The sequence below is a fragment of the Calypte anna genome, chromosome Z, assembly GCF_003957555.1.
Source record: "Calypte anna isolate BGI_N300 chromosome Z, bCalAnn1_v1.p, whole genome shotgun sequence".
In the NCBI taxonomy this organism is placed as follows: domain Eukaryota; kingdom Metazoa; phylum Chordata; class Aves; order Apodiformes; family Trochilidae; genus Calypte; species Calypte anna.
The window spans coordinates 60,202,992-60,273,588 of record NC_044274.1 but is presented as its reverse complement, the minus strand read 5'-3'; the positions used below and the strand labels follow the sequence as shown (position 1 = coordinate 60,273,588).

The 70,597-nt window shown below is 48.0% G+C and overlaps 2 protein-coding genes across 3 annotated transcripts; one reads left to right on the top strand and one right to left on the bottom strand.

Annotated features, from left to right (window-relative positions):
- Positions 1-24,323: 24,323 nt before the first annotated feature.
- Positions 24,324-50,645, bottom strand: B4GALT1 (beta-1,4-galactosyltransferase 1). Of its 2 annotated transcripts, XM_030467656.1 has the most exons (6): positions 50,316-50,645; positions 38,258-38,493; positions 31,326-31,513; positions 29,809-29,931; positions 28,212-28,316; positions 24,324-27,718 (listed from the first exon to the last, which is right to left on the bottom strand). In XM_030467656.1, exons 1-6 carry the CDS (start codon positions 50,587-50,589, stop codon positions 27,583-27,585), a joined length of 1,062 nt encoding a protein of 353 aa, XP_030323516.1. In that variant the 5' UTR covers positions 50,590-50,645; the 3' UTR covers positions 24,324-27,582. The 2 variants fall into 2 exon arrangements, with proteins under 2 accessions (XP_030323516.1, XP_030323517.1); XM_030467657.1 differs by lacking the exon at positions 29,809-29,931.
- Positions 50,646-66,432: 15,787 nt separating this feature from the next.
- Positions 66,433-69,180, top strand: SPINK4 (serine peptidase inhibitor, Kazal type 4). The gene is made up of 4 exons (XM_030467705.1): positions 66,433-66,519; positions 67,170-67,204; positions 67,538-67,650; positions 69,006-69,180. The coding sequence occupies exons 1-4, from the start codon at positions 66,444-66,446 to the stop codon at positions 69,058-69,060; spliced, it is 279 nt and encodes a 92-aa protein (XP_030323565.1). The 5' UTR covers positions 66,433-66,443; the 3' UTR covers positions 69,061-69,180.
- Positions 69,181-70,597: the final 1,417 nt, after the last annotated feature.

Below are 70,597 nucleotides of genomic sequence, written 5' to 3'. Positions count from 1 at the left end.
AGGGGCCCAGAACTGGACACGATACTTCAGGTGCGGCCTCACCAATGCAGAATAGAGGGGGAGGAGAACCTCTCTTGACCTACTAACTTGACCCTCTCTCTTGACCCTTTCTAATGCACCCCAGGATGCCATTGGCCTTCTTGGCCACAAGGGCACATTGCTGGCTCATGGTCATCTTCTTGTCAACCAGGACCCCCAGGTCTCTTTCACCTACACTGCTCTCCAGCAGGTCAGCCCCCAACCTATACTATACTATACTATACTATACTATACTATACTATACTATACTATATGAATTTGTATACTATACTATACTATATGAATTTGTATTCCTGACCAGTAAAATTCAGAATTAAACTAAGAAGGAAGTGAATATGGGGCTAGACAAAGCAATTGAGGCATGTAATTTTCCACTAAAACAGTGTAAGCAATACAAGGCCCTAACGAGACTAACTTCTGTCTCAAAGATAATTGAAAGTATAGGTTTTGTTCTTAAAACAAGGCACTGACAAGGCCAACTAGGCACCAAAGGAATGTGAACATCTGCACAAACAGAACATAAAGATGTCACAACCAGCAGGTAAGGGGAAATTTATGGCTAGGGTCTTGTATGGCTATCGCCTTGTAACAATATAATAAAGTCAAATCAAGAAAGGTAAAAAGTTCAAGCTTGAGGAAGACCTCTTATTCATCCAAAGACCCCCTGACGACCCCCGTATATCTCCCCAAAAGAGGACTCCTCCCAGACTCCGCCTATCATTAATATTATAATGACATGATGTAATCACTATGAATATGTATGTAAACCCACCTCCTTTTGAATATTCATATAATTGTAATCAATATAAAGTAATTCCAGAGTTTTAGAGGTGTGCGTGTGAGTGGAGCGGAGACTCCCCATGCACCCAGCACTGTTTTGCTCACTGCAATTTCAATTTTATTAATTAATTAAACCATTAACAGAATATTGAGTCTAGGTCATTTATAACATGCAGCAGGTGACTGACTGCTCCCCTTGGGAGAAAAAGAATTTAGGGGTACATATGGCTGTCCATCATGTGGTTGCATCGCCATCCTGGCCCCCATCAGCTTCACCGGGCCCCATGCAGGGTCAGAACCCCATCTTGAATAAAACTCGGCAGACAGCTGGCCCCCTGGTGGTGACTCTCTCTCTCTCATTATTTCCCACTTTGTTACTCTTTTCTCTCCCATTTCTCTCTCTTCCTCTCTTTCTTGTATCTCCTCCTTTTCCTCTCTCCCTCCTTTGCCTGGCAATATTCTCTCATGGTGTTCTGTCATTTTGCTGGTGTCAATTGTCAAATAAAAGCTTATGCTTGCACGCAACCCTTGATGGTTGGACCTTGTTCTCACAGATCAAAACAAACAAATAAAAATTTAATGTTACTCCTGACCATAACACCTTCCTTCCCTGAGAACCGCAGAGGGAGACAGGCACCTCTGCTGAACATCCCTGTGCAGAGAGCCAGAGATGACCCTGATCTTCACCAGAGAAAAGTGTCCCAACACACTGAGTGCTGCACAAGCACATGAGAAGCAGACTTTGGCTCTGAAGCCAGACACAGCTACGGCCAACCTGATCTCCTGCTGGCAGGAGTCTCTGTGTCTGGAGACCTCCAGAGATGCTTCCAGCCAACACTCACAGGATGCCAACTCTGGCAGTTACATAAGAGAAGGAAAGGTTTCCATTTTATATTTTGGCTCCACTGGGAAATGAATGCAAAGGGAGATAAACAATCTTGCTGAGGTTAGGCAGCACAGATGATCTGCAGTAAAACTGGCAGCTAAACTCAGTCTTCATAGATAGGTCCCAGGCTTGCTGTTTCAGTGAGACCTGAGCAAGTTCTTTGGATCAAAAATTTTTAAGGAAAGAATTTTACCTTTTTTTTTCTGGCAGAAAATTTAATAAAGTAATTTTTTGATCCCTTCTGATTCAAAAGTTGTCAGTTTTTTGTATTCCTCTCCTACATCACTCCTGGGAGAGGAACTTGAGCATCAAGCCAGGGGTGAGCTGTGCCTTATGCTGACCAGGTCAGCCCTCTGCCATGGCTGGGGAATGGGACCCAGGTGCCAGCTAAGGTTCAGAATTACAGACAACAGCTCAGGGTGGCTGGATACCCATGAGGACCTCCCTCCCCCTGCCAGCCAGCCCTCTGGATTCACCTGTGCCTGCCTGTCTGTTGCCCCACAAGCTGCATGCAAGACCTGTCTCCCTGTGATGCAGAGGTGTGCTATGACACCAGAGGCCACATAAGCTTATGGTGACAATGACGACCCTTCTCTGCTCTCTGAATTACAGTCTAATGACCTGCAGTAGAGTTTTGCTTTTCTCAGCTGTCAGACCACAAGTCTGGAAATGAGTCCTTCTGTCGAAGTACGTTTGCTGTAGTCTCAGAATGAGATGCACTCCTCTGAGGCCAGCACCTTGAGAAAGGCTGTGTAGGAGAAACAGCCTGTGTCATTTCTGTCTCGAGAATATTTTTTACAGGTCCTGGAAAAAATGCCCCACCCCAAAACCCACTTCTTCCAGGGACAGACATGTCACTTGAAGTTAGTGTGCTGTTTCATAGAGTCTTTAAACCTGTGCAAAACCAAGGTTGGTTTCTCATTGCTGGTGAGGCAAACCATGTGCTGGGCCATGTGAGGAGATGCAGATCAAAGGACATTCTTATCACCTTTGCTGGTCATCCACTGGGGAGAGATGCAGAAAAGCTTGAGGGTGGCAGAAAAGAGTTTTAAGGCTGGAAGGGGAATGGGGCAGGAGTCCTTCAGGCAGAGCTTGATGGAGCTGGGCTTGGCTCCCCTGGTTTATTCTGGAAGGGCAATTGCAAATGGCTGAAAGCTCTTTGGTAGCCTCAGCTGATGCTGGAGGGTTTTAGTTGCCACAGCCCTGCAGCCCTGGGACAAAGTACCAGGGAGATGGGAACTATCCCTGTCCTGTGGAGGGGGCTTTATCCATAGCCACTCAAAGATTGAGTGCTACCAGCAGGGCTTGGGCTGAGACACCCCCACCCTGAGCAACCTGGTGCTGCTGGGGCCCTGAGTAATGCAGACCACGTCCTGGCTTTATCTGACCCTCAGCAGCACCACAGGCAGGATTGGTAATTTAGGTCTGTCTCTGAGACACAGCCAATGAAATGTATCCTGGACTAATTAGGCTTTAGGGCTCAGGAACTTAGTTCCAGTTGCCTGGCCTCTGTTTTGACCCCTCTTTTCTTTGAAGTTTGTGGAGAAGAGGGGAAAGGAAATGAGAGGAGAGGCCCTGCTTTTCCTGTAAAATGCCTCATTCCTTATAAAATCGTTTGGCAGAAATTTCTTTCAGCTGGACAAGCTGAATACTTTAATACATGCCTGCAATCGTTTTCCTCCCTTGTCTCATTCCTTTGGCTGCTTGGTCACTGCTATGCAGCAGTAAAGCCACAGATTCATGGGCAGAAATACACCTCAAAGATGTAGCAGGGAATACTTTCAAAAGCATGTTAGTGGGCTCTGAGCTTCAAGCAGCTGTGTTTTTCCTGGGTTGGCTGGAAGTGCACAACACCACACAGTGCAGCGATGCCATTTCCATATCAGCTCAGGGTTGTCAGACCTTTCTTCCAGGAAAAGCTGCTGGGACAGAGAGCTTCCAGCCTTTGCCAGACCATGGAGAAAGCACACCAAACATCGTCCCTCCCACATAAACGCTGCACAAGGACGAAAGCAGCCCAGGCATGGTGAGGGAGTATTGTTAGGAAGATATCTCTGGAGATGGGTAATCCAGCTCCCCAGTCCAAAGCTAGACTGTTGTTCTGAGCCCTGCCAAACCAGGTTCTGTGCACTGCCACTCTGGAGATGCAGGATGCACTACCCTCACACAGAGGTATTTTCTCATGCCTAGCTGGTCTACCTCATCCTGCAGCATGTGCTTATTGCCCCATGTCCTATCCTTGTCTGCCTCTGAGAAGAGTCTGGCTCCATTTTTGATGTAACCACCACTCAGGCAGTGGATGGCCCCTCAGAGGACCTCTCATTCTTATCTGCTTCAGGGTGGAGAAGCCCAGTTCCCTCAGCATCTTTTCATGCACCCTGTGCTGCACCATCCTCACCACCTTGGTGGGCCCTGCTGGACTCTTTTCTGTCTGTTAGTGTCTTCCTTGTACTGGGTAAGCTAATTGACTGAGTACAGAGATGAGTTTTCAGCAGCACTAAGTAGTGCGGAAGGATCACCTCTCCTGTGCTGAACTTCATGAGGTTGCTTCTGGCCCATTCCTCCAGTCTGTTGAGGTCACCCTGGGTGGCAGACCTTCCCCCTGAAACACTCCCACAGATGACATTAGCTATGGACTTTTTCCCATCTTTTCCTGGGAGGAGTTGAGACTCACTTTTACACCATACATGCACAGTTGGTAGCAAGGGTTCTTGAGAGCTGCCTGGGGCTTCCTCCTCTCTTGGTCAGGCATCTAGAGTGGGCCGTGAGATCTGATATTTCCTGGAATGCATCTTTGCTGAAAAAGACAACTCACACAGAGTGTGGTTAGAACTGGAGCCACTCTTACTTCTCCTTTTAAACGGTGAAAGGATGGCCTGAGTGTGGTTAGAGATTTCCTGCACCTACATTCAGTGGCAGAACACCTGCAGTCCCTAAGCTGAGGGCTTCACTTCCTCTTTTGGACCAAGGCTCCCCCACTGCTTTGGGGATGAGGGCTAAATCTGCCTGAGCCCTGGTTTGAATGATCAGCCAGTAACGGGGAATCTGCAGCTTACCTGGTGTACCCCATGTGCCTGGGGGCTTTGAAGGGATCCGAAGCAGTGTGTAGAGTGCCTGTTCTGAGACTGCCCACTGGTTTTGTCTCAGACCTCTGACTTGTGGACATTGCAGAAGTACTGACACCTTCTCCAGGATGTGAGGAGTGGCTGAGCTGAGGTTGGTTAAGGAAGAAGGATGGTGGAAGGAGGAGGCAGGGAAGGTAATGGTAGCACCATGTTGTGCAGTTTTCTGCTATGTGCAGTGAGGAGCAGCCAGCTGAGGAGCATGGGGAGTTTCGGTACAACTTGTTGGGCAGTTTCTGGAGTTCCTTTGGAGGACACCTTTCTGGTTCCCCATAGTGTTTCTACATGCAACTAGCACAGAGCATCTGCAGAAGCCATGTGTGCAACTATTCACCAGTGCAGGGTTGTGGGGGTCCATTAAGTTGACAGAGCCACAGGAACCCCTGCACATGTTTCACAGAGATGCCTACTGTGCATCTCCACGTGGGTTTTAAAGGCCTGAATGAGGACAGCCATGCACTTTTGGGTGCATGAAGAGCAGACGAAGTCAAAACATGGCATGGTGTACTCTATGCTATATCCTCTTGAAGGCAGAGACAACATTACAGACTTATTTCTGAAGCTGGACCTTGCAATCTGTTGGAGTGATTTTAAAGCGACTCATATCTTCCAAGTTAGAAGCATATTTAGAAATTAGACTGAAAGACCTGTTATTCACAGGCAAAAATTAATTCAAGACATTTGTCTTTAATTTTTAAAGACTAAAGGCAGGGGAGAACTGTGAGAGGAATAATTTCTGTGTAACTAGAGACTACTAATGAAAGACACTCCCTGGTCATTCTATATAGAATTGACTATATTTAAGTTGAAGCCTGTGCTATGCTTTGAAGTCATAATCTCAGGTTGGACTCTTAGATGCTTTTACAAATGAGGCGAGATGTGATAACCTGAGTGGTAGGAGTAGGAAGGGACAAGGAATGTGTTTGTGGTTTGGCATGTGGCAGACATTCTTTAGAAACAGCCCCCCAGTTCCTGTCACTGCCTGGGGGATGTCAGCACCAGCAAGATGCTTGAGCTGCTCTCCTGGGGGCAGTGGTCTTGCTGCTCTGCCACCAGTGTGAAGTACCTTTGCCTGTGACTGGGGCTTGGCTCTGGAGAAAAATGAACCACTTGACAGTGTGGTGAGGGTCATCCAGGTTGCAGACTTAGGGGACTGGGTTTCACATTAATTGTTGGCCACCGTGTTTTCCTGTTTGGCACAGCAGGACAACATCCAGGTGCCTGGGATTTCAGGCACCAGTGGCATGAGCAAGGTTCTGTCTTCAGACCATTCCTCTCTGACACATCAGACAAAAAAAGGTTTTGGTGTCTAAAAACATCCCTGCTTGCCCTTTGTTTGGTGCTGTCTCCACTTCTGTGTGTCTCTTGGGGAGGGTTCAATGCAGGGGACAAGCTGCTATCCCTTTGATCCAGTGGTGTCTTATTGGAGCTTATTCACAGGTTAAGTGGGTGCAAGATGTGGGTGCAACCACATCTCCTGTCACCCATTCAAGCAGGAGCCTGGGCAGGGGGAAAACTCAGCAGGCTTTTTCACCAACTGGCAAGGGAAGGATGGGCTTGCAGGAGGGACTGCCAGCAGGGCAGAGGGACATTTCATCAGCCTGTACTGCTGCCAGGTTTGTGAAAGGTGGCAGTGTGGGAGCTTGTGTTCTCTTGCTGCTCTGTGTGTAGCCTGACTGTCACAAGCCTGAGTGGACAAGGCACACTTTGGAGACAACCAGAATCCCCCATTAAGAGTAGAGGTTTTGGTATTTTATTTTTCTGATTGTCTTTTTGATCGTTTTTTATTAAACAGTATCTGCAGTCTCAGCATGCAGCAAGATGGCTGGATGAGACCCCCAAGTATCCTGTTCCTATCACTGAGGAACACACACCTCATGGGGACTGAAGTCAAAGTTTGAGAGCCTTGGTTATATCTTCTGGAGCCCTCCCCTCACTCTTTGTATAGCCATAACCCCAGCCTGAGTAGCCGAGATACTTGACATTCAGAAAAAGCAAAGCTGTCTCTTAGTTGTCTTCTTTGGCTGTGGAATATCCTCTTCAGCCTGGAAGAACATGAAATTCTCTGCCCAGCACAAGGTCAGGACAGCTGTGACTTTGTGCAGCCATGTCTAGAAACTCTCTTAAGGATGGAGATCTTCCTCACTAGTGCCCTGTCCCCCTACCCATCCAAGTTCTGGCGGTGGATTCCTGTGCTTCCAACTGGAAATACACACACCCACACTACCTGTGTATGTTGAGTGTCTGTGCAGAGGAACACCATTCAATGAGTGCTGGTTGTGGGTCTGATGTTCACACTACAAGGGAAGGAGACCTACTGGAGACCTTGGAGATTTCCCAGGATGGCTGTCATTGCTGTGAGCAGGGATTTGGAGCTGAGGAGGTCCCTACCAACCTGAATCTTCCTATGATTCTGCTGTCACTGAAAGTTTGCTGGCTTTCATTCTCATTCCTCTGAACAAGAATTTGTTGATAACAAATTTGTCATAGCTTGAGCACTATTGTGATGAAAAGGCTGCATGAAGCCTTTTCCTTTAATTGCCACACCAGGACAGCTTTCTCCTGGTTTATACCAAAAGGTGAGGTTGCCACCCAGTGTCAGACCCTTGATCACCTTGGCCCTTTTGGACTTGTTGGCTGAGCCACAACACTGCACCAACACACAGGCGCCATGCAGGGATGGTCTTGTAGACTTGTTTCTGGCACTAAATGAAGAGTTTTGTACCTCTACAGTGAAAGGGAGCCTCTCTTTACTCCCAGTTCCGTGTAGAGCATGTAGACATGGAGCATGCTCCATGGGAGCATGTAGACATGTGTTTGAACTCTTTCCATCCTGACATTCTTCTCACAATTGCACCACAACCAAGCATCCCACACTCCAAAATTCTGTCCCAGGAATTGGGAAGGCCTCTCCACGATGGAGATGGCACAGCTGTTTCCTGAAGGCTGTGCTGTGCTCTTATTTATGTGTCTGAGCCAAGGAAAATGTTACAACAAATACCTGTGCTGAGCTTGCTTCCCCGTAATGACAATGTATCTTCTTTCAAGGTACATTTCAGCTTCACACATCAGTTTGTTGTGCTTTACTGGAGCTTATGTGTGTGACAAAAAGACAACATAAGACATCACCCCTCATCTGGAGAAATTCTGTGCACATTTCTACAGGGTAATATTGAAAATGAAACGAAACAAACAAAAAAACCCCACACCCCACCTAGAATATATACAGTGAGGATGATGCTCAGTTACAGGCTGGCTTCAACATGCAAAATAGGAAATGCAGGGAAAATTATTATGGTAACAGGTTCACAAATAATTAATCTTGTTGCTTTTCAGTTGCTTACAGTTGCAAACATCTTTACATCTCAGGACAAACCCTGCTACTCAAAGTTTGACTAGTGAGGGACATTGTTATAACAATCACAAGGATTCTATAGGTAAGTCCCTGAAGAAAACTCTAGATCCTGTGGTTTTCCTCTTTTATAGATTGGATATTTCTATTTTTATTGCACTTAATAAAAGTCTTCCTTTGACAGGGAACATCAAAAACACATGCAGTGCAGCAACACATCTGCAGACAAAAGATTAAGCTCTAGGAAACAGGAATTTTATATGTGTGTATACACATACCTATATATATGTACACACATATTTACACCCTTTTTTGTTTGGTTGGTTGTTTTTAGTGATGGAAATAATCATTCTGAGGGAGTGGCCAACATGGCAGAACCTCAGTCCAGAGGTTCAGAGAGGGACCTCTCGAAACAGGAAGACTGGACCATGAGGATGCTCACAAAGCCCAGCAGGTGCCTGGTGCACAGGGGAGAGGGAGAGATAACCCTGAGAATTGGTCCAGTGACTGGTGGAGCTGCTGGACAGGACTTAGAAGTGACTGAATTTGAGCTTGAACATTTGTTAGAAGTAATTCTCATTGTGAATAACGCAAACTGCTTACTGGGCTGTGTGAGGAGGACCATGGCCAGACCAGTGGAGGGGTGTGGTAAACTCTTGTGTTTCAGTGAGTCCAAAAAAGCTTTTCAAGACAATGCATTTCAGTAAGGAGAAATGGAACCCTTCAGAACCCTTCTTGGGACCTGTCAAAGTTGCAGGTTGTCAGACCTGTGGAAACCCAGGTGTTTCAGCAGAGAGAATGAAGTGGGTAAAAATAAGATAGCAGGCAAGATGTTTTGCTGTGTGTTAGGCACTGAAGTGAACACTACAGAATTTGCTGGCATGGGCTAAATAACTCATTGTCTGGACAGGGCAGCTGTGAGAGCCATGCTGAGGTGCTGGCTCCCAACAGCACCTTTTTGTTTTCTTCCTTCTGGGGCCATTGCTCCCAGCCTGCTGAAAATGCAAAGTTTAGGGCAGAACTTGCAACACAGCCTGTTCCTTTCCAAGTTAAAATGGGAGATTTTTGTCACTCTCTGCTGTCCTTCTACTTGCTCATATGTTTTGCTTCTGCTAGGTGTTGTTTTCTCTGGAGGCCAGGCCTCAGATCCTTGCCACACCATGTTTCCGGTGTTGCTCTTGCCAGTGTCACTGTGGTTTCTGCTGGATGGGTTTCTAACTATGGTACCACCTTGTGTTAGCAGAGCAGGGGTTGCTGAAATGCAGGAGCAGTCTCCCCTGCCCTGAGCTGTTGATGCAACAGCAGCCCAGAGTTAAACATTAGCAGAAGTTACTTATTTCCCCTGAAGGAGGATCTTCATAGCTCTGCCCTTATTTTTTATTGTAGTCCCAGCAATACTGTAACTCTGACAACAGGGGTTAGAAATTTGATTTGTTAGGACATTGCCATGTCATTATGTCTGGTGCTTTTTCAGAGTTTCCTGGCTGTTACTTGAAATAGGATAATCAGTTACTCATGTACAACCAATGAACACATGCAAGCTGCTCACAAAAGAAGCTGCAGCCTTTGCTAACAAAGGAACTCCTTTCTGGTTTATTTTTTTAACCAAACTTCCCCCCCCAAAAGTAATTACATTTCTCCTTTTGTTCTGGCTTTTCTGTTTCCTCTCACTTACAAGCAAACCCAGTGGGGGATGGAAGATACGGGACTTTGGTCTTAGAAAAAAGACATTGGTCTGAAGTTTTTCCTGAAGGTAATTATTCCTTAGCCCAGTAATGTCAGGATAGGGAAGATTTTTCTTCTCTGGACTCATTTGTCTAGTGCATTCACATTACCATAGATGGAATACTTGGGAGAAGATATAAGAGAAGGAATTTGGTATAATCAGGCTCAGGCACCAATTCTGGACCAACAGCTAGTAAAGCAGAGCATCAGCAACATCTGTCTCCTCTCTGCACTCAAATCTAAGAGAACTCAAGAGCCATCCAGGGATTTTTTTATGACAAGTTTTGCTTATTCAAGAACCGTCTCCCATTTTCTCCTCTTCATTTTTGCTCTTGACCCAAACAGAAACCAGTAACCTTTATGAACACCAGGCCTGAAAAACATTAAATGTGAACACAAATGGGCTTTTGTTTTGGGGGATGTCAGTCAACCAGTAATGTATAACCAGCATGAGTAATGCATCTGACCATGCACCTCTGCCTGCTCCTGCATCCCTGGGAGCCCAGAGCTGGACTGGGTCAGGATCACTGAGACTGAGAGCCCAAAGCAAGGCCAGGGAGATACCAGCTTCCCAGAGGGGGAATGAAGTTCTCATGAGCTGGAGTATAGCGTCTGGCATATGAACACATCTGGAGCTTAGGAGATGTGGCAGGAAGAAATGTTGGTGCAGGGAGACATTATTTGATGTCTGAGTGGGTCTGGAGTATGGGTGGAGGGACTGGATCTTTGGCCTCAGGGGGTCTGGTACACGCAGTGAACATGTGGGGTATAGGGATGAAGGGTGCACAGGGATGGCTCTGCCTGGGATACACCAACAGGAGCCACACCAGACCTTGCTGGGGCTAGGCCACTTCCCATCAACCACTGTTCTGAAAACAGGGCAGAGAAATGTGCCTGGGGCCTCACCCAGCACAGCCTCTGTCCACCTCCTGTGTTTTCAGGCAAGACTTAGCTCTTCCAGAAGCCAATTGGAAAGGGGGAGTTCAGTCTGCCATAAGGCTGTGTCTGAGATGAAATGTCTGTAGGAGGTGCCCAGGTTGCTGATTCACAGCCTCAGCCCCTGGGAGTGATCTGTTGTGTTATTTTGCTTAGAGATAGCCAAGACTAAATAGTTCTGGTGTTAACGATTCCCAAAGGAGGGGTCCCAAAGGAGGGGGACGCTGCAGGCTGGGCTTTTGCAGCCATTGTGAGTTACTTCTTCTTGGTTACATCCTCATGCAGCGAAACATGCATGTCATGCAGTGTCATCTGACATCAGCTGTTGTCTCTCCTTTGTTTGGGAAAGGCTACGAGGTTAAATCATGGCCCCTCATGGGGACCACTCTATCGGCAGGCTTGCTGTGACTGTCACCTTCAGCAGCCACCAGAGGAGACTCAGTTGGTAGGATGTGTCCTGCGTTTTCGCCCAGGATGAAGTGGCTCAGGTGATGCATGCAGCATTCAGTCACCAGAGTGGGAGGGATGATTTAGGTGAGTGTTGTGCAAGTTATAGTTCTGAATGTAAAAGATGGGGATCACAAAACTTGTCTTCAGAAGTTCTGTGAGCCTTAGGTATACAGCTGGCTCATATTAGCAGATAATCAGAGGAACATTTAAATCAGAAGAGAATGCTGCAGTGATCTTAGCACATCCTCTGCTCAAAGCAGATTAACACAAGTGCCAGTTCTGGTTGTTCTGAGCCTTATCAATTTGAATTCAGGATATCTCCAAGACCAGAGACCCTGCCAGTCCTCTGGTGCCTGGCTGCACTCTCCCTGCAGAGTAGCAGCTATCCCTTGCATCCAAATAACTTTTCCCTTGTGACAACCCTTTGTGCAGATGATGGTAAAGTAAGCATGTACTTCCACCTTCCCATGGGCATCCTCCTGCTGAGCACACAGAGGCAGCAGTGAGACAGGAGGCCATGAAGCACTGACCCATGGGGAAGGGGCTTGCGGGGCAGAGAGGCAGCTACCTGCTGTCTGCACAGGGAAGCAGCAAAAAACCCAGTCCCTGAGCCTGTGGTGAGGCTGGAGCCCAAACAGAAAAAAAGGTCTGAGGTCCCATTTGCCCTCCTGCCCTGCCTAGCTGCTGTGGGGCTGGCAGGACAGACAGCCTCAGTGATGGGGCTTCCTCACTGTTCCACACAGGCAGCTGGGACCAGTCTGTCCCTGAGGTCTCAGCTGCTGGTGGTGGGATGAAGCCATGCCTGCCAGGCTCTGGGTTGGCCTAAGGCTAACTTAGGTCTGACTTTTTTCCGGGGTTGGGAGAGGCTAGATGGCAGAATAAAATATGAGGGCATTTAAGGCGTGATGACTGCGGTTTCCATGGCAACCTGCAGGGGTAACTTGGCATCTTCCTGCTGTGGTGGCTGAGGGTGCAGGGCTGCCTGTCCCCAACTTTGTTTGGGGCATGTGTATAAGGTCTGAGCTACTCAGAGAGCAGGAAGTATGTCAAAGAGGGACTCAAATCAGTCCTTCTCACAGCTAAATGTGGGGATTCCTTTTGCAGAATGGGGATTGCCCATGCCCAACCTCAAGGACATGTGTTTGTTTAGCATGAAGCTCCTTTTAGCTTCCTCCAAGCATATATACTTGTGCTCCTGCTGTGTGCTGGCTGGGGCTGTGCAATTGTGTAAAATGCCATAACCACATGCACACTGGTTATGATCTGTAGGCAAGAGGAACAAGAAACCTGAAGATTGGTTCTTCTCTATGCACAGAGTTGGCTGTCCTGGTCTTTGCAGCTGCAGCTCAAGAGCTAAAGCTGCCATTGTGGAGGACAATACAGACACTGTACATCACCCACTGCAGCTGAGGCCTTGCACAGGGCAGGGATCTGCAAATTTTCATTAGCAGCAGTAATGTAAAACTCGGCCCTCTGCATCTGTCAGAGTCAGAAGGCATGGAATCTCTCCAGCTGTCCACCACACAGCCCAGACCTATGAGCATCTGATTAAAATGAGGAAATAGAAGGGTCAGGGAAAAGTCTGGCTGGAAAAACAGGACTTCATCTAGCATGCAGTCACGCATGCTGGGCCTCCCTGCCCAGCTGTGCACCCAGCAAGTGTCCTCAGCAGTCATTGTGCAGGATTTGTGTGCCAGAGATTTGGTACCTCTGCTCTGAATGTACAAGGAGCCAATGCCAAGACAGTAAGAAATGGAGAGGCTACTCCCCCTCCCTGGGGCTACTCCTCCTCCCTCCTTCCCCTCCCAGGAAAAGGAATAATGCCACTAGTCATGCAAGAGCTGTGAATCTGGCATTCAAAGTCATCTTCAATTTTACATGTGCAGCAAAATAGACTTTCTTCTGTTGGGGTTGGCTGAAGTATTTGGTCCCCACTCACAGACTGAGCCACAGTGTGCTAGTTCATTGTCCTTACCTGGGCAGCAAGTCTAGGTGACAAATGGAGCTGTGAGGATTTAGGGAAATTCTTCAAGTGCTTTGTTTTGAGACCAGTTAGTGCTGTGTAAATACTGGTGTGCTGGGAGCAAGCTGTGCTTGAAACATGAAACTCCTCTGAGAAAAGTTGTGTAGTTCCTCAAGGTGCATTGCAGGACTGCTAGCAAGAACCAGCCCAAATGAAGAGCAGGGTGGAAAAATCTGCATCCATTCCCCAAGCCCCCCCCCGCCACTACCACCCTGCTTGGCTGTTTGATCTCTGTATCTCTTTACCAACACCATGACACCTTGCTTCTAAGGACCACTGCCCTCAGCCTACTTGTTTCACACTTGCCTGTGGCCAAAGCTGTGGCCAAGCTGCTTTCAGCTACTGTGACCTGCAAGCAGTCTCCTTTCCCCTCCTGACACAGAGGACATCTGTCCCAAATGAAAGTGGAATCTGTCTTTGTGACCAGAACAACCCAAAATTCCTCTCCCAGGCACAGCCACAACTCCCAGGACTCATCAGCTGTCTTGAAATATGTCTGTAAATCTGTTTGCAGCCAAGGGAGGATAATTTGTCTCCTGGAGGCTGCCAAAAAAAAAAAAATGTTGCAACTCAGGCTTCTCTGCCATAGGATTTTAGTGTTGTGCAAGGCTGTTGTATCTTTAACTGACCCTCTTGTGTGGGAGTTTGACCCTCCACAACCACCCAGAATTGCCTGGAATCATGGAAATCACAGATGTCTAGCCCAGCAACCTTGTTCTCTGTTCTGTGGTACAGTGCAAGATGTATCTGCTTTTTTTTTTATGCTGGGACCTTGCAGAAACACACATGGGAAGGGCCACATGCATGATCCTAGGGTGACGTTTTGCCAGGTATTTTATATCCAGGGTAAGATACACACAGACATTATCCAGGGTAAGATACACACAGTGTGGGCACACAGCATGATGCACAACTGGGGCAAGTGAGAGTGTGGGCATGACCAAGGGGTTTCAGCTTTTGATCCATCCCCATGTTGCCCAGCTTTTTTAGCATCCTGCAACCTGTTTCTCGTCTTGCTCACAATGAGTCAGTCTGCAGTTCAAGGAAATTACCCTCTGACTTTAAGGCCTCACTGGTGGATCAAGTGCCTCTGTGACTGAAGAAAAAGCCCACAGCCCACTGGAAGCAGGACAGCTCTGTGGCAGGCAGACTATGGGGGTCTTGACAGCAGTGCCTTCAGGCTGTCTGGCATGTAAACATTTGCACAGTCCCTGCTGGAAAGGAGTGTGCACTCATTGCACCTACATAGTGACATAGATGTCCTTCCTTCAGCCTGCCCAGGCTTTCAGAGGTGAGGAAGTGCTTGTACACACTGTCCCATGGCTCTCTCCTCTCCTCTCCATCAACATGTTTGGGTGTCTTCTTTCTGCTCCCCAGACAAGTACCTGATCTGTGACACTGATCTGCTCTCCAGCCAGACAAGCTATTGCTGGCATCAGACTGAGGTTAAGAGCATAGCTGCCTGGTTCAGTGCCAACCCTGTGTACCTGATTTACAGCTGCCTCTGGAGGGGGCCAGGGCACCAAGCATCTGTCCAGAGGTGAAAAGTGTACAACCATGCCACAGCCCCTATCCCTCCTTTGATTTTTGACTTCCCAGGATGTGGTTTTCAGCTCAAAAACCAGTCTGTCTCAGTGTGCTCTAGCACAGGTCAGGCTCAGTGTGCTCTATCACAGGTCAGGAGTCCTTCATTACCATCTGTCTTCCAAAATACCTTGCTCTCAAGAGTCACCTCTGGTTGCATGTTTTCCCTCAGTCAGCACAACTGCAAATACCTTAGTATTGTAACACAAACCGGAGTATGGTGGTTAACAGAGAGAGTAAAACATGCCAAAGGGCTTGGCTGTCCTGCTGCCAGACCCCTTCTGTGGAGCTGGAGCACTTCTGTCATAGAAAGCTGGTTTTCTTTTGGCTTGCACAGTCCTGAAGCCAGGGAAGAGCCTTGGGGGTTGGGGCAGCAGGGGCTGACGGGAGTGGGCTGCCCAGCTGTGCCAGCACTGCTGTGCAGTGATGTGCTGAGCCACAGGCTTACTGTGACAGGACAACATAAACCCCATGCTTAGCAGGTGTGGTACCACTGCCTCCTCGGTGGGTGCACTGCCACCTGGGCACACAGGACCAGGGCTGGTGCAGCCTCTGTCACCATCCTGCTCTGGCATTCTCCTAGGTTTCCAACCTGAAACTCTTAGGGAGAGGAATTTCCAAAACATACGTTGCTATTCGAGGAATGCAGCAGGGGGAGGAAATAATCACAAGAGATAAGGAGAAGTCTGTCGACTTCACAGCTGCTCCAAGTAAGCTCCTTTGGGATGGGTCCCTGCAGCCAGCCTCCCCCTGCCCCAGGCGGCTGGGGCTGCATTAACATCAGCTCAGCTGGTGGGGGCTGGGAAGATAGCTCTGGGGCAGACAGAAGGGAAAAAGAAACACTCGAAAGGGGCTGGGGCAGTCAGGTGGCATCAGTTCCCGCTCCTCTCCTCAGCAGCTGCCTGCCGGGCTGCACTCTGGCTTTGTGGTCAGGCTGTTTCACTCCTTAAGAGCATATGTGGGTTTCAGGAGTCTCCTCAGAGAACCGTGCAGCTGTCCTGGCCAGTCCTCCCGGCAGGATTTTTGGGGCCTTCTCAGCTTTCTTCCCTCTTCTGGGCTGTGTTGCAATTGGCTGCTAAGATTCCCCCATCCTTGCCACGGCTTTCCTTGGGGACCAGCTCTGTTTAATGTCTACCTGTCCACGTGGCACTCCTCTGGCAGGCTGTTGAAGTCCTTGTAAAAATGTTCTGCTGGAAAACATCCGAGGTCTGGGGTCTAGTCTAGTCCCCTCCTCCCAGGGAAGGAGAAAAAGCTGCATTGCTCTTGGTTTGGAATTCAGGAAGAACTGGTTTGCTAAAACCAGATGTCTGTATCCACTTCTGCTGACCCTGTGCTGGGGTATTTGCACCTGATGCTTGTGGAGAAGCTGTTCTCTCATTGTCAGGTGGTTAGGGATTTAGCAGAGCCAAAGTCTCTCTCCTGGGACTGTGCATATCCTGGGCTTGGCAAATAAATTTTAAGAGAAAACAGGTCCCCTGGCTGGACAGGCTGCAGAAGGAAAGATAGACAGACAGTGCTTGGATAGGTGGATGCAGAACAGTGTCCTAGCTGTTCTCAACACACTCTATTCATGTGGCTCATGCTGTGCATTCAGGAACAAGCGGGATATACTGAGTGTTGAGATCTGACAAGAGCCTGGGCAGGCAAGATTAGGAATTAAAAATTTCAGTTCTTCAAGAGTAAGTTGTCCACCCAGAGGAATTGACTCAGATGTACAATCAGGTCAATCCCAGGCTGTGGTGTGTTGAGATTTGATTGGCCACTCTGTGCCACAGATCATCCTGCACATGGTGCTCATTTTAACTCACTGCCATGCCAAACTTGCTCTGATAAAACAGCTGAGAGGGTTTAAAACAGAAAATGCAGTTGGCCAGGAGAAGGGGTGTTCTTCATGACCCCTGCAGGAAACCAGCTGTGCAGCCTTAGCCCTGGTTTGCAGTCTCAGACACAACACTGAGACACAGAAGTTAACTGCAAAGTTATCAATGACTCCTTCCCAGAGACATACCCAGTGTCAGGGAAAAGAAAGAAGCAAAGCAGAGACCTTATTGATGGAAAGACTGAAACCCAGAGGGGCTGTCAGAGTGCTCTCTTTTGCTCCCTTGTACCTCTCAGCAGGGTTCAGCAATGCTCTCTCCCTTTTGGTTGGGCAGCTCAAGGTAATCTTCCTACTGCAGCACACCTTGCTCATTTCTGCAGCCTCATTGAATATTCACATTTTCTTTTTCCTCTTGAGATAAAAACAGCACCCCAGTGCTTTTCATACCAGAGATGTGCACAGAGGCAAGATCCTTTTGTTTCCATTGCCATTGTCCCCTCACATGCAGCTGAAGGCTGCATTGTCCCTATTAAGTGCAGCACAAAGAGCTCATGGTGTCACTAACAGACACACTTCAGTCTCTCTGCAGCACTGCTTTCCAAAGCAAATCTCACATCTGGCATTACTGGCCTCCAGTTGCATTTCTGTTATCTATTTATTAAAGTTAATTTCACCAGACTGTAATGATTTATTCAGATGCAGAGCCTTCTGTAACAGAGAGCCATTATTTGCTATGCCACCACGTTTCTTCCATCTGCAAATTTCATAAAGGTTTTGTAAGAACTACTTTTCGAAAGGTCACCAAAACACTTCTTACGCCCATTTCTTTTGCATAAGGGCAAGGGCATCAGGTGATACTAAGTAAAAAATGCTTTGAGGAAATCCGATTATGTAGGAGAAATACTCCCTTTATTGGACTGAAGAAGTAATCCTGCACTGGGTTGGTTTTTTGTTGGTTTTTGTTTTTTTTTTTGAAGGATGAAAACCAGAGGAAAACAAGTTTATTTTAATATGCTGTGCCTCACAGCTGACTTTAATAGCAGTTTTGAGGCTCTTTGTTGATTCTGAGTGCCAGACTGGTGTTTGGATAAGAGCCAAGTGTTCCCTTGCCCTTACTTCTGTTTTCTTCCTGCTAGGGAGATGAAGCTGGTTTTGTTTTTTTTTTCTTGCAAGGAGCTGCAATGAAAGCATTACCTAGTGTCAGTGGAGAGTGCTTGAGTGTGGGGGCACCTGTAAGAACAAGTGGGAGGAGCAGCTTCAGAGTGAGCAGCCATGGACTGGCACCTTCATTAGCTGATTACAGCGATTCTACTGCTTTTCCCAAAACCAGGAGTGGTCTCAAACACTCCATAGCCTGAGGACATACTGCAGCCATTAATAATAGTGATGGAACAGCGTAGGAGACATAAAGCATCCTGATAGAGAGACAAAGGCAGTGAGTGCATCTTAATGTTTCCCAGAATAGTGGGATGGAGAGACAGAAGAACACAAATCAAGACCACCATCATCTTCTAATGGGTACAAAAAGGCAAGACTCAAAAGCATCACACAGTTCCTAAGGTAACAACCATGGAACCATGGTAAAACTGCTGTAATAAGTGTCCTTCCTACTCTGCATTGCTGTTAAATGTCTCTGGACAGGCAGCTTGCATTTTGATGCTTTCATCCTGGACAGACCACTTGGATACACTCGTCTCGGACAGCCTTATGAGTAAAGGCACATGGCAGCGGTGGCAACAAGGCAACTGGATCAGTGCCAAAATCAATATCCCCCTTCTCAAATGGTCTCATAAGTGGGCTTTGCAGCATTGTAGAAAGATGAGCTTTTGACAGAATTTTCATGGTGTTCTGAGACTTCTGAGTTGCTTTTCTACCACTTAGTGCTGTGGCCACTGCTGGTAACAGCCCCAGTGCTTACACTAAAGCCGAGGATGCCCATCACACCAAGACCCTGTTCTGGCCTGTTGTACTTGTTGCCAGCTTGTTTTGAGTGCCTGGTGTGTGAACAGGCCCACAGTACCAGGTGTCTCCTGTTATTAATCTGTGATATAAGTGTGATAATGCTCTTGTTGAAAAAGGCTGCTTGGTCACTCAGGATGTTGCTGAACAAGACTGTCATCTCCTGGGTCAGTATCAAGCGACCAATGTCCTGGGCTGCCTGCATGCAGGGTTGGGTCTGTGGCTTCCAGAATCATAGAATCATAGAATCATAAAATCACAGAACACCTTTTTTCTGAGGATGCCACCCTCACTGCTCACACAGAAGCAGCTCTGCAGTGCATAACATCCTGCTTTGCAGAGGCTGATGATGACGAAGTGTGATAGTGGTAGAAGCCCTGAAAGTTTTAAAACAGGTCAAAAGCAGAGGCCACAAAAGCTGGGAAAAGCTGTGTTAGGCATACCAAAGGAAAAGCAGCAGTACCTAGATGATGAGAAACACACCTGAGCAACAGGGTCAGGCACCTACTGCAGTGTGGGAAAGCAGCACCCAGTGGCACTACACAGGGAGGAGTGTGGAGGCTGAAGGCTAAAAACTGTCTAGAAACTCAGACTCCTTCAAGAATGCCATGTGCTTCTGGGGGGTTCTGACCCCAGAATGATTGCTGCAGGGTGACTGTGGGGCTGTGAGTGCTTTCACTCCATGAAGCCCTGCACGCCTGGGGATCAGATGCAGCCACAAAGTGGCTGAGTTTGGAAGGGACTTCTGGAGGTTATCTGGTCCAGCCCCTCTGCTTGAGCAACACCACCTCGACCCAGTCACTCTGTACCATGTCCAGATGGCTTTTGAATATATCCAAGGATGGTGGTTCGTACCATCTGCCTGGTTGTAAAACCTAACAAAACAATTCTGAGCTGCCAGCGTCACCCAGTCTGGCATACAGTGTTATGACTGTGTCTGAGCACAGGTTATTGTGAATATTTCTCCTACCTAATTCCCCAGCTGCTCAGTGAAGCTTTATTACCTATCAGCTCAGTTTGTCTAATGATGATTTTGGGCAGCACTATAAATAACATGATTTTGGGCAGCTTTATAATCTAGCACCCGTGGGGCAAAGCACTCCGTAGCAAAATTGCTCAAGGGTAGGCCAGTGGCAGTGTTTTAGACATGATTTTTGAAACAGGTAACTTTTCAGAGGGTGAGCTCTAAGGCAGAGTGCTGCACCAGCTGAGCACAGCCCTGCAGTCTGCAGTTGCCACCACTAACTGGATGGTCACCTGCCCTTTACATGCTGAGGGTTTGTACCCTCACTGATTTCAGACCACCTCTGCAATCACCTGGCTTCTTGTCCACCATAGATTTTCATTTTGTTGAGACCACATCTTTTGAGGGCTGCTTGGTGGACTTCCCCAAGAAATCACGATTTCCAGTCATGTTTCCCATGTTATCTGGGCAATCCTTGTCATATCAACAAGGCAGGCTGGGGCCTTGTTTCTATAGGTTTCCTGGTGAGAAGTACATGCAAGTTAGAGATAATCAACTGTTACAGTCAGATGCTGCCTCAGCAACTGTGTTTTCTAAGGAGATTATGGTACTTTAGACTAAATTAGGCAGGGAAGGATCTTCCTCAATCCCTTTGCTCCAACTAGAGTAAATCTGAATTCACGTTAGATCATTCTGAGTTTTGTCCAGCTGAGATAGAAGCCATAGTCTTCCCCTTCTTACTGCTCCATAGACACCTAACCTATCCCCTCTGCTTTGTGCTCTGTTGTAAGCCTCCTGCTTTAGCCAAACTTTGGAAAACTACCCAGACCTGGAAAATACATGATGCAAATAAGTAGCGCCTGGGTCAAAAAGTGAGCTGTACAGACACAGGTGAAAAGTCAGTGCTTTCTGCCTGAAATGGGCAAAACTCAGACATTCTGAGACCACAACTGCATCCATAGACTTGTTTCACCTCCACACTCCATCTCACATTTGCCATTGACGTGCTCACACAGGCTTTCCAATTCCCAGTCCCAGGAAAGTCCCCAGGCATTGATGCTTCATGAGTGGATGAATGAACTGTAGTGCTTGGTGTGTGGACTGAGCTCTGCATTCTCTGGGAGAACACATTTGCCCTGGTCATACTGCAGTCTGAAAAGCACAGAAATTGGATCAGCAGCAAAAAAAATAATCTCTTTTCCCTTCAAAGCTGATTTTATCCAGTGCTGGTCTCTTCTGTGACACATCATGCTCTTCACTGGGCTCATGGATCTCTGAGAGTATTTCTGGAAATGGGGAGGAGTTATGCTGCAGAGACATCTCCTCCCAGGCTGCTGGGGCACATCCTGCCCCTGGAGTAATGCTCTGACCCCAGCTTCTCATCAGCAGCCCTGCTCTTCCCTTCCAGGACTCATCAGTGCATTTCTCTTAGAGCAGCCACTAAATCCCATGAGAAAGAGATAAAGTTATGATGACTTCTGTGGGTTTGGTAGTTTTGTTTTTGCTTTCTTTTTTTAATTTAATTTTATTTCAAATGAGGTTTTTTCATGTTCCAGATTATGATTTGGAAAAAGAAAACCAGGGCATTTGATAGGTGGAGTGCTGCTGGAGGGATGACTTTTCGTCACATCTCTGTTCTACATGGGAGTCTGCCAATAGTTTGCATATTCCGACTAAGCTGTTTCTCTCCCTTTCAAGGGAAAGTTGGAGAATGTAAAAAACCCCACATAGTGAGTTCTTACTGCAGCATCCTACTTGCCAGCACCTCCACAGACGCCTGGAAGAAATGCTCCCAGACATAGGCTCAGTGTCCCTTTGCCAGCTCTGGAAGAGTTGGACCTAAGCATGGAAAGCTTCACAGCTCTTCCCTTTTTTTGTCTTGCAGCTGGATAGATGCTCACAGTGGTAAATACCATGTTGAGTTTTGGCTTTTGAAACACTTTGCAAAGCGGGTTTGGAAAGCACAGGCAATCATTTGGCTCCATGCTCTTTTTTTGCTCTCTGGAAATGCTCTCCAAGTTTCTGCAGGCTTGCTGACATTATCCATGGCCCTAGCTCCTGGCCACCAAAGCAGCAGTGTCCTTTCGTAGAGGGACTGTGCTCTCCTGCTGCTCTATTGACTCAGGCCTATTGCTTCTGAGGGTCTGGTTTGTTGATATATTGATCAGACAGCTGAAGAACTGCTGACTGACCCTTGAAACTTCCCAAGGATGGAGGCCACCCTGCTATGCTATCCCAGGACTGCACCACCCTCCTGGGGAAGAGATTTTTCAGTGTCTATCCTGAGTTTCCCAAGCCATCCCTTCTGCAGGAAGCAAAGAAATTTCAGTTGAAGTCCTGCTTGATGAAAAAGGGAGCTTCTTGCATTAAAATGTAAAAAAATGGAGATGCATGTAAGCATTGGAAATACAATAGACAACAAAAGAATGTATTAAACTGCTTACTTGTATACTTACTCAGACATGGACTCAGGCAGGTCCAAGATAATCTACAACCCAGACTATTTAGGATCACCAAGGATATTATGACGAGACTCAACAGGCATGCTAGAAGTTGGGGGAAAATGAATATAACCTGATGCATGGGTGAAACAGTACAGTGCTAGACAATATGGAAAAGACTACAATGATCAATGGATCTTTGTAGCATTGTCACAAGCAAAGCCTGCTCCCAAATCTCTGACGTACCAGCATGGCTTAGGAAGGAGATTGGAGTGCCAAAGGTAAGATTTAGGGACTGCTTAAAGAAGCTGGACATACTCACATCCACTGAAATGTATGACATCCACCCACTGGAAGGAACAGAAATGGTTGATGAAGTTTCTGTCAGTCTCAGTGGAACATCATAGTGACTGAGAAAAGGGCTGATTGAAAAGATGATGCTATGCACCCCTTTAAGGAAAACAAGAAGTAAAAGCAGGATTGCTGGGAAACATTCTGTAAACCTCCATCCCTGGAAAAATCATGGAGATCATTTTCAATAATGTGAAGGGCAGAAAGATAACCAGGGAAAGTTCACAGGTCTAGGATTTGGTCTTGACTGCAGTCCCTTGTTTTAGCCTCTCAGCCCTTCACTGCAAGATGTTGTGCAGACTTAAGAAGTCATTTGCCTCTTCTCATTGTGCTCATATCTGCACTGCTGGTACAGACATTGAGAGCAGTGGATGGAAAAGTAAAACAGGCTCCAAGAGTGGGGCTGCTGCATTGAGTAGATACAAGAAAGAGTTCACAGACATCCTGCAGTGGGATATAGGCAAGTAGAATGGATCCAGTGTCAGCACTGCTGGGCTGAGACACAGAAAAAGAAGCAAGCACACCTACTTCAGACTCCTTCCAAGGGGGTGAAAGGGATCAGCATCTTAGTCCTTTTCTTCCTACAACAGCCTCTTTTTGTTTATTATTGTTTTGGGTTTTTATTTTTTTTCCCTGTGGGCTGGAGAACAGGAAGGTGCACAGGGACAAATGTCAGAGACCTCTGCTCACCCATCCTGGCTGTTGGCAGGCAGTGGGAGATAGGAAAGCAATCTCTGCTAGAACAAGTGTGGTCTCTCAGCTAAAGAGTCAAGGGATCCCTTAAAGGCCAGATGCTGAACTGGTCCCTGGAAGCCTTGGTAACCAGTGGAGGGAAGGGTGAAATCCTATGGACACTTCCCAGCTGCTTCTTTCAGCAATGGACAAAACTCTGCACAGGGCTTCTTCCAGACACTGAACTGCATGACTTCTGCCCTTTCCTCACCCACCAGAGCAGAACAGGGGAGGAACAGCTAAATCTTCTGGGGATAGAAGTGGGAGAAAGTGGAAGGTCGCTCTCAGTGCATTTTTCTGCCCATGGATACAAAACTTAACACTGTGAGAAGAAAGTGCCTGCCATTCCCATGCAGCACCTTTCAGGGTCCAAAAGGCAATGAAAGATGCCACAGGGACCACCCACTGTCCCCCACAGCATTGCTGTTCAAGCCCTGTGCTGTACCCAGGTCTGCAGACAACTTCTGTCCCTGTGCCCCAGCCACCAGCCAGTGTAGGATGACACAGGCAGAGGCCAATGCCCTCATGCAGAGCTCTCTGTCAACAAGCCCTTCAGACCACGCTTTCAAGAAACTGTAGGGACCTGGGGATCTCCTGCCCACTCTGCTAGCCTGGGCCAGAGGCTGGTAGCTGCTTCCAGCTGGGAACAAGTCCACCTCTGCCTAGAGAGCAGTTGGGACCACATGCCAGCTGCCTAGCCTTAGGCTTTGCCACGCTGTCTTGCAGCCAGAAAGATCTCTTCCACAGAATCTGTTTTCATGAGACAGTGCCAAGGAACACAGGCAAACTTTTGCACCAGTTTCCCAAGAATGCATTTTCCATTTCCACACACTTAGCCAAACCCACAAACACCCAAGGAGCAAGCAGTGGCCTGTTTCCCCCAAGCATTGGGCAGCTTGTGTCCTCTGCATGGTTTCAGGAGGGCTGTGTGTGCTGTCTCCTTACTCACAGGTAAAAGAAGCACCCTGTGGCTTTCTGGTGTCATCTCAGGGCTCTTGGCCTGGTAAAAATTTTGCAGTTCAGAGAAGGAAATAAACTTGGTGGGGGCATTCAGATAGGGGAAAAGTTGAAGAAAGTAATCCTAGGGGTTGAGGCACAGCCCAGACCACGCCATCAGCCAGAAACCCACCCAGAGAGAGTTCAGAGTAATGCTGCCAGGCTTTGTAACTGAAAATACTTTATTTGACATTGATAGTAAAGTAGGAACACTGGATTACACATCCATTTTATAAATGATAAAAATGCAGAAGCAAAACCATCTACAGGAACCCCATAAGCAGCATGGTACACAAATAACATCCCAGGGAAATGCTGCCTGACAGGACTTTCTTTCATCCTAGCAAGCAAACCTAATCTTAGAGAAACGGAGCACTAGAGGAAAAATCACCACCCACCACAGGTCACGGGCAGAAATCACTTCTGTGCAACACATGCCTTCGCAGAAAAGGCACTGCAAAAAATCCCAGGCAGAGAAATTTCATGGCCAGGTTGAGTCAAGAGTGTTTGGTGATTTTGACTGACACAGTTCCCACAGGGACAATGAGATCTGGAAATCACAGGTCAGCACCGAAGGTGAAACAAGCAACCTGAGGCAGCTTCAGCTTTTAAATGGCTTGTGGCTTCAGCAGCAGGCGAGAAAATTAGCAACAGTTTCATGCATGCTAGTGTCTCTCTGCTGAAAATGGTTTTAAGTTTTCCTGATTCTCCAGTTTCCATTTCTCTCCTCTTACAAGGCACATGTGTAGAAACCTTTGATTGCACCAGACAGGAACAAGTGCTCAGACCACCTCTGTGATACTCATTGCTTTCAGCACCCAGCAAAACCAGTTCTTACACTTTTTTCTAATCTTCAGAGAATACTAAAGCAGTGAAAAATGCAGCCCAAAACCAACCATTCAATTACAACAGGTAGACAGGTAGTCACCCTTTGCATAGCCTGTTAGCAGACAGACACCACTATGGCTGAAGGTCCCCACTCTTCAACTTACAAAAGGCTCAGCACAAAATCACGGTGCTTCTGCAGAGACCTGCAATTTTTAGCAAAACCTAGACTAGTTTTGGTGCTTATCTGCTGCCTGTGGGAGAGAGTCTCTGCTTCTAAGGCACCTTTGGAGAAAGAAAATAAAAACTAAAATCCTTGCCTCCATCTCCATTACTGGTGCAGGCTACAGATACACCAATGGGTTTTTTTTTACAGGTAGACATTTGACCTGACTTCTGTAACACGTCCTCTTCTTGTACCCATTGTACCTGCAAGATGTGCAGAAAAGAAACTGCCAAAAGGGTGTAATTTTTTAAAATGCACAAGCGAGTGTCTCTAAAACACAACTCTGCTTCTGCCGGCTTCACTCCTGGTCCATGCAGGCCATGTTTGCCGAGCTCTCAGCAAAACTAAAGCAGTGGATCTGGCCAGCAACAGCTTTTATGAGAAGGGTGTGAATGCTTTTTCAAGGCGAGACTGGAAAAGCACCCTGGTGTTTCCCCAGTCATTGAAGTCTCCATGCATACCTACAGCCACTGCGGGCCTAAGAAAAAAATGCACTGTGCCCCTGCCACTGCAGGATCCCACCCCTGCAATGCAAGGGTTCAGCAAAACCTTCAGGTCTCAACAAAGAAAACAAAATAAAACAACATCCAAAAGGAAAAAAAAAAAAGTAAAGTAAAAAAAAAACCACAAACACCTAGGGAAAAAAAGAAAAAAAAAAAAAAAAAGTAAAAAAAAAGGTTAAAAAAAAAAAAAAAAAGGCAGTGCTGAAGATGATCCCCAATACAAGGAGCGTCCCTGATTACAACAGCCTTCAGCACAGGCCAAAGAAGTGCAAATTGCTGTGGACAGAGCTGGCAGCAAAGTGCTCACCAGGAGGAATTGAGTTCTCAGTTTCCTGGCTGAGAGCTGTAAATCACAAACCAGCTCCGATAGTGTCAGCGCTTAAGGCTTTCATTCGGTGACAGGAGGGAAAAGCAGGGTGTCTGTATGGGGGGTGTGCCCTGGTGCACTGACAAAAAGTAGCGATCCAAAACCTGCATGTACCTCAAAGCCTGAGAAAATCAGAAATTAGTTTCCAGATAGAGGACAGACATTGCAACAGGCTTTAGGCAAAGAGAAATCGACTGGATGCCTGCCCTGCTGTGAGTATCTCAGCATCGCAGGAGATTTCATGGATGAATACGCAGGGCAAATATAATACATGGCTTATTTATAATGACACCCATAAAAAGCCTGCTAGTCTGAAGATAAAGGAGGCCTTGAATCATAATCTATTATGCTGCACCCTAGTTTAACTGCTTATTAAATATACTGCTTACGATATACAAATTACTTTAAAAAGTTATTAAAATGTTACAACAACAGAAGTACTAAGTGAATTCAAGTTTTATGCATGACTTTGCAAGAAAAAAAATTGATTTTAGGAAGGTTCAGATGACATTTAACCAGCATGGCAATGATCCAATGCTCCACCACTGCTGCTAACAAGTGCCAGCAAATTTTAAAGCTGTAATTTCATCATGCAATTAAATTTATCTTTGTTTCAGAAAAACAAAAAAACAAACAAAAAAATCCCAACCCCAACAAACCAAAGAAAACCAAAATTACCACCCCTCGCCAACATGAAAAAAACAAATCCAGGTGATATTGTGCAGAGGCAAAAAGTCACTACCACATCCAGAAGTACAATTAGCTGAAGCCTAAGCTTTTTGCAGATGCCATCTGTGTAGCTCACACCCTGTGTGTAGAGCTCACTGGCAAATTCTGGCAAACTCTGGCCCAACTCACTCAGAGCCTCCTTTGAGACCAAAAGATATAATGACATTCATTGAAACCAGACTTGATTGTTTAACACTTGATCTGCACACACAGATGATGTTTGTTTTGGTCACTATGAGAAAAAAATATACAATGTTGTCTCCATTAAAAAAAATCTCATGCAAAGCGTAAACTTGTAGGATTTTAGCAGCAATTTACAGTCCTTCATAAAGTGAAACCAGTAATTGATTAAAAGGAATGTTTTCATCCATCCCATTAAAAATACTAAAATATCATGGGAAGCAGCTGCTAATGCACCACAGCAAAATTTTTGTCAAATAATTAACTCAACATGGGGAGCACTGCTGCAAGTAGATCAGATTCAACATTTTCTGGTAATGCAAATATGTGCAACTCTTATGTACAGCTTTCGAACTTATAAAACAACGAAGAGTTAAAAAGTTGTGTAAAGTCACGTTTGCAATCTAAAAAAAAAAAAAAAAAAAAAAAAGGCTCATCCAACGCATTTGAAGATGCTTTGGTATGTCAAAAGAGGCCTTTTTGTTGTTGTTGATGTTCACTGAAACTTTTAGAAAACCAGGAGATCAAAAGCATCAGTGAGGCAGCCTGCTGTCCTGGGCAAAATAGGCAAGGTCTCTCTTTTGTCTTTGATGTTAGCTCTTTGGTGAGCCAATATCCACTGTGATCTTTGTATACAGAGGGTACTTGTCAGTTCTTAACACCTTGTAGGACAGTGAGTTCAAGCCGTCAGAGTTCATTGTCTCCCTCGTATGGGCAATTCGGTCAAACCTGTGGAAGGAGGAGAGGGAACAAAGAACAAAAGGAAAAGAAGTGTTAAAACAACACGAACTTAGCCTGACACTTGTAAAGGCAACATCTCCGGTGTTTTAAGATTAACAGGTCCCATAAACTCTCGGGTTTGGCCAGCCAGACCAGTGTGCAACGGCAGGCCTTTGGGGTCAATTTTTAGCCAGGAAAAAGCAGCCAAGCTTTTTCATCACCCAGGTCCTTTTCAAGCTCAGAACTGGAGCACAGTTGCTCTAAGGACAAGCTGAAAAGAATTGTTCAGAGCTGAATTTCCTACATTTAAGAAATAAACAAAACAAAAAAAACCCAAAACCAAGCAAACTAACAAAAAAAAAGGCGGGAGCGGTGTTTGTGCCTTAGTGAAATGTTGGAGAAAAGGTCTGTGATGAGGTGATTTACTGGCGAGGGGAAGAGGCAGCTTAGAGCAGAGGGTGAGAGGCAGCCGTGAGCCCGCAGCGGGACAGGGCGGACGCACCTCTCGGGATTGGGTTCGTTCTTCCTGTCCCGGGAATGCCGAATCATCCTGCACTTCCCAATGATGGCATCTGGGCGGGATATCCTCATGCCTTTAAACACCAGCCTGAAAAAAACAGATACATTGAACACCTGTGACGTAAAACAGATGCCTTCCACAAATAACCCTTGGTTTGGGTGTGTGCGTCCTTTTTTCCCCCTCCTTCCTTTAAGGTGTGCATGCAGGCTGGCTGACAGGGACAGGAAAAACCCATTCGGCAAGTCAACACAGAGAAGAGACATCCCCCTGCCAACACTAGGGATCTGCTAATTCACCACACCCTCACCAGCACCGTGGGCCCAGTGCCCGAATTCACCCTCCTCCAGGCTGCAGACTGGAATTTGAATGGGAGGCATCTAGTTTTTAACCCACCTGGAAAGGAGCCAGAAGAGCATTCGTGGGTTTTTTTGATGTGAAAGATGCAAGTGCTAGTAAAAACAAGCAAGAATGGCGGTGAAGCAGCATGGATGGACACATATGGTCAGTGCCACAATGGTCCCAGCTGGTACCTGCTGGGCAAGGGGAAGCCTGTCTTTGTTTGTAAAATCTCTGCAAGGCACCAGCAGTTCACTGTCAGCAATGCTGAAAAAGTACCCAGTTTCTTCCTCTTTGTGTCTCCCTTCTAATTTCTACATAGCATCTTCTGCTCCTCAAAACCTTAGTGCCCTAAAAAGAGAGGGGTACCACCTTTTTCAGAATGCCCTGCCCCACCAGGACTTGCTTGTATTAAACAAAAATGCTGAAACTCAGAAATTTTTAATGAAGACCCTTACTGAAGCTCAGAAGAGCATGGCAAGCCCGGAGAAGAGACCATGCAGAGTGGTTTTGCCATCAAAAAACATCAAGAGGGCTTCCAAACCTAAGTCCCCACAATGACTTCTTACAGAGACCACCCCATAATAACTGCCCTGGGGACATGAAGCTGTAAGGTAGAACAAATCCACACCCACTTTCTCCCCCCCTTTTCAGGCAGGGATGGTCAAAGCCTGCCTTGTGCAAACACCTTCCTCTTCTCCTGCAGTTCTGAGCTTTGCTCAGCTTCCTGCCAGGCAGGAAGTGGCAGCTCACAGCGTTTAATTTAGAGTCACAGTAGGACAAATGAAGTTCTCTTGGGAACAAAGGGCTTTGCTACCAGGATGCAGACTCAGGCTGGGTCAATATCTTTTCCCTGCACCCTGCTGTGCACCCCAAGTCCACTTCCTTTGCCAGTGTGAGGAGGTTCCTAAGTGAGAAGGCTGCTCCAACCAGCACAATGGCCTTGATGCCTGCAAGGCTGCATAGCAATCAAATGATGCATGTGTGAGGTAAGGGTGAGATATTTCCAGCCAGACCCACTGCCCAGCACATGGTGGGAGCTATGAAAAGGGGTGCCAGCACCCAGCAAGAACATGCTTTTGCTGATCACCCACATACCACATCAGTCCCCCACCTAGGTGGGAGGCTCCCACAGTTGGGGTGAAAAGACACCCTGCACTCACGAATACTCAGGCAAGAGCAGCAGGTCTGTGCTCATCCCCACCCTGGAAGCACTCTGGGTGGTAGGGCAGTAGCTGTTTACCTGTTATAAATGTCGTCATCTTCACCACCCCAGCCCCAGTAATTATTTGGGAACCCATTGATCTTTGTGAACTGTTCTTTGCTCAAGGCAGACACACCACCAAAATATTGGTTGTAAGGCAACCTGGAAGCAGAAAGATAAGGCCATTAGAAGAGGAGAGGTGTTAGCCAAGGAACAGCCTGCCTGTCCAAAAAAGGAGCTGCTGCTGCCCTTCATCCCAGTCCATAGTGAGCCTGCATCTGCTGCAGGGTACCTCCCTGCAGTGGGGAACAGCACGTATTTTGGTGTCCTGGACTCGCCCAAGGCAGAGGGTGCTGGTGGGCTCAGTCCCAAATGTAGCTGGGAAGTATTTTGCAACTGGTTAACAGATGCAGTCTTTCACTAAGAAACATACTGAAAGGACAGGCTGGTGAGATACCCATCACCTTGCACGGTGACATGCATACCCTGGGAGTGAATCATCAGAGGTGCCACAGAGCTTTCTCTTCCTGCAGCTCTGCTTCTCACCTCCTTGCTCCCAAGTGCCCCAAAGCAAAGGTCACAGTCTAAAACTGTGCTGGCAGGGTGACCAGCTCTTAACAGGGGACGATTCACCAGGAAACCAGGTACAGGTGAAATTCAGACCCACAGCATCAGGAGAGGGCCCATGCAAGGATTATCAGGACCTACCGCAGACCCTGCCTGTTCTTCAACAAGCAGAAGAAACCGCTGGGGCCCCCATTTCTGCTCTAAGCTTCACCTGGGTGCAAGAAAACAATCACAGCTGCTACAGTGCTGGTCCTGCTCAGAGCAGGGATTGGGTCTGCAGCAGAGCCATGCAGGGGTCCTGCCACCAATACCACTGCTGTATCTTTAGCAGTAATGGCCACCATGGGGTCACATCCATTTTTCACTGCATAGACAAGCTTTTAAACTCCCCCTTGAGGATTTGGGGTAGGGGAAAAAAATAAAGGAAAAGCAAGAATTTGTTTTCAGCAGGCTGTTGAGCCCAAATGTGTGCTGAAAGGCATTTCTTTCTGTGTTCTTCCCAGATACCAGAGCAGGTTTCTCTGTGGCCCAAAATTGAACAGCCAAAAATATTTCTTTTGCTCTTAAAATAGCAACTGATGCAATCTTTTTAAAGCTGCACATAATTCTCACTCTGAGACAGTCTCACTTTTCAGACTGGGTGGAAACACTAGCCATCTTCCAACTTCCAGCCTGAAACACAAGAAGGGATACGTGGACACCTGCAAAATGACGGGCTCTTGTTTTTTTTCTCCCTTGCCCTACGTTTCACTTTCCAGAAGCTGTGAATTTTAATAAACTGCTCAGCTGCGTTTCTCCCCCTTCCTCCCCTCCAGCCCATCCTGCTCACAGGCACCCGCTCCCTGCAGGGATGCACACGCCAAGGCAGGCTTTTGCCAGAGACATTTTCCCATGCTTTCAGTGGTGGGTGGGGAGGTGTAATGCAGTGCCTGCTCTGCTAGGCTAAGGGTGGTATTAGGAGCAAAATCCCCCTCCCAAAGGCGTCTCACCGAAATCCGAATTTATCCATGGATACAGAGAGGTGCCGTGGCTGGCTGTAACATTTGTAGGTGTTCCTGTCATCCATTGGGATGAGGTCTACGTCACTAAATACAAAGCAGTCATAGTCATACTCTTTCAAAGCCTCTGTGAATCCTATATTCAGCAGTTTAGCACGGTTAAATTCTTCTTCTCCATCCTAGTTTAAAAACAAACAAAAACAGTTAAGTGACTCAAATTTTACAGTTGACATCAGCAGTTTCTTACCTGCCTCTGGACACCAATGTCACTGCATGACGCTGCCATGCCTGCCGAAGACCCAAGCACCTCCCTCCAGGGATCCCCCTCCCTTGCCCTCCCCACCCCATGCCTGTGGGACCACCGGTCCCTGCCAGCTGCCAACCATGGGGCAGCCAGCATGGCTGAGGAAAAGCTGGACCTGCCTCAGCTCCCCTCTTTGGGTGGCAGGCTCCGAGGGTGCAGGATGCCCTGGAAAGGGAACAGTGCTGGCAGTTTGGGACGTGGCTGTAACACCCAGCCTCGTTTAGGGGACAACAGGCTGGTGCAAGCTGCCTCCTGCTAGGGCCACAGCTCAGGCACCTCCTGCTGCTGCTGTGCACAGCCTCTGCTTTGCTGCTGCTTTGCTGCTCCCCCGCCAGCCACTGCACGGCAGGCACCACCATCTATATATTGAGGGCCTCACCAGGAAAACGACACCAGGAGGTATCAGCCGTGATGGGACGGCCTGAAAAGAGCTGACCCAGCAGCAGAGCACGCTTATCCCAGGACAGGCACAGTTAATGAAGGGAGCTGCAGAGAGCAAGGATACCGTGTGCTCCTCGCTGAGCAACAGGATGCCCCAGGAGAGATCGGCTTGGCCTCTCTCGAGGCGAGATGTTTCAAAAGCACACACGTAGCTTTGAACACAAGTACAGGCTCGCAAATTGCTTGAGCAATTAAAAAAACCCAGCAGAATCATACCCACAAACCCAGGAATGCCAGTGGTATACCAGCAAGGATTTCCAATCCAGGACCCAGCTTTGCAGCAGCAGCTTCAAACCCAAACCCTGTGCAGGGCAACAGAGCAGGCAGCAGGGACCTCCTAGGTCATTAGTGAAAGAAGCTGAGGTTTCTTCCCAGCCTAGTAACCAAGACTGCCAAATCCTTTCTCTTATACCACATTCCACCTTTTCCACTTTATGCCCCCTCAGAGCAGTGTCAAGTCAAAAGACTCCCTTGCTGTGCAGATCACCCCCTCTCCCTGGGGTACCTGCATCCTGTCTGGGTGGAATCAAGGACAGATAAATTATTGTGCTCAAGGAGCAGAAGCTTAAAAAAACAAACAACAACAACAAAAAAACCCCAGCCAAACCCACACTGTCTCTCAAATGGCTGCTCAATAATCAGTTTGGAAACAGTTCAGTCCAGACTGGGTAAGGGACCTGTGGCTAGAAAGCCAACAGAGGTTCTTCAAACAGTCACAAATACCTTTCAATTAAAGGTTTTAACATGCAAGTGTCAAACCAAGGTTTTCAAAAGCATTCATCACCTGCCTCGGGCATAAATTACTTCACAGGGAGGAGTGAGCTTTCGTGGAGGAGGATCTGAGCAAATTCTCAGCACCCTCACCCGAAACAAAAGGGTTCATGCAATAACTAAGGTGGTGGGAAGGTGATCATCATGCATAAGCAACAGCAGTAAAAATCGTCTGTGGAGAAAATTAAGGCATGTCGAACAAAGAGGCTGAGGAAAGGGAGTGGCTGAGGCTGTGGGATCAGAGGGTTTTCTTCCCGCCAGCAAAGGGGCCTTGCCCAGTCCCAGCTGTGGAGTGCTCCTCAGGTCCCACAGCACCAAACCCGGGGCTGTTCCATAGTCCTAAGTGGGGACTAGTGCAAAGTGCCATGTGCTAACACCTCAAAGCATCTGCTGAGTCCAGTCTAGGGGACTATACTCATTCCACAGCCTTCAGCTGCTGTTTTCATAATGAAATTTCAAGGTAAAGGGCACTTCAAACCGATTCTGTTACCAGCAAAGGCTCAGCCATAATGAACCCATGCCCTCAGGTAGCCTCTAACTCCTCTGGGTGACACTCACGGATTAACAATGGTACCAGGACATGTGCTTCTAAACTTCTCTCCAAACACTGCCTAACGACAAACACATGACAAAACATGGGCCCTGCCCCTCTCCTCTCAAACGGGCACAACGCTTCACACTATGGAATCCAAAAGGCTTGAGGGGGGAAGGAGAGAGGAGGGGGTGAGTAATCATGACCAAAAAAGAGAAAGAAAAGCCCCTCTCCAAGCTGTTTTTCAGTATATCTACTGTAAGCAGACAGCAGACCTTGCAGTTAGGTAGGTAGTGACTCTTGGGAGGGCAGGAGCCTGGTTTTCCGCCCCAGAAGGTATTCAGGGCTTTAAAGCATGCACTGGAGAAAAGAAAAAAAAAAAAAAAAAGACTTGACAAGAGGTTTTGCTTTTTTGCAGAAAGCTGTTTCTGTACTTAGGGCAATGTAGAAGCACTGGTGAGCCTGCAGTATCTGAGATTCAAATCTAAAATCTCAACCTTCCTGCACGCTCCCATCTTTAACTGAGCCCCAGCTTTGAAAGAATAATTAAAGGAAAAAAAAGAAGAGAGAGAGAACTGGAAAATCTCCTTTTTTGTGTGCTGCTGTTCCTTCCAAGTCCACACAGGGCACAGCACCAGAGGTGAGCCTCAAAGAGAGCACATAAAGCAAAACTAAAATATCAAGCCCTTGCCTCTGCTTGGCAGCTCCTCATTCCATGAAGGCTCCCTGTTACTCATCACAAGGAAAAGGATCAGTTTCAACTTGCTTGGACAAAGAAGCATCATCCTGAGGAGATGGGCACTTCACAGTGGACTGTGGTGTTGACAATGCAGTCAAGTTCTAGATGTAGCCTCCATGCTTATTTCCTAGGCTTTCAACCACAAAAGATGTAAACCAAGCATGTTTTTGCAGATTTTTTGTTTGTTTTTTTCCCCCTGACATTTTTCCACCCTTAAATTCTCTTGTCCTGAAACTTAACCCATGTCTGAATTCAGTGCAGAGGCCCAGCACACGTTTCTGACTCCTGATTTTACTCCATCTCTCCCAGCATGTCCAAGTCCATCCCCATTCCCTGGTCCACAAGAGACTGTCTGAAAGACCAGAATCTTGCCTCAGCTCTACAGGGTCTTACACTGACTCTTCATCAAACCTGAAGATGAACAGCTTAAACGAAACAACATCCAGACTTCCTACTTCCCAACTCTTCACTGAATTGGATACGCTCTGCCAGACCTACCAAAAAGATACCACCTCTTTTTAGCGCCAGACAGATAAAACTAACACTTTTGGAACTATCACTCAAGCTAAAAGGCCTGCAAACCAGCAAGGAGCCATCATTTGTCCCAGTTTTGCCTTGCCTCCCACTCCCATGTAGGATGCAGCTCTGTGATGGCTCTTGCTGACAGGACAGCAGTGAAGCACTGTGGCCATTCTCTCACCTGGAACCTAAACCCACCAAGTCTTGGGGAGGGTACATGTTTTTGTCTGGCTGGGAGAGCCATCACTTCCAACAGGAGGTTGGTGGGGTCACCCAAGACAGCCTGCACAACATGTGCAATGTTCACACAAAAGTCCACACATCAGTTGACTTGAGCATATAGAGACAGATTTCCAGGACCATATGGAGAGACACCAGGGGAACACTTTTCCATTTCTCTGCCAGAGGGTGTTTAGAGGCCTCAGCATCCTTACATCAGTCAGCATGAGAGAGCAGCTGCAGGGGAAATTCACCTCCCACATCACTGCAGGGGAATGCAGGAGCCAAGTACAATTCCTTCCTTTGTCCACATACCTGGGGGGTCCTGGTAACCCCTGCAATGTAAGGTGAGGAAGTGCGATGCCCCAGTCACTCTGCACTCACACATATACACACTCTGGAACATTGTTACTCAGGACATTGCAGGTAACACCAGGGGCCAGTGGAAAACTGTTGAACAACTTCATGGTTTTCAGGGAATTTGCTAAAATTTCCCTTTTCCCAAACTTCAGTCTGGCTGTATAGCTGAACAGCAGCCACCATTTCTAGACATTTCTAGGTGCATTTCTAGACTTCAGCACCCAGGATTGAGGGAGATACCACAAATTTCCTGCTGCCTTCTCATATGATGAAGCCAAGCTTGCATAGCATCAAACAGGTGCTACAAAAAGCACTCCCAGACACATGTCCTCATCTCAGATTTGTCTCAAAGACACTGCAACTTCTACTCCATGCTTCGCTTTTGAGTTTTACTGGGGGCAGGGTGTGGAGGCTAAAGCACGATACATATTTTCCACTGGCTCCTGTTACACCCCAGACATTTTACAAACATCATCCCCCTTACTTCAGCCAAGCCCTCTTGTGAGGCATTCAGGCACGCAAGAACAGGATGGTGGAGACAGGAGGGACTGGTGATGGAACACATTGCGCTGAAAGGAAGAAGTTTGACATTACCAGTGCAGCAGTAGCAGGGCTCAGAGCTCCTTTTTCTTTCTATGAGATGCAGAGCACAGAAGAGCACGTAGGCAGCGTGTGTAAGAATCAGATCACAGAGTAATTCTCCTTGCTTCAGTGATTGCTTTGCTATAGACAGGTTTAACAAATAAAGGTAATATTTCCCCACTAGAAGGAAAAATAAAATAAAATAAAAAAATAAAAAAAAAAAGAGGGCAGATGCAATGGGAAGGACAGACAAGAAAAAGAGAAAAGCAATCGTCAAGACAGCAGAGAAATAAGACCACTTTCCTACTGTACTTCTGTCAGAATTAATATATTTTCTGCAACTCTTTTTGTTCACTGTTCCCATTCACCCTTGAGAGATGCATCCAGTGGCTTTACTACTACTGACCACTCTGCTTCTTCCAGACACAGCTTGTTAGAGGCATGCAGAAGGAGCATGTTTATTTTAAAAACCAAGTTGTCTTACTTGCTAACCTACATCTGACTGCTGGGTGTGTCCAGGACATACATATCCTTGTGCTGGATGTCACTGCCACCGCAACTTTGGTCACGGGATGTTTATGAAACAAATATTTGCTTCAGTAACTTTTGTGAAGGTTAGCTTTAGAGCACACAGAGAGCCCCACAGCCCTAGCACTGGAGGACAGAACCAGAGAAGAGAAGCTAGCAACACAGGGCAACACAGGGCAATGCAAGCCAGCATGCACCATCCCAGCAGCAGCAGGAACTCCAAATGGGCTTTGGACACTCTGTCTTTACCATAAAGGAAGCACAACTTCAGGTAACTGAGGCCCATTTTTTCTTTACCCTAGAACACCACTGATGGGGAAACACAGACCTAGCTTCACTGCTGGCTCTGGAGATGGCTTCCCTCCCACAGGTGGTGCCCCTGGACCACGGTGGGCAGCATTCCCTGGACTGCAGCAGAGCTGCACAGGACCACAGGATGACTGCTGGAAGTCGCACTGCAGCCTCAGTTCCCAGCCACGCTGAGGAACGGGAGGCATCCTGCTCTGCCACTGGCACCCCAGTGACTGCTGGGGAGGGTGGCTCAGGCAACCTCGTAGCACCACCAGGAACTCACACAGACAAATGCTACACATGCAAGGAAATGAAGCCTGAAGGGCAAAGGGCTGGCCCTGTGTTGCTAGCCTGCAGTGGCACAAGCCGTTCTTTGCCTGACATTGGAAGCATCTCTTCCCAGGGCTTAATTTTAGGGCAGAGAGTGCCAGTCCATGCGCTGCAGAAATCCCTTGGCCACCAGGCCACAAGCAGAGTCAGCCACAGGTACTGGAGCATCTTGGCTGCTGTGCTTGGGAGCTGCTGGTAATTCCCCACAAATCACTTTTACCCAGACCCCTGGCACCCTGGAAATGAGCTATGTAAGAGGAATAGTAGTAATGGAGTATTGGCTTTCTCTCTAGAAAAAGTTTCCTCTTACTTTCAATTCCGTGAGGAAATTCATTGCTTTCATTTTAAATATTCACAGTGTTCAATACACACCAGCTGAACCGCAGATTTAAGGAGTCACATCTGAAGAAGCATGTTACTTCATCTCAGCTTTTGCAGAGCTGATAAAACAAGATATGAACACCTATCCAAGAGAGAAACTGCACCGTGAGACTGCCCAGCCAGTGGTCCCTGCTCTCAGAACTGCATCTGCTCTTTCACACTGAGGATCATGCAAATGTCTACACATTTTAAGTTTTCCCAAGTGTGAACAACATCCACTTATTTAACTGCCATTATGGCATAAATTCAGACAGATTGTTTGGAATGAAAAATTGTTTGTGTACTTGTTTTGCTTGTTTCTTTGTTTTTGTTTATAAAAACAAAGCAAAACAAAACAGCAAAACAGGACTGATACCATCAGATACTGAGGGGAAAAAAAACACTACAAAAAAACTCTGTCATTACTTGTTACTTTTCTGTTCTATTCACCTGCAGACAATCACTCACCTGCTCCATTGCCACAGCTTTGCTTTCTCCATACTGACCCTTTGTGCACTAAGGAAAGTGAAATCCTGTGGCCTTATAGCACACACTCAGTGCCAGATTAGGCATTAGTGCTACCTTAGATCACCCTAAAGATCTCATTGTGCAATTCCTGCAGCAGCTGGGAAAAAGGAACATTTGGAAATAGGATTTACATTATGTTGTGACATTAGGGTTTTTTCCCTGCTCACCAAGTGGCTTTTTCACTTCTGCTTCTTGAAGCAGAATTTCTTAGAGTGAATTGTGTTTGACTGGATGAGGGAATGCCAGGTTTTTCATCAAAATCCCGAAAGCAAAATTGCTTATGTTCATTTCCACTTCTGTTTTTTTGGGTGTAACAGCCTGTTTTTTTTTTCTTTAATTAACCTTATCCCTCCTCTGCTTTAGGGGTCACTGGCACTGTTACAAGAGTGTTGTAAAGCTCTGTGTCTTCAACATCTTACCTGGCTGATAACATACACTCCATAATCTAGCTGCTGTCTTTGGAGGATTGGGTGCAGGTAATATAACCAGTACTTCAGGTGTTCCTCTCGGTTCCTGAATGGTATGATTATTGCTACTTTCTGAAGTGCTATACAGTCCTTTGGAGCAAAATGACCTCCTGCTTTGACCTCTGGATTTATTCTTGCTACTTCTTCCAGGTTCACAGACTGGGAAAACTCCACACGAAGAGCACCAACTGGAAGAGAAGCACAAAGTGAATTAGCACACACAAACTATTTGTCTGAGCATGCATTCTTTACACACATCTGGGTCTTGTTTTGTTTTATCTTCTAAATACAATGGTTAGGATCCAAACAAAATCCCAGAGGTGCATGGAGGTGTTAAAGCTTGGACCAGCTATTTCCACAGCAACCACATATTCAAGCAAACCTGCAAACACTGTAGCCTCTTGGTATCAGACTCCAATCAAGTTGCTAGTGCCAAACAAGTCTTGAAAATCCTCCCATCTGTGTGGCAAACCAATTGCTTTGCTCCTACTGACATGTACACCACAAAACCAGCCTTACCCTCTGTGCTCTCACACACCTCTCATGGTGTGAGAGTTGAGCATTTCAAAAACAGTCCTGCTCTCCTATCAATGTAATCACTTATGCCAGTGCTAGCCACATGCAAAGCAAACAAAACCCCCTTTCTTGGTCTTTCTTTTTTTCTTACAGATATTTTCAGTGTTCTTTAGGCATACCCTTTTTCATTAAAAGTTCTGTATCAGAACTGCTAAAAAAACATATCCAGATTTGCATGCAGGTTGACAATTCCTGCACATGGTTTCAACAGTGGCAGGTTTTGAAACCACCAAAATAATCTGTGCCAAAGCTGATGTGTAAAACTGGGAAGCCCCCCTGGCACCACAGAGAGAACAGCAGCCTCCAAGCTTCTCAAGACAGAGAGCAGGGAGAGAGGGCAGTGACAGTGCTGGGCACTGATAAAGCTGATGAGATCATCTAGGGCTCACAAACCCTTGTGAATTTCACACAGAGTGCTCTCTGCTTCCCTGGGATTCTCTGCTCTGCCACGCTGGCACCCAGGTGGTTCCTCCTGTGCTGCCAAACATGGGTCTGGGGTGAAACATGGCACTGCTACCACTGTGAGCCCTTCCTTCCATGGATCCTCTCTGAACAGCCAGGCTGTTCACCCTGAGGAACAGGCTTCCTGCAAAAACCTAATGAGCACAGTGCCTGAAGAAGGTATTAGCTCTCTTGCCATCACATCCTGCCCCAACAATGCCAAGCAAATGAACTGGGCCTGGTGTAAATGCTGAGCAGCTGCAGTGGGAGAGGATGCTGAGTCCCACACACAAACCATAGCACTAGGCTGGGGATCAGTCCTAAGGATTTGACTGCTATACTCTCCCCCTCTGACTAACTTTTAGTCCTCTAAAAGACTATGGCTGTCACTATCAACCTCATGCATACCTCAACACATGACTACTGAAAAAGCAAAAATAGAGTTCCAGGGTCAGGGCTCATTCTCTGGTTATTTATCTATAAGCAGCTACTTCAGTCCAATTTTGCTTTCTATAAAGTGATGCTCTCTCAGGTTGGAGGTGGCAAGGAGGAGACTGGTAAAACAGGCAAAGTTGCTCAATGCACTCCCAGAGGCAGTGAGGAAGCTCTGTCTGCACAGCCAAGGCAAGACCTCGAAGAAACCTGCATCATGGGCAGGATCCAAAAGGATCTCCTGATCTCTGAATTTTGCACAGGTTTAACAGGCAAGTTTGCACTTTTCCCTCTCACACAATGGGAAGGCAGCAACTTCTCAAACCCCAGGCACTGGAATAAGCCTGCCCACACACTCCGCACCCCCGAGATTCCCAGCTGCACCCACAACATGCCTGCCCAGTTGCCCCACAGCGCAACCCGGGTTCTGCAGATGCCTACCCTGCGGCTGCACGGCCAGGGCCAAAGCCTCTCTGCCCAAAAAACCATCCTGCAGGGAGAGCTGCAAGAGCACTCTGCAGCAAGAGGAAGAGGCCAGAATGGGAGGAACCGAGGCAGGAAGGAACACAGAGCAGCTAAACTGGGACTGGGGCTTGGCAGTAGTAGGATAGGGGCAGGCACTGCCACCCCCGTGCTGGTGGGACAGGCGCCGGAGCAAGGAGGCCAGGAGGGGCGGAAGGGGGGGAGCACATCGCTTCCTCTGAATTTGGTTATCGCTTCCCCGCTGTAGTGGCAAGCACTCTCCCACGCCGGCCTCTGGCCTTGACCCTCCTCCATGCCTGCTTCCCCCAAGCCCATCCCTCTGCCTCACAGCGTTACCTCCGTTAGAAGACAAGCATTCATACCTAGCCACATGGTAGCTTACCATGCTACACACACTCCTGTGCATTTAGAACTGCAGAAGGTATTGCAGCCGGCACGGCTTACCCAGCCAGTCCTGGCCAGCGGATGGGATTACCGTGGGCATCTGTACCTAGGGATGTTATTTCCCTGCCTTTCTCGCACCCACCGCCAGCATCAGGATCGCCCCTCGGGGAGGCTGCAGGAAGCGGCGGGGCGGAAGCAGCACATCCCACCCCTTGGTGGGGCCCTGCCAGCCCGGTTTGCTCCCGGGCATCGGCAGCTGCCGCCGCACCGAGCGGCCCCTGCCCGAGGGGCAGCCTGCCCTCCGCTGCTCCCAGCTCTGCGCTCCCAAAAATCAACTCCGGGGCCCATCAGCCCATGCCATGCTTTCTGGTTTAAAGAACAAAAGGGTCATCTAATGTCTCGCACTCACTTGCGCAATGTAAGGGGGGAGGAAACAAAAGTTTGGCGTTTTGGCAAATTCACAAGGGCAATCTCCCGCCAGTGGCTTGTGAGCTCCTGCGGCGCCGGTTCGGCCACAGGCATGTGGCCACTTCAAGCAGGGCTCTTCAGAGGCTGTTGCCTGCCAGCACCCCAAGCCAAACGCAGACCTCTCACCCTACCAGTGCTTGCCTTTGTGAGCCTTCAGGAGGCTGGAATGCCAACAAGGAAAATATGGGAGAGGAAAACACATTCATTGCATATATATAGCAGCTGTGTAAGACAGATTCAACAGTTTCAGAATCCTGAGGGACAGTGGTGAGAAGTGACCTGAATTCCTTTGACCCTCCAGTTAATCACACCAATTTTAGAGGCAGCACACCTTGCAAACGCTTTCCCCGAGGCATGCAGATAACATGCTGGTCTGTGAGGAGACCCCAGGCACTGGAGTTCAGCAAGGCAGCCACTCCTGAGACAGGCTTGATGCAAATCACCAACTTAATGGACTCACTGGCATCAGTTAAGAACATGAAAAGGTAAAAAACTGAATAGACCGTTTTTACATGCAAAATGGCAAAACTTCATAAAGCCATGTGGCTGACAAAAGCAACAGCAACATACTGACCACTGCGAATGGATGCTTTCAGTTTGCTTCCCAAGCAGGAGAAGGCTAAAGCCAAATCCACAGGCTTTCCAACTGGTGGCCAGTCATGGTTCCAGTTACTAATTTTAAATCACTTTCACCAAAATATTACTATCTGGAAAGCAAGAAGCCCCAAGGCTTTTTGGGAAGTCTCCCAAGGGTGTTGACTCGGGACCTGAGCTGCTGGTGTCAATATAGCACATGAAGTTTTCTGCGAGTGCTGTCCCACCAGCCAAAACTGTATCCCTATCCATGTTTGCCAGGTAATTTTTCCAGGTCGATTCACTCCATCTCAATCTTTTCTGCTTATGTTTAAGCTGACTGCCTGACATTTGAGCCACTCACTGTATGCTGAGCGCCTGCGAAAAACAGACAGGTATGACAGAGCTATGTGGACTTGCAGCTCCAGTCACCCATACAGCCCAGGATTTGTAGGCAGACACCTTTGGGTTTCAGAGTTACAAAGCTCCAACAGAGACGCTTTGTGAGCCTCCATCATGCATTTTTAACAAACAAAAACCTCGAAAACATGAAAAATCAACTGCCAGAAGCTTGAAAAAGACACAAAAGCACAGCATCACCAGGAAACCCTTCTGAGATTGTAAAGGGAGGTTTTAGCTAGCAGTGGTAGGGTAAGAGAGACACACAAAAAGCCAACTTCCCGTCTCTGACACTCAGAAGAATTTCTGCTCAAATGGAAGGTGCACAGGAAAGGCATCGTGCAGGCACAGATAACTGGGGGTGCACACAAACAGGAAGCAGCTTCTCACATGAAGTAAAAGGTAAGGGTTGCAAAAAGCCAAAGGCAGCATGGCATTGAAGCCTGAGGAACCTGGCACACAGCCCTCACTAACTTCTTACACCCTGGTGATCTGCTCACCCCCTACTTTGATAGCTATGACAGCTAAAACTCTTGCCAGCACATGTCCTCACCAGTGATCATCCTGCTGACCCAAAAAAGAGGACCCTTGCACAAAAAGCTCAGAATTGGCTTGGTCTGATTCTGTAATAAATCTAGAGGCTGCAGTAGCCTCCCTCAACCACAGAAGAGTTGGAAAAACTCAAGCAGCAATGCCCCACAGAGCCAGAACTGTATTCTTGTGACCCCAGGGGGCCTGCATACCACAGGTGCCATGCTCCATCCAACAAGGTGGTAGCAGGTGGTAGCAAGCAGATACAATATGGGGCTGCAGCCAAAAAGAGCATCCCCAGAGAAGAAGGGGTGGGGGTGGGGTAGTCAGGTGGGTTGGGAGGGAGGTCCTTCCCCAGAAGAGCAGTGCAGTCCCAGCAGAAAGAGATGAGAAGGAGGGCAGCTGAGCTAAATGGGCAGGTTTGGAGAGGTGTACCAGCAGACTGAAATGCCCTCTCAAGTGCTTCACTGGAAAAAACCCCACAAAATTCACCTGCATGCTTTAAGCCATGTGCAAATATCATATTTAATTGAGTTAGAATGCAAGCAAAAGTTTGTAGCACAGGCTGGAAAAAGTTTTTTCCCCAAACAGAGGAAAGAAGAATGTTTCCATCACCCAGGCTGGGCACTGCTCTCTCGCGATGTGCACACCCGCACTGCCATACTTCAGCAAACCATGGACAGGAAGGCTAGAAAAGAGAAGCAGAACTCGCAGAAAGAAAAAGAAAAAAACCCACAAAAAGCAAACCACAACCCTATTTTAGCAGGCACCCATCAGAAAAGGGTAGGGCTTGGCCACACCAAGTCTGCCCTGACTGGGAAAAGCAAAACCAGCTCCACCACAGAAAACGGGCGGGGGGGGGGGGGGGGGGGGGTGCGAGACCGCCCACTGCAGGCTGTGGAACAGGAGTCACTCCAGCCCCCAGACCCATGTGGCAGCTCCAGGACAGGCAGGTAGCTGCATCCCATGGCTCAGCAAGGCACACATTTCCTATTAAAATCAGCTGAACTTAAGGGCTGTGCCAGAAGCTACACAGGCAGCACCAGCCAGGCTCAAACTTCGGTTCAGCCCAGACACGATGGGACAGGACTGGGGAAAGGGACAGCCCCAGCACCCCTCAAGCAACTGGGTCCATCCTGTCCTGCCATGCAACTCATCAGCCTAAGAGCCACGAGAACACCTCTATCTCCCTGTAAACTGGCTGGAAGAAACAAAATAGCTGGCAGCACTGGGTCTGCACAATAGCAGGTCTGCATGATTAACTGAGCAGCTACAGCCAGTGACAAAAATTCCTTAATCCAACCTCAAACACTGCTTATTCCAACACGAGGTCTCACACATGAACATGGTGTCTTAAAATAAAATAAAAATATTTTTTAAATCTTGTCTTTTCCACGAGAAGATAATTTTGTGAGAGAATCAAAACCCCGTCAGTGGCTCAAATCCAGCACAGGCTCGCTGAAGCGGTTTTGAACCGCCTGAACCATCTCCCTTTGAGCTGGGCAATCTGCATGCGATTAGCCCTGCTCGTTGCCGTCGACAAATTAAATTTCAGGCCTTCAAACAGCAAACTCAAAACAAACAAACAGAGAGGCCCGGATCAGAAAAAGGCTGATCTGCCTTCTGCCAGGAAACCCCCCACCATGCCGCAGGATGGGGTGGGTGGACTGGAGCTCTCCTGGGCGTCCTGGCACCCCTGGGCTATTTCTGCTGCAGGTAGCCCCAAATCACAAGGCAGCCTCCACCCAGCCCACAAGCCCCCTGCCCATCCTGTCCCTTCAGTGGCAACTACACCTGGATCCCAGCACTGCCCCAGGGCTGGGGAATGCTCCTCAGATAGCACCAGCTGGGGTGGAGGTGCATCTGTCTGGCCAAAACTCAGCCAGGGCTTGTACACCCCCAAAAGCATGGACTGCTGCAGGGAGGAGAGGATGGGAGCAGGGCACTGCCTGCCCTGGAAATGGCTGCCCAGACCCTGCTGCTGCCCAGTGCACACCTGTGCACAAACTCGTCCCCTAAAGTCTTTAGCGGGCTGCTCCCAGCTTCAGCAAGACGTGTGCAGGTAAGTCCACCCAAGTGAGTCTAGCGACTCCCCAGCCTGGGGACTGGCAGCAGGGGAGGTGACAAAAGCAGACTGTTTTTCAGACAAACATCTGCAGGGGCCTGGGGACTGCCCCGAGCTCCTGCAGCTCAGCTGCAGCCAGCAGGCAGCTGGAAAGGCTCTTTACCATGCCCAGAATCACGGACAGCCATGGCTTGCCCATCCTGGGTGTCCTAATCCATTCCAGGATCACCAGTCACCCCTCATTGGAGGCACCTAGGAACTGATATGCACAAAGGAAAACACTGTCCTGTTGGGGACAAGCTGAGCAATGGGACATTCTCCAGCCTAGAGAGATAGGGGTGGTGAGCTGGATGCGGATACTGCTGCATCCTCATCTCAGGGAAGCCCAGATTTTTGGCTCCACCGCTGCTGTGGATTGGCTCCCTCTGTCCTCAAACCTTCTGAAGCCAAAGTCCCTCCTCCCCCGGGGAGACGGATATGCAGGAGATGGGGGAGGGGAGCAGTAGCTGAAGGATGCTGGCTGAAGAGGAGGAGAGGAGGAGAGGTGGAGCCCACCACCTTAGACTTGCTCATGAGGCCACTAGACCCAGAGCACCTCCGTGATGAGGACCATGTACCCCAGCACTCTACCCTTCGGGGTGTGGGGGGCCCTCAACAGTGACAATGTCCTCCATCTGCTGAGTGAAGTCAGACTACAGAGCTCCACACCAGAGGAAGAAATTTGAGAACTTAAGCAAATTCTGCATCCAAGTGCAGTTAGGGAAGCTGCAATCATCTGTCTCTTTCCATACACAAGCTTGGCCCAGTTTCCAAAGAAACTAGCTACTCCTTCAGATCAGTGCTGGCAGGGAACTAAGCTTGTTATAAAACACTAGATGAACCAAAAACTTTCCTTTTCTCCCCAGCACATCCCGTTTGTTGGGCTGTGAACCAAAAACTTTCCTTTTCTCCACAGCACATCCCGTCTGTTGGCCTGTGTCCCTGAAACAGCTGCTCTTTGGGAAGGCATGCTACCGCTCCAAATTAGTTTGAAAGCCCAATTAATAGTCCTTGACCTTCACTTTGACCAGGTAAGAGGATGCTAAGGATGCTCTCACAACAGAGGCTGCTGAGACAGCCCGCACTTCAGAGGCAGAACTTGTTCCTAGCCACATGGGTAGCTGCAGAGCTGTCAGCAGCGTTGGCAGGATCATGCATCTGCTCCCTGCCAAACATCTTAAACATATTCTTTGTAGAAGTTTAACAGAATTTCTCAACTTCTCTTTTGAGGCCAAGAAAGCCAAACTTTGAGCAAATTTGTACACGTGTTAGCTACCCCTCCCCCCCCCCCCAGCCCCCTCTGTACTCTTCTCTTTGAGTTTCTGTTTTACTGTTAAAAAAAAAAAAAAAAAAAAAAAGGCAACAGCAGAGGGATACAACATAACCCTACTCCAATCATGAGGTAAGTAACTAGTGTAGCACCTGGGCTGGAGGGGAGGCTGCAGTACTGTAAAGGTTAAAAAAAAAAAAAAAAAAAAAGGCAGACAATAGCAAGTTTAGATGAGAGAGAGGAATGTGAGATGCTGCACGCAAAGCAAATCCTTTCTCTACCACTTGGTCTCGTAAATGGCCCTACAGATTCTCCCCCCACAGGGAGATGACAGCCCATGACTGCAGGTGGGCAATGTGACAGGATCCAGACCCCAGACATGCCAAACTACCAAACCCCTTAGTCACATATCACATACACCACCAGAAGTCTCCTTAAAAAGCAGTGTTTTCAGGACCTTGTAGGTTTCCACTCTTGTGCCTCAGATTATGCCCTCTGGGATTCTTGCATTGCTAAAGCATCCTCTATCCCTGCCCATGCAATGTCCACATATATAGGGCCCTCAAATTAGATTATTTGTGGATTCACTTACCTCTCAGCTCTAAAAACATCTGTGATACAGGCACTAGGCATCACAATTGATTTGACAGGCTACCTCTGTCTCCTCAGGACAAACCTCAAAGCATCAGATTACTCTCATCATTTACCTTCAGCATAAACAATTTAGAGTGACTACTTGTACTGAATACACAGTCATCAGAAATGGTGCCTCAAAGAGAAAGCCAACGCCCTAGGTCCTCCTAACAGCTGGTCACCCACAAGCCTGCCAAAGGAGCTTCTTTCTCTCCATCATTTTTTTAAAACATGCCTTCCTAAGAGTGGGAAGCATCTTTTCCTATACAGGACTCTGGCATCTCAAGTTGTTTTTCTTGCACGCCCAAGACTCCCAGCAAACAGCCATTTGGAAACTGTACTCCTTTTTAATTATTAGTGAAAAATTGTGTCTTTCTAGTGGTTTATGCTTTGGACAGTTCACTGGTTCGTATATTAAGATTTGTTTGTCTGTTTGTTTTATCAATATCCCTTAATTTTTAGGGTTTGGGGTTGCCAGTTTGCTAAAATTAAAACGGAGGGTGAGAAGCTACTGAACCAGACACCTGCCTGCAACATGTTTAGAGCACTTGGGTCATCTTTGCCATGAGATACTCACGGGGATGAGGGTAGGAACACATCTCCTCAGTCTGCCATCCCTTACCAGCCTCACCTGTTATCTAAATGAGGGTCAAAAATCATTAAGGAGGCAGCTATATTCTAAAATATCCTCCATAAATAACACGTGCTCTTGATCAGTCAGAACTTCAAAAATTACACTCCTGAAATACAGATAAGCTGGTCCATGAGATTCTGCTGTGCAGACTTCTGGCATTGAAAGATAAATGCTGCTTTAAGAACAGCTCTTTCAGAGAGGGATCTTACTACCAAAGAACATGCCCCCTTCTACACTCCCTCCTAGAACCAGCAGGCACATAACAATCCCATCACCAGGACACAAAGATCTCATGGAAAAAGTAGAAGAAAAGCATTTTTACATATTTAAAGTGCTTAGGCCAACACCTATACTACTTCTACAGAATAAACTTTAAAAACAAAACAACAAAACAAAATGTAGCAGTTTGGGGAATGGATGGATGGATGGATAACCTGCAGAATCTATCTGGGTTTACTTGCTTTCAGGCTTCTCAGAGGCTGGTATTTCACTGCAGGAAGCAGGCTCCACTTCTCAATACTCCACTTAAGACTCTAAGTGGCAAGAGCTTGAAACTGGAGAAAAGACCCAAAATGCTTATATTACCTTGTTAGAGAATTTTGTAGCTGTTAAGGACTTCTAATTCAAAGTTGAATTATGGTATTATTTCCCCAGCCCTGAACTATGCTTTTAAATTATAAAAAAAGGCAAGTGAACCATAAAAGCATTCAATTTGGCAGCCTCTTGTGGAGATTATACCTCATTCAGTTAATGCACTTGCTGTAGAGCCAGACAGCAGGGATTGTAAACTGCTCTAAATGTACCTCAAAAGAAAACTCAGGGCCTCTGGAACAAGTACCTGACCATTCAAAAAGCCAGGGCAGCTCAGCCACACATATCCTGCACGATTCATCACATGCTTCCCAACAAAGTGGGGGAGCAGGGAGGACAAAAAAAATTTTTTTTAAAAAAGGGATAAGGTACATATCAAGAAATTTAGGTTTAATATGAAGGAATGGGGCAGTTGGAGCTACCCGTTGCCATCAGAACACTTGTCCATGGCTTTGTAAAGGTGAGTATCACAAGAAGGTCTTGCTGGTTCCTGCTTGTTATGCTCATACTGATAAGGAGCTCTGTGAGCAAAAAGAAGAGGTTTGGTTTTGGGTATTTTTTTTATTCTGAATTAGTGAATTGAGAGTCAGAAATGCCTGCAGAGTGTACACCTCTCCATCCCCCACCCTGGCATTGGAGATACATGAGATGTTGATCAGGGCAGACGCAGCTCTGAGCAGCATCTGAGGTATGACAGGATTGTTTTACAAATGCTGTTTGCAACCAAAACCTGGGAAGAGCAGGAGAAAAATAAATACCCATCAGGTTTCTCACTTACATGCTGAACACAAACGGTGCTGGCTTGCACCTCACAAGCAACGAAGGTAACACAGGTAGAAACCATTTGTGTACTGCTTGTAAAGAGCTACTTTGTACATGGCCCTGTAGCTCTATGAACATCCATAACCACTCCCAATAAGCCTCATTTGCCTTTTGGTGGATTCCACAAATTGCACTGAAGGTGTTACAAAGATGATACAAAATATTTTAATGGATCCTTCAGCAACGAACTCTTTGAATCTTGGGGACACGTAAGAGCATTTCTCTAAACTCCAGGCATTTCCAAAGCACATGACTCACTCATGAGAGGATCAGGGTAAGTGGAGACCATTTAAAGCAAAACCGCAATCATAAAGGGCACCCACATCCACTCTCTGAGCACTGGCTTGCACAGCTACTTTCAGCTTAAAGAGATCTAGGGGGAGAAAAAGTGAAAGATACAAATCAAAAACAACAACAAAAAAACACAGCACTGTTCCTGTTAGTGACCTCAAAACCGCCTTCCTAAAATAACAAACCAGTCACTTGTTACTCAGATGCACTGATCCATAAACAGCTGACCAGCAAGCGCCGAGAGAAACTATGAATTTCTGTGCTGGTTTTGTAAATTGAAAACCACAGGTAGCTTCTTGAAAGTCTCTTCCTCCCTCATCATCTCTAGTAAAAAAGGTGAATGTGCTAACATATCCCACTGATGAAGAGGGAGATGATCCCCAGGCTCCAGGCCCTGGAGGGCTTGTGGCCCAGTACCTATCAACTGGGATGTCAGCAGGTCATGGCAACCAACTCCACCCACACCAGAGGAGGGTTTGCTTAAGGAGCAGCAGCTACAAACAGCAACCTGGGTGAGAACCATGTAAGGGGAGGAAAACTGCTGAAACCCACCTTGCCTCTACCTCTGACTTGTAACAAGTCCACAGCTACAGGTGGCCAATGTTAAAAATCGGGTCTCCAGCAGGCTGCAAGCCTGTAAGAGCACCCACCAGTCCTAGGAGAGGCCTGTGAGGAGCACAGCTCCAGTGCAGATAAAACACACGCCAGCCTGCCACGTATCAGGATACTGCATCACAGGACCACAGACGTGGGAAGCGCCGCTGGGATGCATTAACAACAGTATTCATAACCCTGCCTCACAGCACTTTTTAAACCTATGCCGCTCATCGAGCAGGTCCGCGCACACAAAAGACTGAGAAAGCCTGAACAGCACAAACGGCCCGTCTGATCTTTCCTGTGAAATTGCGCAATACAAGTATTTTGGGTAAAGTTCCCAGAGGAAATTACCCAACCTCTACGGCAACCAGAAAGAAACCCGACAGGGAGGGAGAGCTTCCCCGAAAGCGCCGGGGCTCTGCTCACCGCTGCCTTCCGGGCGAGACCATCCGTGCCTCGGTCCCCCAAAACACTGGCTCCCCGGGGATTCTCCCACAATCCCCCTCCGCCGGCGCTGCCAGGCTGTGTTGGCTGACCGGCGCCACGCGTGGGCAGACACGCCGCTATCACACCCGCCCCGCCGCGATACACACCTACCCGGGACACCGGGACACCGGCATCCGAGGCGCGGCGGCGGGCGCTACCGGAGGGGTGTGGGGGGCGGCGGCCCCCGCTTCCCGCGCTCTGTGGCCCCGGCGGAGCGGCGGGCACCAGGAGGGAAGGGAGGGGGGGAAGCGGAGCCCCCCTACCCCGGCCCAGACCCCGACGGGGCGGCACTCACCGAGCAGCGGGGAGGGGTCGGGGCAAAGGCCCGGCGGCGGCGGCGAAGCGGGAGAGGACCGGGTGCGGGAGGCAGGCGGTGGCGGGCGGGAGAGCGGCAGCGAGAGGTTGGCGGGCGGCGGGCGGCGAGGCGGCGGCTCGGGGCTGCCCGGCGGCCCCAGGGCACTGTCCGCCAGGTAGTAGAGCAGTGTGGCCGAAAGGTGGAGTGCGCAGAAGGCGACAAGAAGGCGGCAGGCCCGCTGCAGCGAGGTACCGGGCAGCGACGGCTCCTTCATGCCGCTGCGCTGCCGGGGAGCGCCGCCCGCCCCGCACCGCGCCGCCGAGGGGGGACGGGGACGGGACGGGGCGGGGGCGGAGGCGGCTCCGCCTGCAGGGGGGCGGCCCCCACAATGCGCTCCGCCCGGCATCCTGCTTAGCTTCCCCCCCCTCCCCAGCCAGCCCGCCCGGCTTCTCCCCGCTGTACACCCCTCAAGCATCCCGCCCGGCATCCCACCCCTGCTTTTCTCCCACCGCCATCCCTCCCCGACAGTCCCCGCCTCGGCATTCTGCCAGGCATCCCCATTCCCTTCCGTATCCCGACTTCTGTCTTGGCTTCTGCCCCTGCACCGGAGCGGACAGCATCCCTGTTCTCTGGCTGTCTCTGCAGCACAGTATCCGGTAACACCGCCTGGTAGCCGTAGCTGCAAGTTCAGGCAGGTCCGTGTAGCACATGCAAAACCAGTTGCCTTTAGCAGCGGGCATAAGAAGCAGTTATGAGCTGCTGCAAGGTAGTGCAGGCTGTACCTGGGTTCATGCCCTAGGGAGGCTTGCAGGTGGTCTTCACTTGGCGCCACTAACCATAAACTATATTTTCTGTCAGCTCAGTGTTTCAACGTGTTTTCTGCAAACAGAAGGAGGACAGGACCACCTTTTTGTTGAATAAGTCACGGGACTAAATCAGCGCCGGTGGCAGGGACTTCTGTAGCTCTCCAGCCAAACGGCCTGCTCAGAGCAAGACTATTGCCAGCAGCAGGTGAAGTCAGCTCTGGTTTTGTCCCCCTGAGTCTTGAGAGCTGCCCAACAAGGTATCTCCACCTCTCTAGTGCTCTGTCCCAGAGCTGTCTGTCACACATTCCTGAGGAATGAGTTTCCCTGTGTCGATCATCAAGCCAGTAGAAGTGTCTGGGCAAGCAGGTCTGGGCACCATCCAACTTCCCTCAAAATTACATGTTTTCCTTCTGAGTGGCAAGAGCATAAGCCTGGAAAGAAACCTCTTTGGAGCTGCTCTGTAATCCTGTCTCAGGTTATGGTAAAAGAGTTTAGTGTTGTCCTTTTAGTAAGTTCAAGTACTTTCAGGAAACCAGTACTAGCCTTGTTCCCCTGGCTGGCTGGCTGGCTGGAAAGGGGTCAGCTTGCATCAGGGACACACAGTGAGTCTAACAGGTGACTGGGCAAAATCCCACTGGTGGTCTGGCAGAATTGCATGTCTCTGGTTAGCCCCGTGAGCCTCAGGGTGCTTCAGGAACAGCGGATGACACTCAAGTGGTTTTCAAGTGCAATAAATAACTCATGCCAGTAGTTCTTAATGCTACTATTTAATGTTACTGTTTATTTGGTTTCATGAAAGCTAAATCACTGCAAGGAGAAGTGAATCTACATCCTTCCCAATGGTTAAAAATACTTCCCAACACCAGCACACACCACTCCCACTTCCCTCAGTCCTCATGGTCTGCTGATTTCAGCAGCCTCCAGTGCTGCTTGGTGGGCTGCCAAAGTGCTGGTCAGTGGAGCTGGGCCCTCATCCAACATGTTTGGGTGCTCCTCCAATGTTCATTCAATGACTGCTCACAAGCACTCTTCCAGATTACTCGTCTGTGGTCTCCAAAGAAGGGTACTGTGTCCTATCTTTTGACCTCTGACAGCATTCAATTTCTTAGTCCTAAGTCTGGCACTCTTCTGTGAGATCAGACACTGCATGCAGATGTTTCTCTTGGTTTGTGTTGAGGCTGCGACCAGATGGACCTCACCAGGTCCATCACCAGATCAGTGTTTTGTTGTTTGATCCCAAGGACTAGAGATGTTCAGTGCTATGCACAAGCAGGTCCAAATACTTTTTTATTATTGACTGTGGTGAAAACCAGTAGCGCATTGTTGCAGTTTGTGATGCTGTGATGAGAGAACAGAAAGAGAAAAAACAGGAGTGGGTGTGTTGCCATCAGTGAGAGAGTCTGCATTCATCTGTAAAAACTTAAATGGCCAGCGATCTCTGGGATCAGTCTTGAATCTGGACAAATCTTTGTTTTATAACAAAGGAATTCCCTTTTTCTGGCAGGACAAGGAGTTGACTTCAGGTCTCAGTGTCTCTCTTCCCTTCTCAGGTAGCTTTCACTAACCATCTGAAAGCTTCCCTGGACGATGGTGGTTGTTTATATCATGAGGAAGCTCAAGGATAAAGAGTTATCCTTCAGTCAAGGTGCATCATAGAGATACCTGCTTACACTTTTCCGTTCAATTATGTGTTTCTCCATTCCTCCTGACACCTTCTGCAGTCAGTCTGATAATCATCTTGTGCTTTGCTGAAGTTGTGAGCATTGTGATGACTGTACTGGTGTCCATGACAGTAATGCCATCACTACTGGTATTCTCATTCAACATTCACCTAGGAATCAGATAGTAAATTTCCTTCTTCCAGGAGCAAACCTATCTTTTCTAAGCCTCCAGGCTCTCCAGATGTCTTTATGGATCAGTTAGCAAAAGGCAACCCAGCTGATTCTCAGCAGACAACCCATTCTTCTGAGCTTGCAGCTCCACAGTTACCATGTTTCACTGGTTTTCAATAAATATGTGGACTTCTGCTACTAAAATTTGACTTTCTTCTCTTTTAGCTTTGAACTGGGGACCTAGAGGGAAAGTTCCTTGTGGTGCATTGATACTCAGACCGCAGTTGAGACTTGAAGTAGAATCAATCTGATTTCTCCTAACACTGTTATGTATTTCCCATCTTATATTTAGTGAACAATTACAAAAGAAGCTATAGGATAGCGTTCAATATAGACATCAGAGTGCTAGGAAGTGTCTACACACATTTTTCCACAGGTCCATTGTAGCACCTTACCATGAATGCCTGCTATGTCTTGTGTGAGTGATATAAAAACATTGCCACTTTTCCCTGGGACCACTGTCCCACTCGCACCCAGCACAGCTCTGGAAGCAGAGCGGAGCTTTGTGATGAAAGAAGCCTCTGTTACAGACAGGGATCATTCACATGTTGCACATGCAAGAGTGCAGTTATGTGTATAGGGGCAAAGTACATACGTCCAAGTATATAATGGCACACCTGTTTTCTGTAGAGAGTTAAGTTGTCTTATTTAAACCATGAATGAGGAAATAGGAATACAGGCCTTAAAGCAAAAATGCAAACATGCATGTCCTTAAGCAAGGTCTGGCTGTGCTCACTGCATGTTAGCCTGCTCCAGCTTTTTACCATTGCAATCTCCACCCCAACCTAACCTGCAAAGAGACCTTGAAGATCTCACTTTACCAGTCATACCTGATTTAACTTCTAGCTCTGTGGCTTCATTTTGGTGTTGATGCTCCTTTTTAGTGAAGCTAAATTTTAGAATTTTTCTCCCTACTAAAACCTGTTTTGTGACTATACTGCTTTGCTGCACATGAATATATCTGTCCATCCACCATGCCTAATGTCTGATTCTAATCAAACCTGGCAGTTGGGAGAGATCATAAACATCCAAAATACTTGCTGAAACAAGCCATCAGGGTGCAACAGAGTGAAAGTTCACTGGGAATGTGGTGAGATATTTGTAGCTATGCATCAAAGTATGAGGGGGAAGAGGGAGGCTGTAAGCCCATATTGTTATAAGAAAAGCAAGGTTCTCAAGGTGTGTGGCAGAATCAAGGAACAGGTGTGAATATGTGCCAAGTGAGGGTTTATGAATCCTGCAGCTCATGGAGGGATTTGTTTCAGTGCAATCTAGTTTTTCAGGCCCATGCTGAGGTCAGTGGTTTAGCTACAAGGATAGGTCCCAGCTGCCCTCAAGGGGCAACCCCCCCTCACCTGAAGAGCAGTGTGTGGTCACCACCAGCAGTGCAGGGCTGTATCCACATAGGAATTCCTGTCCCCTGCTCCACAGCAAAATGTGACCCCTCTTTGTGCATGACCTTATGGAGTTGGAGGTGGATGGGACAATGGAGGTGCAGGAGTTCTTCTAGCCCTTCTGGAGATCACTTTGTGAAGCCTCACTTGCTCTCTGCTGCTTGGAGAGAGCACAGAGAAGCATGGTCCCCACAGCAGCTCTTCTTTCAGCTTTCCCCCAAGCATCATGTTGTCAGCTTCTCCAAGCAGAGTGGGAATTTGGGCTTGTGACTCACTCTTCAGTGTGGTTACAGCAGCCCTGAGCACCTTTGGAGACAGCAGCAAGCCCCGTGTGAGCAGCTTTGGACTTCAATGGAATGAAGCCCGCAGCCCCTGGTCACTCACAAGAGCAAAAAAAAATTTCAGCTCCGGTCCCCAGGGCATGGGGTGAGCACGGCTCAGGCAACAGGCAGGCCAGACGAGCGGGAGGGAGGTGAGGCCGGCATTTGGGAAAGGGCCAGATGAAGAGGGCCAGTGGAAACAGGCCGTGCCGCCCGCGCTGCCGGGTGTCAGTGCGTGGGGTCTCCGGTTCCACAGGTGCCCTCTGCTGGTACCCTGCACCCGAGTGCTGCTGACCCACCCTGCGCTCGGGCTCTAGCCTGCACATCCTGCTCTGCAGCCACGCTCGGGGTTTGGTTTAGCACAGGTCCCCAGAGAGAAACGCTGCTTCAAAGAGTCCAGCGGGACAGACATATGGTTCTTCCCCAGCGGCGTGGGATGGCAGGATCCTCTCTGAGCTTCACGCTCCCTCTAAGGCACGGGAAATCCCCGGGATATCCCCAGTGTCTATCTCTTCCTCTGTCCCTCCCTCCTTTCTTCACTCAGGGCACCCCGAGTGTGTGGGTGGCCAGGCATCACTGGTGTGCAGATCCACACCAGACAGGACCATTCCTCATTTTCCAGCACCACGGGGGCAGCAGCATGGGTGGGTCTGCGCATTATCCACAGGGCAGGGGCCAGCGGCAGGGACAGGGCTCGGTGTTGCGTGCAGTCACCCCTCCACAGAGCTACGGGGCGGAGTGTCCCGGCATGTCACACTGCCCTCGGGACCCTGCTCCACGGGGACACTGCTTGCTGCTGCGTGGGCTGCAGAACTCTTCTGACCAAGCACTGGTTTAGGAGGAGGGTTGAGAAGAGCTGTCTTCAGCTGAAGGGCCAGGTAGCCGGCAAGGCGGGCAGACAGCAGAGGAACGAGTGAAGAGAGTGAGGAAGGTCTGGAGATCCAGTACATAACCTCCCTTTGCTGAAAGCCTCGAAGAGCCAAATCAGGGACAGCACTGCCTCCATGTAGGGAAATCTCCTAAAAGGCCAGACAAAAAGCTTTGTCTACCTTTTGCCATGCTTACGAATTAAAATTAAGGCTTGAAACTGATACATCTTGGCAGAGTGCGAGACTCACATTTAACATCATCTTACAAACCTTTAAGCCTTTTTGCATAGTTCAGTTTCTACTGCCAACAGTGAATCAGTTTTCAGGGGTGCAGCAGCTTTAGAAGGGTTCCCCTGAAATAGTGGGTGCTGTCATGGACCAGTTCCTGCTGATCTCCTTGCCTCCTGAACCATTTTAATGGGTTCCACTGCAGACTGAGGGTGTTTCATAGTTGTGACAGAAAAGAGGCAGGAGATTATATCTTCTACCAGCCCTGTGGGTCTGATTCCTTATTTCATTTCAGTTGTATCCAGCCCTGTGAAAAATGCATCTGTGCCTCATTTTAAGTGATGGTGCTGGGCTGTGTCTCATGTCTCAGGTCCTATTTTGTGTGCTTACCTTGGCAGAGAAGAGAGGATAATCCTCTGCTAGAGGCACATAGTCAGACCTGTCAGAGTACAGGGAGGTGCCTGAAAATCTTTCAAGGTATGGGGGTTGAGGAATACAAGATAAAAAAAGAGAAAAAAATAAGTTCATCTGAAGAGAAACTCGTCACCAGGCAAGAACTCACTTACCTGCAGTTACATTCATCTAAATGAGGAGAAACTTCTACCAGTTCTTATTTACAGTCCTTGAGTTCTTGTTTACAGTCCTTGGTATTTTTAACTGGAATGATTTTTTCCTTTTTTTTTTTTTTTTTTTTTTTTTGGTAATAGCTAGACACCATGCTTAGCCCAAGGTATAGTGCCATACACATCCCATTCTAGCCACCAAAAAGGCTAAACGGGCCTTGACAAAATCTGGTTTTGAAACCAGCTTAGGCTGGGTCACTGCTGCACTTGCTCAGTTCCTTGTGAGGCTCATTTTCTGTTGGTTTGCATGGCTACTGATTTAGTACTTCCTAGTACTTCCTATTTAGTACTTCAAACATAAATGCATTACAAGGGTGTGCAGGCTTTGTGCTTATGAGCAGTGCATTTCTTATTTATGCACTGTTTTGCTTCCTGGGACAGTCAGCAGCAAGGGCAGCACCTGTCCAGAGGTGAAAAGACCTAGCCAGGCCCTTAAACTGTGTATTTTCCAGAGCAGAATCTGAAATGTACTTTACAAACAAAGAATTGATGTGGTGACACTGTTGAGCTCATTTTACCTGGCAGATTCACAAAGGAGAAACTTTGGATTAACACCTGGCTACTCAAAAGTAAGCTGCTTGCAGTGCTTTTAGTTCTGCTCTGATCCACTAGAAGAGAAAAATGTGGCCATTGAATGAGAGTGACAAAAAGAGCAAAGATGTGAGTTAACAGAGAATACTGCTATTTCAACATAAATGAGATGGGTCAGAGAGAACTTTGCTCTGTAAACTGCAAGGTTCACTCCACAGCTTTTAAATGGGATGTAAATCAAAAGCTACTGGAATGTGATGGAAGAAATTGGCTGTGTTTCACTGGGTGTGAGGTTGCCTTGCTGTTCCATGATATTTATTGTAGCTCCTGCCTGGTGTTAATTTGTACATACCCAAGTAGTTAACAGGTCATTTGGAAAAAATTACACCCGTGCAGAAGGCGGGGTCTGAAGTCAGAAGTATCCAGCAACCTCAAGGACACAGAGTTCTTTTTTTAGTATTTACATGTAAGACCTGCATTTTCTTTCTCTGGCAATTGAGCTAAAGAGAAAGTGCTGGCTTCACATTGACTACATGAACAGTGTGCTAGAGAGTGTTTCATTCTTTGAATGTTCTGCAGATGGAAGCTGCATCCCTAGAAGTGTAGAGGAAAGTGGAGAGAAGTATGACTGTTACCAGCAGCCACGTAGAAAGCTGTCCAAGCATGACTGGGTGACCCCACTGCCAATGAGTCACACAAAAGCAGAATCACTGAACAGCATCCCCTCTGTGCCTGGAGATACAAAAAACTTCCTTAATTATCTTATATTGCACTCCTCTTTACATTGATTAATCTTGGGATAGGTCTGGGGGCTTTAGCAGCTGGCAGATATGGAAGACCAGGCCTTTCCTGCAAAAGTCAAAGGACCTTCTCCAAAAATAGTTGGCAAGAGCAGCTGTCACTTTGAAGGTGTGGGGTGGCATTTGTGCTACCTGTTTTCCTCCAGTGTGATGCTAAATGCAGGATGATGACAGCATTCAGTCCTACACCATGTGGAAACAGTGATGCTGAGGAAGAAAAAGATACAAAAGACTGAGGCCCAGTATAGGGTTGTTCGTCCAGAAACAAACCCCAAGGAGAAAAAGTATTTGATACCTTATTTTTTAATAAATTCCTGTGGGTCCAAGTTCACAGATAAAAAAGAGTGAACATCAGTATGTTTGGGACAGCTGATACACTTTGTCCCTGCTGCCAGAATACAGATTAACTGTGTCAGCTCAGGGTAGGACAGTCTTGCAGCAGTCCCAGCCCAGGTAGGTCAGAGCTCTGCCCATCTAGACTGGACACACAGCATTGTTCCCGCCTTACACCAGCAGGGTGGCTTGGTTTACCCCTGGCAAAAAAGTAAATCCATGTCCTTTATCTTCTTTATCTGCTGCACTAAGGAAATAGACACCTGTCCCTTATGTGAGAGCACATGGGAAAGTGAAGGCCAGTGTCATCCTTAATCTGCCACGGAGCTGCAGGTTATTTGTGAACTGCGTGTGCACTCAGGGTGTGTCTTGAATCCTAGAATCATAGAATTGGCTGGGTTGGAAGGGACCTTTGAGATCAACAAGTCCAACCCTTGATCCACTACCGCTGCAGTTACCAGACCATGGCACTGAGTGCCACATCCAGTCTCTTTTTAAATATCTCCAGGGATGGAGAATCCACCACTTCCCTGGGCAGCCCATTCCAATGTCTGATCACCCTCTCTGTAAAGAAATTCTTTCTAATGTCCAACCTAAACCTCCCCTGGCACAACTTCAGACCTTGCCCTCTTGTCTTGCTGAGAGTTGCCTGGGAGAAGAGACCAACCCCCCCTGGCTACAACCTCCTTTCAGGTAGCTGTAGAGAGTGATGAGGTCTCCCCTGAGCCTCGTCTTCTCCAGGCTGAACAGCCCCAGCTCCCTCAGCCTCTCCTCATAGGATCTGTGCTCGAGTCCCTTCACCAGCCTGGTTGCCCTCCTTTGGACCCACTCCAGGACCTCAATATTCTTCCTGAACTGAGGGGCCCAGAACTGAAATCCAGGAGCCTTAACAAGGAGAGGAAATGTAGGTGTCCCTGAAGTGGGGGGAGCTGTAGCAACTCCTGCCTAGCTACAGTGGCTTCAAACAGCAGCTGAAGCAGGGGAGAAGGGTGAGCAATGGATGCTCCCCTGCTGCACCTCCAAGGTCCAGTGCACAGCCTGGCTTTGCAGGAAAGTCACCTTGGCCCTCTCCTCTCTACTAGAGTGGACAGGAGGACTCATCCATGTATTCAACCCATTTTGTCATGAAGCTGAAGGTGTCACGGGGAAATGTTTGAATAATTAAAAAAAAATAATGAGCATTACTCACTTCCTGCTATGTGAGAGTATATACCCACAGTGATGAAAAGAGGAGGGAATCAGGGGTGTGGTCTGGATCCAGAAAGTCTGCTGAAACTGCCAGGAAGAGGTGATGACTGATCCCTGACCCAATTACGCAGGGAGACCTCCCCATATGTCAGCTTTTGGCTCCCCTGCTTATCTAGAGGAAAACTTCTGGTCAGCTGCACTTCTGGGACTTCTTTTTTTTTTTTTTTTTTTTTTTTTTTTCCTGAGTAAAGAAGAATGAATTGGTCCTTTTCTCTTCTATGCATGTGGAAACCTCAGGGTGAGCAGAGTGTGTCACCATCTCTCTAAAACACATCTGGAGGCAAGGAGGGAGCTAAGGGTATGAATATGAGAATAAGTATGGTACTAGCCCTCCTCTCTGGCTTGCCCCCTTGTGCAAAACTGCAGGCTCTGGGCTTGAGCTGCATGAACAAGGCAGTGCTCTGTTCCTGGAGTACTGCACTGTTTGTGGGTCCCTGGCGTTTCCCAGTATGGGAAAACCCTGTGAGGAGCAACAGAGCAGGAGTTAAAATATCTGTGCAAGTGCAGTAAGCCAGGAGTTGGAGAACAGCCCTGAAATTCAGGAAAGGCAACAGATAACAGTAAGAAAAGGGCAGGTGCTGGGTGGAGCAGTGACGACACCAAGGCCACACTACAGATAAGGCCACCAGGCAGACATGAGGCAAGAGAGATGTGAAGCAATTGTGCTCGGCCCCCTGCCATGGGCACCCAGCCAAATTGAAAGCCTGCAAACTGTGCCGTGGTCACAGGTGTGATAAGGGCTCACGACATGATGAGTGATCCCAGGCCAGAGGGTGCTGGTGAGGGTGTGGGAACAAGAGCAAAGACAGGGGCAATGCCATGAGGGAACACACCTGAAACCTGATTTGGAAGTAGAAGTCTCCTTCCATGATGATCCATGATGCTGAGAGGGTACCACAGACTGCCAAGAGAATGGAATGCTGTCCACTATTACTCTTCCATATAGGCATGAATGACACCATAAGTCCAGACTTGGACAAAAGACTACAAAGCCCTGGGGACACAGTGGAGAATTTTGTCGCCCAAGTTGTATTTTCTTCCATATTACCAGTTCAATGATAGGAAGCAGACAGGAATAGACACATAATGCAGATCAGCTTCTGGCTACATGGCTGGTGTTGCTGTGAGGGTTTTAGCTTTTGTGACAATGGGACCTTCTACAAGGACTACAGCCTGCTAGGAAGTGATGGAATCCACCTGTCTAAAAAAGGCAGGTGCATCTGTGGCAGCAGAGTGGCCAGCTTGGTGAGGTGGGCTTTCCACTGAAGGACTTGGGAGGAGGGATCCAAAGTGACAATGCTCATGCCATCATCAGCACCACAACCAATTGGGCAATAAACCAGGCCAACCAGAGTAGTTCGTAGTGTTCCTCAGCTGCCTCCCTAAATGAGAATCAAAAGACCAGCCACCTGAATTGTATGTATACTAATGCACAGGGCTGGGAAACAAACAGAAGGCACTGGAGCTCCATACCCAGTCAGAAAGTTGCAATATCATAAGAATAACCAAGTCACGTGGGACACCTGACGTGACTGGAGGACTGTGATAGATGGCTACAGAGTGTTTTGTAAAGACAGGCAAGGTAAAAGAAGTGGAGGAGTCTCACTCTATATGAAGGAGTATCTTGAATGTATAGAAGCCAACTCCAGGAATTGTGGAAGCCCTATCAAATGCCACTGGGTCAAAATCAGAGGGGTTGTCTCTAACAGAGGCCTTACAATAGGCATCTTTTAACTACTCCCAAGCCAAGATGACAAGAACAATGAAGTGATGCTTGGGTCACTTAAGCAAGCAAAAGGTCAACAAAACCTGGTTCTTATGGGAAACTTTAACTATTCAGACATTTTTTTGAAGAACAACACAGCAGTTGACCTGTCAATCCATCAAATTCCTGGAAAGTGTAGAAGGCTCCTTCCTTCTTCTCCCAACCAACCTTCCTCCTGCCAACCAGGAATGAGACAGTGCTGGACTTGCTGCTCACCAACCAAGAAAACCTGCTTCGTAGTACCTCAGTTTGTGACAGCCTTGGCTGCAGTGATCACAATACTGTGGAATTTGGGATACTGCTGAGCACACTGAAGGTTAGTTCCAAGACAAAGGGACCTGGTGTGGAGCTCCAGGGAGCTGGAGATAAAGAAGCTGGTGTGTGCTGGGAGTTTTTCAAGAATGTTACTAAATACACAAAATCTGTTAATGACCTCTAAAGGCAAGGGAAGTAGGTGGAGCAAGAGATCCCCTTGGCTTGACTGTGAGCTTCTGGTGCTGCTCAGAACTAAAAGGGAAACATCCATAGATGGAAAAGCTGAACATCACCTTTTGAAAATTACAAGGACATTATTGGGGCACGCAGAGATGCAGATAGGAAAGCAAAAGCTCAGCTAGAACTCATACTGGTCAGTGTCAAAAACTTGAATAAAGGGTTCTTCAGGTCCACAACATGCAGAAACAAAAGGAGAATATTGTCCTATTGTTAAATAGGAGAGGTGAACTAGTTACTAGCAATACTGACAGGGCAGAGGTTTCCAACACCTTCTTCACTTCTGTCTTTACTGGGACTGTTGGGTCCCAGGCCATGGGAACCAAAATCCAGGTTGGTGCAGATACAGACCTGCTGTCAGTGAAGGCAGAGCTGGTGTGCCAACCACTACAGAAGCCTGACCTATAAAATTGATGGGTCTGGATGCCATCCACTTAAAGGTGTTAAGAGAGATGGATGATGTAATTGTAAGGCCTCTCCCCATAATCTTCATAGACTCATAGAGCTGGTATTCAACCATCATGGTTGGTAAGGCTCTTCAAAATCATCGAGTCCAGCCATCAGTTCCTACACCACCTTAACCACTGAATCGTCTCCTGAAGCACCACATCTACCCATTTTTTGAATATTCCCAGGGACATCAGTTCTACGACCCCCCTGGGCAACTGGTTCTAATGCTTCACCTCTCTTTCATTGGGGAAGTTTTTCCTAGTATCTAATCTGCACCACCCCTGGCATCACTCAAACCCATGACCTTGTCCTGTTGCTAGCCACTAGGGAGAAGAGGCCAACAATCCCCTCACTGCAACCTCCTTTCAGGTAGTTGTAGAGAGCAGTAAGGTTTTCCCTCAAACTCCTCTTCTACAGGCTGAACAGCCCCAAGTCCTTCAACCTCTCCTCATAAGACCTGTTCTCCAATCCCTAATCAGCCTGGCTGCCATCCTCTGCACCCTCTCCAGCACCTCTATGTCCTTCCTATACTGTGTTGCCCAAAGCTGCACATGGTACTCAAGGTGCAGCCTCACCAAGGCTGAGTACAAGGGTAAGATCACCTTCCTGGTCCTGCTGGTCCTACTGTTCTTGACATAAGCCAGGATGCCATTGGCCTTCTTGGCCATCTGGGCACACTGTTGGCTCACGTTCAGCTTCCTGTCAATCACCATCCCCAGGTCCCTCTCTGCTGGGCAGCTCTCCATCCACTCCTCCCCAAGCCTGTAATGCTGCTGGGGGTTGTTGTGGGTGAAGGGCGGGGCACACAGTTGTCCAGTTTGAAACTCATACAATTGGCCTTGGTCCATCAATCCAGCCTGTCCAGATCCCTCTGCAGAGCCTCGCTACCTTCAGGCAGATGGACACTTCCACCCAGCTGAGTGTTGTCTGCAAACTATCTGAGGGTGCACTCTATCCCCTCATTCAAATCATCAATGAAGATGTTAAACAGGAGCAGCCCCAGCAATGATCCCTGGGGGACACCCCTTGTGGTCAGCTGCCAACTGGATGTAACTCCATTGACCACAGCTCTTTGGACCCAGTCAGCCAGCCAGTTTTTTATCCACTGAAGGGTGTGCACATCCAAGCCATAAGCAGCCAGTTTCTCCAGGAGAATGCTGACGGAAATTGTGTCAAAGGCTTTTTAACGACACTGACAGCCCTTCCCTCTTCCAGTAAGTGAGTCACCCTCTCATAGAAGGAGAACAGGTTTGTCAAAGAGGACGTGCCCTTCGTGAACTCATGCTGACTGGGCATGATCACCTAGTCATTCTGCTTGTACCCCATAGTGTTACTCAGCATGACCTGCTCCATTGCCTTCCCTAGTACCAAAGTCAAAATAACAGGTCTGTGATTTCCCAGATCACCCTTCTGTCCTTTCTTACATACATATGGAGGTTACTCAGGCTGATTTCCAATCTGCCAGTACCTATCCAGTCAGTCAGGACTGCTAGTAAATGCTGGAAAGTGTCTGGGTGAGCATACCCACCAGTTCTTTCAGCATTCTTGGGTGCATCCCATCCGTCCCCACAGATCTGTGGACATTTACATGGTGTAAATCTGACCATCTCCTCCCAGATTGTTGGGAGGTCATTCTGCTCATGGTCTCTGTCTTCTAGCTTTGGGAGGTGGGTTTTTTCTTTATGACCTCTCCTATTGCTAAAGACTGAGGCAAATTCATCAGATACCTCAGTTTTTTCCTCATCTTCCCTTCTGAATCTAATAGGGGATGGAGGGTTTCACTGTTTTTGTTGTTGTTGTTGTTAAGATATTTATAGAAACTTTTCTTGCTCTTCACTGCAAAAGCGAGATTAATTTCTAACTGGGCTTTGGCCCTTCTGATTCTCACCTTGCATAGCCTCACAACATTTTTACAGTCATTTTGAGTGGTCTGCCCCTTTATCCCTACAAACTCTCTTTTTCTCCCTGAGTGACAAACAAAGCTCCCTGAAGAGGCTGGTTTATGCCTCTGGCTTGCCTTACAGTACATGAGGATGGCCAGCTCCTGCACCTTCAAGACTTCTTGAAGAGCATCATCTTTGAGAAGTCATGGAGATCAGGAGACATCTTTCAAGACTGGAAGAAGGTTAATGTCACCCCCATGTACAAGAAGAGTTCCAGGGAGGACCCATGTAACTATAGACCCATTAGCCTCACTTCAGCCTTTTGGAAAGTTATGAAGCAAATCCTCCTGGAGACTCTCACAGATCAACTAAAGCATGTGATTGGGAAAAGCCAACATGGATTCACTAGGGCCAAATCATGCTAGACAAGCCTGAACACCTTCTACATCAAAGTAATCAACTTGGTTGGTGCAGGGCATGCAGGGGATGCATTGCACATTGTCTACCTGGACTTCTCCAAGGCTTTTGATGGAGTCCCCCACAGCTTCCTCACAGAGGAACTGAAAACATGTCCCAGCTGCCATCACTCCTGCACTGCCTCTAGCATGATCTGAAGAGCCAGGCCATGCTTGGGACCAGCAGCACAGCGTGGCTCTCTGCAGCAGCAGCACTGGGGTCTTTATGATCAGATTCAGGTGGGGTTTTGAGTAGTATAAACATTGAAGAAGACTGTAAAGGCCCATGATAGCCTTCATCAAGGGCTATGCTGAGTGCTGGTGTGAGAAAATCTTTCAGGAGGTGACCCCCTGATGTCCCCATAGTTGAGTGTTGGCTGGGATTTGCAAGGCAGGTGCCTCCACATATGCTGGGGTGAGATGTGCTGTGTCTCCAGGACCTAGTGTGCTGGTGGCACAAACCTCCTGCACATCAGGGCTTGGTCTCTACAACTTTGTCCATGACTCACTGAGGATGGAGATCTCCCACCTCCCTGCTGCTCTGGGTTGCTCATTCTCTGGGGGACAGTTTCTTTCCTAGCTCCAAACCTGAATACCTCAGCACTTCCATTTGTGCCTGTTGCTTTTTATTCTGTCATTTGGAACTACCAAAAAGAAGTTGGTTTTGTCAACTTCACTTTGTGCAGTTGTAGACTGCTAGCAGATCCCCCTTTGGCTTCCCCTGTACTATACTAAACAAGCCCAACAGGCCCCCATGTGCCTCAGGAGCAACTTCTAATGCAGTTAAATATTTACTTTAGTTGAGGGATTCCTGAAGTGGAATAATAATGAAAGCCAAAGGTTATTGAATGGTGTAAAGTCCATGAAGAGGGAATATAAAGCATGTGCACAGCCTCCTCAGCAGAGCAGAGGAATAGTTCTGCCAGGGAGCTCTGAATTGGTCACCTTCCCCTTCCTGAACCTATCTGCAGCCCTGCTGAGTAGAGTGGAAAGAGCACCCAAGGACAAGGATGGAAGGAGATCCATGCAATGTCTGTATCCCTCTGGCCATGGGGGATGTTCACCAAGCTGTTCCTTTCTCAGCTGGCTGGGGCCTGCCTGTACCTTGCTAAGCCTCAGGTATACTGGGGGGAAGAAAAGCTCTAAGCATGGTCATGGTCAGCCACTCAGCAAGTGAAAATGTGTATGCTGTGAGTGTCTGGAGTTCTCCCAGTTCTCTCTAGACACAGCACCTCTTATCTGCTCTGAGGTGAAGGATGCCCTCTGTGACTTCTGCCCCAGACTTCATCTTGGCAAGGCGGTCCCAAAGGAGACAACACTGTCAATACTGGTCTTCAGGTACACCACCAACTTTCTACCCTTCACCAATTGAGTTTGATTCACCAGAGGAAGGTGGGGACAGATGTGAAAAATTCATCTTAGAAAGAAGTGGTGAGGATGCTCACAGGGAAAGAGGGATGCTAAGCATTAGTAGCAAAGCAGCTGGCATCATCTGGGCTGGAGTCCTTCCATAAGGAGCTGGCGTCTCTTTCACTGAGGAGAATGAAGCAAGGTATTGAACCCCCCATGGTAATGGGTAGAGCAAAATGGAGAGTGACTGCACCTGCAGCTCCCTGCTGCCACCTGAGTGAATTTCATTGCCTCCAGCCCCTCTGCAGCCTCAGCCTGCCCCGTGCCACCCGATGAAGAAAATCAGCTGCAGAGCTGGAAGGCTGCCTGGGGTAAGATACATCCAGAGGTGAGCTGACTGTGTGGAGCATAGAAGAGCAACATTGCCCCACACAGTGCTGCCCAGGGATTGTAAAGCTGTCTCCAGTGCTGGCACCTGGAGCTGGAAAGTGGCTCTGGGGTGGTTTATCAGCTTTGTGAGGGTGCCCAAGTGATCTCTCTGGGTGCACAGTCCAGCTGTTCCCTGCACAGATCAAATGCTGCTCAAAATGCTGCTTTTCCCATTGCCACGGAGATAAGCTGCTTCCCTCCCCTATAAAGGCAGCCAGGAGTAGAGCGAAGGTGCTCGAGGGTGTACACCTGAGCCAGCCATGGGTGCCAGGGAGCTGGCAGTGCTGGAGGCTGTGGCACTGGCACTGGTACTGGTGACTCTCGTCGCTGCTGGTGGTAAGTCTACTCCGCTGCCAGCTCTTGGGTGGCAGGCTGAGGGACCAAAAAACCATCTGGAAGGGCAGGTAGTCCCAGAAACCCTGGTTTGGAGAGGAGGTGAGGAGGGCAAGCCAAACCGAGCAGGAGCATGGTGGGGAATAAGGACTGGACAAAACACACCATGACTTCCTAGCCCTTCAAGGCAAGGGGTGGGGGCTGTTTCATTGGCTGTATTGCGGTTAGGAGAGGGATGGGATAGGGGACAGCCTGTGATGGGTATGGCAACGGGAATCTGGGAGAACAGTACCTACACCGGGGTGGCAGCTATCGTTTCTGCCTCCATTAAGCCCTTGCAAGGACTTCATGCTTTCAGTGTATTCAGGTGGGAATCAGCTGTCTGTAGGCTTTGGAAAACCAGTGTTACCTAAGTGCACATAGCAAGGGTCCTGCAGCAGCCTGTGTGCAAGACTTCACTCTCCCAGGATGCTGGTGCACCTCACAGGTGGTCTGTAAGTTGTTGCTATAGCTCTGCTTGAGTGCAGAAAAGGAACCCACCAAATGCACCTCTCCTTGAGTGCAACGTGTCCAGCTGAGCAGTGTCACCGAGCCCCACACTCCTGCCTCTGGTCACAGGTGCACCAAGCTCACGGTTCTCTGCTCTGTTTCAGGGGAAGAGGTGAACAAAGGGAATGGCCTGAGAAGGGTAAGATGTGGTGTATTAAGTAAGTGGCTTCTGTTTTTCTTTCTCCATGGCTTGAGATGAGATTTAGTGCCTGGCATGTCTGGGAGAAAGGCTGTTCATAGCAGTTTTCTTAATCCTCATGGGTATTGGTACTTGAGCACCAGACCTTCATGAAAGCCCAAGTTGTGAGTCCTACTGAAGTGCAATGTCCTTTTCTTTATGCTCTGCCTTTCTGTGTGCATGCTCTGCTCTGTTTGGGACAGAGGCAACCAAGTTGACAGTGGCACTTGCTCCTGCAGGGTGCTCTGGGGTGCTGCTGGCACTAAAATGTCTGCTGTGCTTTCCCCTTTCCAGCCAGTGTGTGGAGACGTGGTCAAGCTGCAGGCCTGTCCCCTGGTGTACTTGCCTGTCTGTGGGACCGATGGAAACACCTACGTGAATGAATGTCAGCTCTGTGTCCAGCAAATGTAAGCTCATGCCCTTGGAAGAGGCTGTCAGGAGTTTAATTTTGACTGCCTGAAACTCAATTGGTGTCAAATAACCACCATTCAGGTTTCTCCATGCCTGGAGAAAGCCACAGCAGACAGGAATCAAGCATGTTCCTGCTAGTGTAGTGGAAGAGGATTTTTCATGCCAGCTGAGCCAGGTGATGGGCTGTGAAGCCTGTGGGCTTCACCCTCCTGCTCTGACAGTCCCCTTGGGTAGGTGCAGGTGTGCCCCCAGCCCTTTCCTGCAGATGGCTGCTTCATTCTTTGCACCATGTTTAGTGACTACTGTGCAGCTGCAGGCTGAGGAGTTTAGCTCATTGTGTTGGCAAGAGACTAATTCCACAGAAACCCTGAATATTCACCCACTGGAACAGCTTGCTAAATCATACCACTCTGTGGCTGCATCATCAGCAGATCCAAAAGTTGAGGTCAGGATTCTGTGTCCAGGACACCCTCCAATGTGGGTGCCTGCAATCTGGATACAAAGCTGAGGATGGAGAAGGTTCCACCATTTGTCCTGCCCGCAATTAGTGGAGGAAGAATTGCTCTTAAGTGGGCAAAAAGGCTGACTAGTCATCTAGCCTGTAGAAGCAAATAGCACCACTAAGTGGCACCATCTTTGAACTAGAGCAACAGGAACCTCATGAGAAGCACAGCAGTTGCTTTAGGGCAGTGATTTTGTTCAGGGTGCGAAGTGACTGAGGAGGGGTTCCTGCTCAGGATGAAGATCAGTTTGAACAAAGGTCAGCAGAACACTTGCATAGCTCAAAACCCACAGACTGTATGCTGGAGGAGGGGGATGTCCAGCTTGTCAAGGGAGGGGGCTTGGAGGAGCTGCAGCTGTCTAGCCTGGGGAAGGAGAGGCTTGGGGGGATCTAGCAGCAGCCTACACTTGCAAATGGGCTGGAGCAACACTGGTGGCAGCAGGTGATGCTACACAGGGCAACAGCGACAAACAGCAGCCCGATAAACAGCAGCCTCAGAGGGTACAGGTTGGACAGGGTGGAAACCACTTCCCAAGAAGGTTGGTGCACCATGGAGGTAGGGAGGGTCTCCATCCTTGGAGGGAGGTGGTTAGGACTCAGGCAGGGCCCTGGCTACCATAACCTCACACTGGGAAGAGCTCTGCTGTGTGTGGGTTGGGCTAGAGGCCCAGTGCCAGTGCTGCACTCCCAGGGGAGGGATAGCTGAGGGCCAAAATGGCTTGCAGTCAGCTTTTTAGATCATAAAATGAGAAAGCCAATGAGCTCCATTTCACAGGCTGGATAGGAGCCAAAGTATGACATGGGGAGGATTTTTCTGAGCTCTTACTCTTTTTTCCTATGTTATTTTAGGAAAACCAGGCAAGATATCCGGATTTTGAAAGATGGGGATTGTCAACCTATCTGAGTTTTCTGATAGGTTTCCTAGAAAGCCTAGGAACAGGTGATTAATTGATCCTATGTGCTCTATGCTGATTGCACTTTTAAGGTAGCAATGGAGAATAATAAAATAGCATGCACAGTCTTATTGCAACAACACTTTTTTTATGCAGGGCTGAGTGAAAAGAGCACAAGCCAGTTACCACAAGGGGCTACTAACAACATACAGTCAAAACATTAATTTCAAATTCACATTGCATACCAGGGCTCTACATTGTGAGTATTATTTCACTTGCATTTCTATGAGAAGGGACACATAGGAGTAGGAAGAAACACACAGATGCACTGAAGAAGGTACTGAACAAGTGCCAGCTTTCTTCTGTACGAGGCAATATAGTGAAGAGAAAGTAAATTTTCTTCAGTGTGGGAGAACATGACTCACAGGCTCCCTAGGAAACACCACTGCATTCAGAGCTCATGTAAATTGAAAATGGTAACATCTACACTTCTCATGTTAGATGATATTCAGCTTTTGATCTGGAAGCCTTTCACAACAGGACTCAGCCCAGATAGCAGCACCACGGGGCCATGTAAACAGCCCAAGCAGAGACCCTGAATGCAAAGAGCCCCAGATCTCTGCTCTAGTACTCCAGACTAAAATAATTAACCAGAGATGCTCTCCAGGAACTGCAGATTCACAGCCAGGTGTCAGGACCATCCACAGGGAATTGTGGCAGGACACAGTCCAACCAAGGTTACAGTGTAAGTGTGCATCAGTGTCCTTGGGGCTCCTTCTGCTCTTTTGTCTCCCAGTTCTACCAGATGGGACACAACAGACCTTTCACAAAATACCTGCAATAAGGTGTACAACTTGGTATGCAAGGACCTTCTTTTGCTTCTGGTAGAAGAGATTCATGAGCAATTGCTAATCCAGGCCATGCACCCTGAATTCAGTTCACTCCTGCACCAGAAGTTCTATTTCTTCAGACTGGCTGGTTGGGATTTCTGATCAGCTTTAGCAAGCACTGGGCTGCTTTGAAAAGTGCTTCACTGTGAAGAGAAACTCTCCAGGGGTAGTTCTGTGCCCACCCACCAACAGATCATACTGCTCTAACTTGCTGCTAAACTCACACAACTGATTTGCAGCCATCTAGGGAAGGGTCTGGGGTGCATCAGTCCAGTGAACTCCCTGAAGTCAGTGACCATACTGAGTCTGGAAGCTGTGCCAGTGTCATGCCTACTGTGCTTGGCCAGCTGTCCATATAATACATCCCCACACACATCTTCCAGTTTTGCATCTTTTTTGGAGCCACCAGGTGGGACACTTCAGGACCATGTTGCAAGACAAACCCCTTGCTGGTAGATTCAGTGCTGCAGCTGGAAGTAACATTGAGGAGCAAAAACTAAACCTGCTTGGCTGGGTTGGAGATCCACCTGACTCAGTGTCCACTGTTTCTGGCCCAGAGGTGGCTGTGCCATTAAAAGCTTTTCTTTTATTAAAAGCTCTTCCTCAGGCTAAGAAATCCTGGCCTGGCTAATTGCTCAGATTTCTCCAGTGCTTTGAC

Bases quoted from the DNA above. Each gene is read 5' to 3' on its own strand.
- B4GALT1 (XM_030467656.1), bottom strand. From the start codon at position 50,589: ATGAAGGAGCCGTCGCTGCCCGGTACCTCGCTGCAGCGGGCCTGCCGC. The intron at 31,514-38,257 runs GTAAGATGTTGA...TTTTTAAACTAG, and splicing joins GAGTGTATGTTATCAGCCAG to GATGGAGAAGAAGAATTTAA. The intron at 28,317-29,808 runs GTAAACAGCTAC...TGTTTTTTTCAG, and splicing joins GATGACGACATTTATAACAG to GCTGGTGTTTAAAGGCATGA.
- SPINK4 (XM_030467705.1), top strand. From the start codon at position 66,444: ATGGGTGCCAGGGAGCTGGCAGTGCTGGAGGCTGTGGCACTGGCACTG. The intron at 66,520-67,169 runs GTAAGTCTACTC...GCTCTGTTTCAG, and splicing joins GACTCTCGTCGCTGCTGGTG to GGGAAGAGGTGAACAAAGGG. The intron at 67,651-69,005 runs GTAAGCTCATGC...ATGTTATTTTAG, and splicing joins CAGCTCTGTGTCCAGCAAAT to GAAAACCAGGCAAGATATCC.